This window comes from Talpa occidentalis, unplaced genomic scaffold (assembly GCF_014898055.3).
Source record: "Talpa occidentalis isolate TD23 unplaced genomic scaffold, MPIMG_talOcc4v2.1 talOcc4.11, whole genome shotgun sequence".
Classification (NCBI taxonomy): Eukaryota; Metazoa; Chordata; class Mammalia; order Eulipotyphla; family Talpidae; genus Talpa; species Talpa occidentalis.
In genome coordinates, this window is record NW_023601104.1 from 38107380 (window position 1) to 38177502 (window position 70123).

Below are 70123 nucleotides of genomic sequence, written 5' to 3' on the forward strand. Positions count from 1 at the left end.
TTCAGGAGAGCCATTCATTCTTTGTATGAATCTGTCACAAGTTGTCTAAAAGGGGAAAAACACAGAAATTACATGAACCAAAGATAAATGAATCTAAAGCAAATTTATGCAACCTTTTATTCAAACAATCCTCTGGCAATGCAAGTACTTTGTAGGTATTCATTGGTGTTTTTAGTAGAAAATGTGTCACAGGAGCACAAGCAAGTAGAAAAAATGTGATGGAATAGAGGAAAATTAAATCATGTTGTGTTTTTGCTTCATAAGGGACAGGGACAGTTAGACCTTGAAAAACTTTTTTCCCATCATGTTCAGCTCTAGATGAGACTGCACATGATACTGAATTACCACAGTGATGGAGAAGAATTCTGAAAAGCATAAGTGGAGATTTTTATATTTTGCAGGTCTCAGAAAGTACTTTTATTGACACATTTTGTCATTACCTCCATATGCATATTCATATGCAGGAAGATGTTCCCCATAAGTAAAGAAAAATCTTTCTGAAATCACCAAATTTACCTTATGATTCCTGAAAAGAACTAATGGTTGACCATGACCATGTTATAGATGCAAATGTGAATGTGAGGCAGTTATGTTGTTAGCTGAGCTTAAACTCAATTTCTGAGGAAAGATGAATGTTTTAAAAATGGAATGACCCATTCCATTTAAAAATGGAATGTAAATAAGGGGGGAGGTGCAATTGTATGGGGAATATAACCAACATGAAAATGCATACATTGTGCAAAGATGAAAAAAGATGTAAGAATTATGTCAAAAATATTTAAATAATTAAAAAAAAATAAAAATGGAATGTATTAAAAATGGAATGTCTCTCAAAACTAAAGATATTCTTCTCATATTATTGCCTGACTTAAGTTTATAATGAGTAGACATGTTATCCCATGTGTGCATTCTTATACAGTTGTTTCAAAATTGGACCAAATGACGATATTTATTTTAAAAAGAGTGCTCATTTCTTTTTTTTTTTTAGATTTATTTATGCATACAAGAGCTGGGGTACAGGCCAGAGATGCAGGATGGGGGACGTGAGAGGATTCACCAGAGACAGAGTGGGGAACAGAACAGGCAAACTGCCTGAAACACTGCTGAGGGGAGCAGCAGGCGAGACAGGAGAGGGCTGCCTCGCCATGTGGGTTTCTCTCTGGCTGGCCAGGGATCAAACTCTGCCACAGAGGCTGAGGATTGCTTCATAGTGTGGTACTTAACTCCTTGCACCACCAGGAAGGCCCAAATGACTGTATTTATAGGATATTCCTGTTTAAACCTTGTGTTTTTGACATAGAATGACACACCATCATCACTGTGAAGACTATGACTAGTGAGATTGTTCTGATATGATTTTGCAGAACTTCTCTTGTAAAGATATATAAAGATTACAGAGTGCTTCCTAAACTAAAAGCAAAAATCTGTGATTTATTTTTGAAAGACTATTTTCTTTGAGCTAGTTACTTTTACCCCTTGCACCTAGGTTTATTTACAGTGATTTTCCTTTAAGCTTCATTTAACCTTTAACTTTATCAGGAAAGACATATGACAGATATTATGTTATCCACTGAGGTAGACTCAGTTATATTAAATGAAATCTTAAAACATACTTACAATTAAAAGATATTGGTTAGTGTGCAATCTATATTTATTTATTTAATCCCCTTTGGCTAATTTTAACTCTACTTTCAAGGTTTGTTCCAAGCTTGTTGCTCATTTCCCATCCTTATCTTTGATCTTAGATCCAGACCTAGTTCAGATAAGTAGAGGAGAAAATAGGACATATGTGACTTGTCAGGGTACATTTTGACCTTTTCATCACATACTTTAAATGTTAAAAACAGTCTATCTCATTAACCATAATGAACACTTAAGTACCTGCCTTTTCTATGTGAAATTACTATCATAAAGACATACAACTTCTTCCTAACTGACCTATATACTCTATTATGTTGATTACATCATTCAGAGTAGCATAAAACTTTCTTTCAGAAGGTAATAATTAAAAATGGGAATCTTCAATAGGTCTTGCTCATGATGTGAATTTTCTCTGTTTCATTTCAAATTTTTACCATACAACAATAATTTTATCACAGCTACAACCCATAGATTTTTTGTAATTCTCTGAATTATGCAAATAAATATATTTGGTGCTCAAGAGCATGGCAAATTTAAACAAGAACACTGGACAATGGGCCTCCCCGGTGGTGCAGCGGTTGAGCGCTCGGTTTCGAGGCTGCCCGGAGCCTCTGCAGCGCTGCTTTGATCCCTGGCTGCTCCCCGGCCACGGAGGAGGGTCCCACATGGTGCACAGACCTCTCCTGCCGCCCACTGCTCCCCTCAGCAGTGTACTTTGGTCCTTCTGCCTGTTCTGCTCCCCGCTCTGGCTCTGGTGAATTCTCTCACTGTCCCGCGCTTCTGACTGTACCCAGTGCTTGTATAAATAAATAAATAAATAAATAAATAAATAAATAAATAAATAAATAAATAAGTCTTAAAAAAAAAAAAAAAAAAAGGACAAGGACAAGGTGATTTCGCCCAATGTTTTTACACAATAATGAGTTCATTCAAATGTTCGCTCACTTTCAGACTGTAGTCTTAAGAAAACTAAATTTCCTTAGATGTTCCATTGCTCTCCATAATTTCTAGCAAATATTATCATAACATCAATATATTGTGACTGGTAAAATTGTATGGTTTTCCAACATATGGATCAGGCATTTTATTTTATTAATAATCTCTCTTCAAAAATAACTGCATCCCGGGCCTCCTTAGTGGCCTAGGGGTTAAGTCTCAGCTCTGTCACTGCGAAGGCCTGAATTCGGTCCCTGACCAGGGAGCTCACCCATATGACACAGTAGACCTCTCCTGTCTTGCCCATTGCTCCCCTTAGCAGTGTATGTCAGCATATCTGCCTGTTCTGCTTCCCACTCTGTCTCTGATGAATCCTCTCATTACCCCCTGCACCTTTGGCCTACACCCCAGTTCTTCTATGCATAAATAAATAAATTAAAAATAAAGCAAAAAATAACTGCATCCCTAAATGCAACCAAGCAAGTTTCACTACACTATACTATACAATAATTCAAAGGATGAAATCATTCTATGTGATTATTGTAGTCAAACAATTTAAAACATACCTGATCCTTTTCTTTAAGAATGACATGTTTGGTCTGGTTTGCTGGATTTTCTCCTTATTTCCAATACACATAGGTAAGGTGATTTTTATATTTTCCAGTAGCAACAAAATCAAATTTGTTCCATTTTCTCCTTCCTGGTTCCCTCCACAGCTGGTTATTTGACATTTATATTTTATCACTTATGGACATGTTGAATATTATAAATGAAAGTAATATGATAGATGTGGCATTTAGATAGAATAACATCAGGATTATGTAACCTACCAGTTTACACTAAGACTTCAGAAGTGACATCAATATGAAATCCTGGATGTTTGACCTTCATCATCCAGTCATCTTTCTTTCTGCTCTGAACTTCAAAAGACAACAGTATATAAAGGTTTCCCTTGATAGGCAGCATAAAGGAGAAAACTCGTTTGATTGTTGTTATATCCCTCAGAGACTGGCAGTGAGAAAATAATTGGGATTGTTAAAACAGACTTTTGAAATTGCAGAATAGGAGACACCATTTTTTTAGCCTATCAAATTGGTGACATTTTAAAGGCAATAATCAATACCCAGAGGAGTGTGGAAGGATATGGGACTATGAAGTGAGGCAAATTATGCAATATATGCATGGCATTTGTTGTTTTGTTGTAGTTTACTTAAAACAATTAGCTTTGAAAATTATTAGACAACATATATAAATTATTTTAATTCTAAATTTTGTTTAGGTTGAAATTTTCACTATTAACTCTTATCTACCTTATATTGCTCCATTTACTCATTCATTCATTCATCTGTGATGGGATTATGTGTTCAAAGTCTTCGTTACAAATTCTTTTGCCATAAAGGAGCATAAAAGCCTGTGAATAGCCAGTCCTCTTCAGGGAGAGTTTTCATCATTTTCTCAATTGCTTCCATAGGATTTCTCTTCCCTAGGCATATTTAAAATCTTATCCTTAACATAAGTTAGAAATGAACATGTGCCTGGATTAGCATCACTCCCACTAGAATGTTCCACAGTACACTAGTGTTCATAGCTAATTGGCATATTCTCCACTAAGGACCGAACAACTCTTTTCCAACATCAGTCCTATATATACTTTGTGTTAGTAATTTTAAGATTCTTCACCATGAGCCTTCTGTTAGGCACTTCCTCACTGGGTAGACCTATTTGACAACCTGTTTTGTTGTTACAGGTTTAGTCCTCTACTGAAATTCACATTGGTTATGTACACAATAGGGTTGGAACTGTATTTCCTAGGAGTTTCTGCCTTTGTTGTTTCAGGTAAATGGATTCAGAAACTTGTTGACTTGTTTTTGACATTGAGCTTTGCACTTTGGCAGCATTCTGGAGGAGAAAGAGCCTTCTTTGTGGCTTTTGTCCTTTGCAGAGGAACTCTCTTCAGCTTCTACTTATATTCTATCACAGAATAGTCCTTTATGCCTTCTACACTCATATATTTCTACATTTAAGTCAAGTTACAATTTCATTGCTGAGTAACAACTACCCAAGAGATACCAGTAACATTCAAGATTTGCCTTTTGAATTCCGATCAAAATTTGGGGCAACCATGATTGTGTGTTGCTGAGCACTTTGAGAAGCAATTTGCCTTTGTCCTCAGATATTAAAGTTATCTCTGTTCTTGCCCTTGTCTTTCTGGATAATTTAGTGATAAACAATTAAATCTCACCCTGTCATTTTTTTTACACTTCTTTTTTTTTTTTTTTTTTCCTTTCACAGATGGAAAGAAAGTGCTTGAAAACTCCTGCTGAAAGTATATGGTGATAACCTTCTAGACATAAACTTCCCTTCAACAACCAGGTAATGCTGTTTTTTTTCTGTTTTTGACATGGCCTGTCTGGAATTTATTTGTAGTATTGGAGGATTGAGTTCTGAGCCATCTGTTGGAGCTGTAGCAGTAGCTACCATCCTCTTGGACTGCACTGCTGGAGCAAGAGCTATGCCATGCTGAACATGCTGTTAATCTGTAGGCTGTGCTCCTCCCTCCCTACACACACACACACACACACACACACACACACTCACACACTCTCACACTCACTGTCAGCAAGATAGTGACCTGACCTCTGGCCCCTCATTAGGGTCAGCCACTAGTGACCTCTGTGTCCAGCTGCCCCTTTGCTTAGGCCACTGCTTCAGCTTCTCCCTGCATCTGCCAGGCAAGACTTGTGTTGCTGTAACAGGATTGGCAGCCTTCCCTCACCAGCTGCCCTGAGGCCACAACATAACTTTCTGAAAGAGGGAAGCTGGGAACGAAGAGAGGAGCAGGGTGGCCATGAAGCTTTTAAAAGTCAGAGTAGCAGACAAACTAGCTCTTTTGTGTATGTGTGTATTGAACATAGCTTTACCTACAATCCCTGTGCTCCAGCCCCTGCTGATCAGCCGGCTGCCCTTTCACCCTCCATGTGTCCCACTCCTGGTCCTAGCACAAAGCTTCTGATTGATAGATTTCCCCCTCCCGCCTGCCCCTCCATGAGGCTGCTGAGTGGGCCGCTGTCATCTTGCATGTGCTGCTTCCTCTGCTGAGTGAGCTAGGGTCATTTTGTCAGGCAGGCTTCTGCTTAGACCCTGGTCTCTGAACCATGGACACTATCTGGGACAGGAAAGACTGCTTTTGGCCAAATGCCAACCTGTAAACTTTCCTCTCTCTCCACAATCCCTGTAAATAAATTCTGTTGTTGTTCTTCCCCACATGTCTGTTTTTTGAGTGGTGTCCTGCAGTAGCATGTGCATGGGTGAGAACCCACCAAACAAGTCACCCCCCACACACAGGTTTGCTTGGTTTCAGTAAATGGTGTAATTTTTCACCATCCCAATTGAATAATGATTCATTCCACTAAGTATGTGTCATACTTTCCTTATAATCCGTTATATTTTCAGGTCAGTTAGGTTCTTCTTCTGGTCTAGTCATTGTCTTTCTTGTTAATTTTCAAGAAGCTAATATATATTTTATTTTTACTCATGGTGTTTTGCAGTGAATTTTAATGTATAGTAAGCCAAGGCCCCTCTTATTGCTTTATTCATCAAAGTTTTCTTGGCTGTTTTCATACCTTTGTAGTGTAAAATAGGATGGATTTATTTTCTGAAATTACAAGTTCCACTGATATTTTTGTTAGCATTCTTGTCTGGCTTTATATGGTGAAAGGAATTTAGATCTGAGTTTCAAGCAACAGATGTTTATTGTGGATCACACAACAGGAAAGAAGGAGAAACAGTCCTGAGCCACACTCTCTGCCCAGAGATGAGTGGGGGTCCTGGTTTTATAGGGTTGATCACCAGGGAGGGCTAGCAAGGAAACAGGAAATTGACTGGTCAAGGTTTGGTGGTTTTCAAAGCAAACAAGGACCAGATTAACTCAATAACAGGAAGGGGTATAACTAACAAGGACCAGTTTCCAGGGGCCTTGTAACGTTTTCATATCATAGTGTCAAACTTATAAGAAATGTAGAAAAAATGAATAGAATCACAATATTGTTATCTTTTCATCCCATAAGTATTTTGTCTCTTTAAATATTTGCCTTCTTTAATGACACACAACCCAATTTTGTCATGTTTATGTTAATACAGTTTTGTAGCATTTTTTCTTAAACATAATTTTGAATATTTCCTACTTTAGTGTTATATTGATATGATCTTTTATCTTAATGTAATTGATGTTGCTATGGTTTTCTGCATACATTATGCTACATACATGTTATCATTGCTGAAATCTCATTTTTAATTTTTTCCCTAGTTGATTCTCTTCTGTGTTTTAAGTTACTCATAAAATGATCCCAAATATGAATAATATTTTTCTACCACCTTTCTTGTACCTAATTTCATTAGAATTTTTGAAAACTATTGAACAACAGTAATTGTAACTGGATTTGGCAGAAATTATTAAGTTTCCCATTATTGTAGATCTTATATAATTCATATAAATGATGAGAAAGCAGTAATGTTTAATAAAATTTAAGTAGTGAAACAATTATGTCACTTAAGACTAATATTGCCAATATTTGGATATTTTTGATGCAGAAGAGACAGGTAGTGATAGACTCTATTATGCTCAAACATTTTTCAGGGATAATTCTCCTTAAAGAAGAATAATTTATGGTTTCCTAGACTAGTCACTCTAGGAATGTGACATATCAAAAAAATTCTATATTTACTTCACTGTTTGAACATATTGTTCCTGGTGCTGCTATACAAAAATGAAGATCTTTTGGTGTTTCAGTTAAAGAATATCCCATTGAAGAAAAACATTTGATCACACAAAATTAATTTTACTTAGTTTTTTCTTATTTATTAAAAAAGACTCAATAAATCTGAGTTGCATTAACATTAAGTAACAAACTTTACTTTTCCAAGAGAAACATATAGTTCAGTATACTTTCATTCAAGTTTATGTTCAGTTAAGCCAGAAAGGCAGTGAAAGATGCTGGAAAAATGAAGTAGTCAAGAGAGGGAGAAATATTGTTTGTACCTTTTTCCTAATATAATCTGTGCTAGAAATAAATATTTTTTAAATTTATCATTTTGTTTTTTGCGAAAGTTTATCTGTTGGATAAATTCCCAGAAAGACAGAAAACTAGAAATACAATGTGAAAAGAGGGAAGAACAGAAAGAAAAATGGATAGTCATGTAAAAACAATGGGAGAAAAGATGAAGAGACAGAGAATTCATGTACCTGGAGATATATGGACCATAAAGCCCTTTATACAGATTCAAGAAAAGGAGGTTGGATAGGGACATGATAAGAGAGAGGGAAGGGGGAAAGAAGAGATCTTTGGAAATGCAAAGTTTTTTGTTTTGGTTTGTTTTCATTTTTTGATTTATGTACTTACTCCCCCAGGGATCAATCTCATTTCTTAGAATTTATCACTATGCTTTAGAATTAACCAAAAGTAATATTGAAATCTCAGCTAGTCTATAGTCAGTCTCCTCTCTACTGAGAAATTTTTTATCTCAGACATTAAAAAGAAAAAATGTGTGTTTGTGTTGTGTGGGTGTGTGTATGAGAGCAAGAGAGAGAGAGAAATTTAGAATTTTCAGATTGACCAGAGCTAGTTAACTAAACAAGGCATCCAGAAATGAGACTACAACTCAAAAGACAAGATTACAATAGTGGCTATACTTCCACATATGTTTCTCCTTAAAAAAATGAGAAACCTCTGTTTTACAGGAAATTTGAGTGCCTGTCATTGGGAAGATTTATTGAATAGGCAGGCCAGCAATTCGGCACTGATTATGAGGTATCATATATTATTTTTTGGTCTCATGGACTTAACATTTTGTTAGAATCTGTCAAGAAAGCAGGAGTAAAAGGCAATAAAAAGAATGTTAGAGATCAAAAGAACAAAATAATGACATGTTGGAGAATGTATGGGGTAAAATAGGATATAACATTAGAGTATTAGAAAATTCCTTTCTGAGAAAGTCAAGTTTAAGCTGAGGTCTGAATACTAGAGTAATACAGCTCTGGAAGAAATAAGGGGAGGGTATTTCAGACAACAGGATAATGAAGAACAAAGACCACTTAAAGAGGGAAGAGCTGGTGATGACGAAATAGAAAGGAGACCATGGTAACGAGAAAGTGGTAGGCAAATGTAGGAAATGCATAAGGTGCTATCAGAGGGGTAGGCAGATGCTGCTCAGGATGTGCCATTTAGTAATTATTCTAAGTGTGTAATTATAAGGACTTTTGTAAGATGAAGACCATGCTGATTACTGTGTAGAGAATGGATTTGAGGAAGGAAAGTGTAAAAAGAAAAGGGAATTTTGGAAATTCTGTAGTACAGTGAATAAGAAATGTAGAGTTTTGTGCTAGAAGATGTGGGAAAGGAGGCAGTTGTAGAAGGAATAAGGAGGCTTGACATATATTTGATGGCAGATTCACAATGGCAGAGAGACATGGTTTTACTGAAAAGGCATGGGAAAACCTCCCCAAAATGTTTTGTTGTTTTTTTTAATTTACCCCTATACCATACAAAGACAGAATACTACCATTATGTCAGGATGTTTCTGAAAGACCCTTTTCAGTTAAGTACATCCCTAGAAGTATCGATTGTCCCTATCAATACTTGGGTAAGTTTTGTCTGTTTTTGAATGGAATGTAAATTGAAACATAAAAAATGTATTCCCTTGTGTTTGACCTCTTAAATTCAATATTATTCCTTTAATATATCCATATTTACTGCTGAGAAGTATCACATTTTAAAAATATATAACATTTTGTGCCTCCCCGGTGGCACAGTGGCTGAGTGCTGGGTTGCGAAGCTGCCCGCAGCCTCTGCAGCGCGGTTTTAATCCCCGGCTCCCGGGCGAGGGTTCCACATGGTGCACAGACCTCTCCTGCCTCCTGCTGCTCCCCTCAGCAGTGTGCTTCGTCAGTCTGCCTGCTCTGCTCTCCTCTCTGGCTCTGGTGAATTCTTTCACCCTCCCATGCTTCTGACTGTACCCAGTGCGTGCATAAATAAATAAATAAAAAAATAAATCTTTAAAAAAAAATATATATATATATAACATTTTTTTCTGAGTTTGGGGAAGAACATGAGTAAAGCTAACAAAAGCATTCATATCTGTAAGGATACATTTTTCTATGGACATTTGCTCTCCTTTCTCTTGTGTATATATCTATGAGTCAGATTAGTAGAACAGAGGGTGAAAGGGTTAACTACTTGAGAAATGGCCATAATGCTCCATAGTTGCTGTAACATTTTATACCCCTACTATCAATAAATGAGATAAATAATTCTTTCATATCCTAACCGACAATTTGTATTTTCAGTCTTCTAACTTTAGCAGTTTCAGTGATGTGTAGTGGCATCTCATTCTAGTTTTCTATTTACACGTCATTGATGAGGAATGATGGTGAGCAAATCTACAAATGTTTATAGGCTATTTGGTTATCTGCTTCTCTGTAACACCCTTCCAAGACCAAGAAGACTCTTCATTTTATACTTTCTGCTCTTTTTAATTCAAGTGGGTATCTCTTGGCCAGAATATTTTCTTGTGATTTTAGGAACCATTTGGGGATTTATTCCATACTCCAAAATCACATTCTTTCTGTGACAGATGTTTTTCTCATTAAGTGTATCTGGCTAATTTGGGACACAGCCTGTAAGATTCTTAGAATAACTTCTCTTTTCTATGAAAGAGTTCTGCTAGGAACTGCCTTGTCTTTCTGACAACTTAACAAAAGGTCTTGTAGCCATGTCATTGATTCTCTATTTGAGGTGATTTCTTACATAAAGAATTTTTTTTTTAATTGTAGAGACAGTCTTAGACCCTCTGTGTTTTCTCTAAATCTTGAAAACTGACAGCCTCTCTCTCTCTTCCTATACTTTATCACACACAACTCAAATAATCATCTGACAACTGTCAACATTCTGCATAGAAAACTCTGGAACTATATCTTCAAGTAAATATTTACATTTTCCATATTTATTTAGGAGACAGTATAACCAAACATTTCAGTATCACCTAAGAATTGCTCTTTTCTATCTTCCAACTGAATTTCCTCATTACTCTTCTAGCCCCAAATAGATCTTTATTCCAAATGCAGTGATTTTGGTTTTTGCTCTAACAGCACCCCAATGCTGGTATGTTTTCTATTTCAATTACTTATAACTGAATAAATATCCCATTAATTAGTGGATGAAAATGATAATTTTATTGTTTTTGTTAATCATGACTGTTTTTGTCAGCCATATTCAAGTCTTCTCTTTATGGTGTTTAATAAGTATGTCACCTAGACACAAATTTTGTAAAATAGCTTCACTTATATGTTTTGCATGACAGCCAGGCTGATTTGAACCTCTTACTCGATGTTTCAGAAACTTTCTCTTCATATGAGCTTTTATTTTAGAGGAGATTTTCTATACATACTCTTTTATTGCATTAAAAAATACGCCAGAGCCTCCCTGGTGGCGCAAGGGGTTAAGATGCAACCTATGAAGCTATTCACAGCTACTGCAGCATGAGTTGGATCCCAGGCTGGCCAAGGAACATCCCACATGGCACAGCAGACCTCCTCTGGCTCATCCACTGCTCCCCTCAGCAATGTATTTCAGTCGATCTGTCTTTTCTGTTCCCCACTCTGTCTCTGGTGAATGTTCTCACCCCCTGCACCTATGGCCTATACCCCAGTTCTTGTATGCATAGATAAAATAAATCTTTTAAAAAAATACACCAAACTGGACTTAATTTTAAATGCATATTCTTGAAATAAAATCAATCATGTCATAAAAATATCGTAAAGTTTTTGATAATTTTAATATACACCATGAATTTAAAAATTTACAAGTAAACAAAATTACTGCCAATTTATTCAGGGTACAATATATGTGGGTCTTGTACTGAGAACTTTGTTCACACTGATCGTTGTCTAGAAATTCTGTTGGGAGCTGACATGTTGGGTCCTTAGTCTACTCATGGCCGCTTTCATCTCCTGATTCCTCAGAGTGTAAATAATGGGGTTCAGTAAAGGTGTGATAACGGAATAAAACACAGAAAGAAATTTATCCACTGAAAAGCCACTGAAAGGCCAAGCATAAATGAAGATACATGGTCCAAAGAAGAGAGTGACCACAGTAATATGAGCTGACAGTGTAGACAGAGCCTTGGAAAGTCCACCAGAGGATCGCTGTCTGACAGTTACCAGAATGACAGTGTAGGAAACAAGCAAGAGAATGAAGCAGATGAAAGACAACAGTCCACTGTCAGCAATTACCAGCAACTCTAGAATGTAAGTCTCCGTGCAGGCAAGCTTTAGGACGAGAGGTAGGTCACAGAAAATATTGTTCACTACATTGGGACCACAGAAGGGCAAGGTGATCATAAAGACCATCTGGCTCATTGTATGCACAAAACCAACAGTCCAGGACAGCAGCACGGAGCCCACTAGCACCCGGCGGTTCATAATGGTGGTGTAGTGCAGAGGTCTGCATATTGCAACGTATCGATCAATGGCCATAACTATGAGAAGAGTCATCTCACTCCCTCCTAAAAAGTGGAGGAAGAACATCTGAGCCATACAGCCCCACAAGGAAATAGTTTTCTTTTCCCTGAGAAAATCTGTGATCATCTGAGGGGTGGTGATTGTAGACAAAGACATATCGAGAAAAGAGAGATTTCCAAGGAGGAAGTACATGGGTGTAGAGTGCAGATGAGAGTCAAAAGTTACAGTGATCACAATGAGAAGGTTTCCTGCCATAAGGGCTGCATAGGCCAACAAAAATATGCAAAAAAAGAAAATTTCAAGTTTCCAATTATTGGTGAGTCCTAACAACACGAACTCGGATATCATTGAGCCATTCATCATGTCCACCTATTTTATGTAGAAGTTTCCAGAAAGTCTTCACAATGAAGATAATCTAGAAAAAATTATTTTTTAAATGTAGTACTTTTGAGGATATGGATCTATAGAAAGTGGTCTTTGATTCCTATGGAAAGATATAAAATGATCATTTTTGAAGAATAGATTTTAATTGTTAACTCAAGCAACATTTACATTACTGCATTTTTTTTTTAGCCAGCTAGCCCAAAAGTTGAGAATTTATTGTAAATTTTTGTAAACATTGTTTGCGGGTATAGACTATGTCCTCATATTCATTGTTTCTATTTTGACTTCATAAACCAGTAGTTCAATGGATGAATTAATAAAAAGGTCATATGGCTATTAGTTGAGTTAGTTCAAGCGTATAAAAATATAGTCCTGTATACATTTTGGTGCCTATCATTCAGTCTTTTAACTCTTTCCCCCTCCTTTTTTATATCTATTCATATATGTGAATGTGAATTAATTATTATTTTTTTTTTAAATAGAGGCATGTTTTATTTATTTATTTATTTGTTTGTTTTGTTTATACATGCACTGGGTACAGTCAGAAGCGCAGGAGGGTGAGAGAATTCAATGTGAATTAATTAAATACCCACTCAGCAGAACTGTCTTCTGTCAGCTAATTATATTTTCATTCATTGCAAATTAATGTACCTACATACCATTATACTATTGCAACTGATATACCAATGTATTCACTTATTTCTGTAGCTTTGTTCTGGCTATAGTCTCTCATATGTTCTTACTGCTCTACTCCCAGTGATAATAAGCAGAAAATTTCTGGACGAGAACTGAAATGTTTTCAGTGTCTAGGTTTTTCTCCTTTTCTTTTCTAAGTAGTGTTCTGTATCTTATAATTTTGGTTCCTGATCAAAATCCTGACTGTAGTTAAGAGCTTTGTCTATTTTCCACAATCTATTGTTGCCAAGTTCCTTGCTAGATTTCTTTTCTTGTACCTAGCATTCTGTATATAGATAATCTCTGAACAATCAAAACAATGACCGAACAACTGCCTTTTGCAAGTAGTGTTTGTGTTTCCTTTGCTCCTAAATGTTTCTTTTTTGAATCCAAAATGCTTCCCTCTGACCTTTCACACTTATTTACAAACTCTTGACTATCATCCTGTCTCATACATTCTTCACATTTACATTCTATATATTTTTCCCATATAGAGCAGAGACTTTTTCACTTTTATCTACTTTTTAGTTTTAATTTAGATCTTTTGGTCCCACCAAGTTTTTCCTTTTTTTCTTTTCTATTAAAAAAAATTACTGTTAATGATACATACCAAACTCACAAACACAGATACAGAATCACACATACATAAAAAGAATGCATACTTTCATTATAGGTATGGGGCATCAGAACAGAATGGGGAAAATCAATTCTGATTTTACATTTTTACTTAATAGTTCATGAAATATCCATAAACTTTTCATCCCAATTATCTGAACCAAAACAACATCAAATTGAGTCATGATTAAAATTCTAGACATTCCTTATCATTTATTAGTGATGGGCATATATATATATATATATTCATTCTAGTTTTTATTTATCATTCACAAAATTCTATAGGGTTATCTCATCTTCTTAAGTGATAAAGATATCAAGCTAATAAGGACCGCAGAAGAATTTTATTACAGAAAACTTGGTATGAATGAGATTGATGCACTGCCTATTGTGCTAAGGAGGCAACTCAACTTGGTATTAATCAAAGTATTTTTCTCTATTTAATATACAGGGTAAAAATTTGTCTTCTTTATAAAGAATTATTGTAGTTGCCAGTGATATTGCTTTATGCAACAATAGAGCCTACATACTAATTATGAAAGTGTTTTCAAAAGTATGTATTCTTCAATCTCAAGACCTAAAAGAAGTCTTGAGAATCAAAAAAGTAATTTCATAGTTTAATTTGGAAAATTGAAAACAATGTAACGTTTAGCCATTTTAAGAAAATTTAATGTGTGTGTATGTATATATATCCAATAAGAGTACATATAGATGTATTCAAGTCAGGTTATAGATCAAATATTAAATACCTTTAATATATATAAATTAAATAAATTAATTAAAGAAAATAAGTTAGAGTAGGAAAATAAAAGTCTTTCCTAATTTTAGTCACAGTTAATCCTTAAATGAAAAGTTTAAATTTTTGAATAGTATATATTATGGAAATAATAATGAACTCTAAGAAGAACTGTGGAGGAGCCTAGTAATTACTTCTGTGCCAATCATGTCACCAAAAATTAAAAATTACCCCCTCTTTTCAACTGTGGGGCTTACTTGGGACAAAAACCTGTGGGATCCCAAATACTGTGTGTATGTGAGCAGAAAAAAAAATTCCCATTTGTTTCCACAGAGGTATTTAAATAGTGTATGAGAAATATGTAACTACCAGTTGTTTGGGTAAGAACAGACTGTACAGTTTCTCTTGCTGTGGAGGGTTGTTTTAAATGATTCATTTTTATGTGTATGTTAAGCCATGGATGGATTAGATAACCCATGGGTAACTTTCATTTATTACAAAAATATACTTAAATGTGAAAAATACTTGCTGTTAAAATAACCACTATAAATATTTTCCTAATTAAAAAATAAACATGTACATTTAATACAATACTGTATTATACAAAGGGCTTTGTTCTCACGTATTGATCAAGCTTCAAATATGAAATAATTGTTTTCAACATCAGTAGAAGAAGACTGGTGGTTTGAAAAAATAGGGAATATTTTTCATGGGTCTCAAAATTACTACAAAAATATATTAGCAGTACCATTAGAGAACTGTATTGAAGAAAAGGTTTATGACTCAACCAAAAAATAAGAGTAGGCTTTAAGGGAATTTTTTTAAAATAATTTAATCATTTTTTTCTTTTATCATTCCAAAAATGTTTTCTGTGTGGAAATAAATATTCTGAGTGGGATAGTAAAACTATAGATAAATTAGTTAATATAAAATAAAATAAGTCAGTGTTTCCCATTTTTGGATTTGAGATTTGTTAGATCACAACATTAGAATTAATCAGATATTAAAGTTAACTAAAGAAGAACCCAACTTTTTCATAATTTGACCATATTCCACTTTATTTTGTCTTTTTACCATATAGGAACTCAACTAGCCCATGTTTATCTTTCACAAATGCAAGCTTATACTATAAAAATGACCTCTCAAATCAGGAATGTGTTATTTATTATCAGTCAGACTGACTCTTCTAACTGAAACTAGATATATTTTTCCAGATGCTAGTTATATAGTTTCCAGCTTTTAATATAACCTTTATGAGCAGAATAATACAGTTGTCATTTACAAGTTTCTTGTAAACTATCTCCTATTTTTAAAAGTATACAATTGCAGTGCTTTGTTAGCACTGCTACTTAAACCTACCAGTTCTAGCTGAGGAATGGCCTCTTCAAAGACATACAAATATAATGAGATTCTGAATATATGCTGTTTAGCTTTTATCACCATGAATATTCATGAGAATAATTTTCAGGTTAAACAAAAAGGACAAGAAGCACAGATAAGATGTATACTGGCCATCAATTCCCAAAGAGAATTATTAAGATAAACATGCTAGAGTTCCCTAGAGTTCAGATTAAGGACTTATTTCTCATTAGTTAAGTAGAATGTGAATTCACCAATGTATTAGTCACATGAACGTTCTCCAGTAACTTTTTTGGAAAGTAGTGGGTCAAGTGTTTTGCTTGGTGGAGGGTGACACATTCATAGAAAATGAATCTGTCATAGATGATGAACTTGAGAAAATTATAGTTCTATTCAGTAATTTTATAAATGTGAATATTAATAACTTGATAATTTAATACATTTATTAAAATAAGCAACATTCAAACTGAGCAGTGTTTATAAGAAAACACATAGACTAGAGACCATCTCTTAATATAAAGACAAATTTCCTTTTACCATGCAAAAAGGGAGAGTGAAGAAGAAAGCAAGAATTATTTTTAATTTCCTTTACTCATTAATGGTAATCAATAAGTGAATTGGTGGTGGGAATTTCACAGGGACTATACCTGAGATAATAAAGCATACATTGTATAAAAATGAAGAATGATGTAAAAAATATATAAATAAAAGAAAAAAGAAATCAGTTAAAAAAGAAAAAGAAATAAATGATTAATTAGTTTTTAATGAACAATGATACTGAAGATTTAGGATTTTGTCAGTTCTTTTATTCTTAAATAGAATTTCATGCTCACTTAACAGTAGTAAAAGATCATGGAGGGGCCTCCCCGGTGGCACAGCGGTTGAACACTGGGTTGTGAAGCTGCCCGCAGCCTCTGCGGCGCCGGTTCGATCCCTGACTGCTCCCCTGCCACCAGAGGAGGGTCCCACATGGCGCGCAGACCTCTCCTGCCGCCCGCTGCTCCCCTCAGCAGTGTACTTCGGTCCTTCTGCCTGCTCTGCTCCCCGCTCTAGCTCTGGTGAATTCTCTCACCCTCCCGTGCTTCTGACTGTACCCAGTGCTTGTATAAACAAAACAAACAAACAAACAAATAAATAAATAATTAAAACATGCCTCTATTAAAAAAAAAAAAATCATGGCGGTGATTCTTCTTAAAATTTTATAGTAAAACAATGTAATTAATCAGTTACAATTTGAAAACCTAACAGTACAGGATAGCAGATGAGTTCATTCACTAGAGCAATTTTTTTGTAGTCATTCTTTTTTTAATTTTGAATTTATTTATTTTCCTACATCATTGTTCATTTTTGTATAATATTTGATTTCTCCCCTCAGATGTAATCCCCATAGTTCTCCCACCACTATATCACCTGTGACCCATCACCATAGTCCCTGTGCTCTTCCCTCCCTGGTGTCACATATATCTTGTTGTGTTTTTTTTAACCATGAACTTTCTGATAGGAACTTATTCATTGAGGAGACACATTTAATGAACTATTTTGTTATATACACATGTGAACTCTTACTGAAATTTGCATTAATATGTGTACAGTTACCATAAGTTTCTCCCTGTGTGGTTCAGGTAGTCATACATTAATGAACATTTGTGAGTCCATTAATGGGAAGAATGCTAGCATATCATCTTAAAAGTTGAAGTTAAAATATTATATTTTGTTCCTCAATCACTGCACTACTAAGAAGAAAGCATGTTTGGTGGTACCTTCAAGCGCTGGAGTTCTAAATTCCAGTTTATGGTATTTCTTATTTATTGATTGATAGTGAGACTTCCAGTTTTTTATGGAACTTAGCTCAGGAAAAGTGTTTTAGTACTTCTAGTATAGAATAAAAGTAGTTCTATCACTTGGGCCATATGTTCAGGTAAATTCTATGCTACTAAAGCAGTCTGGGCTGGGAAGTTTTGGCAAATACTAATAGGAGAATCATGATGTAGTTCCATAGATTTGTGCATCATGACCATATGGCAATGCCATCTGTAGCAGAGAATGATACAAAGAATGGGAATTAGCTGCTGGCATTCTACAATACCCTGGTAGAAACAATCTGCTCATGGAACTTCAACTGACAATAGGGACAAAGACTTCTATCATGAGCTGCATTATTTAATACTAATACTGATGAAGAGCATCACAAAAAAGGCACTAAACAACCAATGAGACATAATGGTTCAGTTAGTTAGCATGAGCTGCCCCCATCATTGAAGTAACAGTAGTGACAGAAAGGAAGGTTACTCATGGTCATATTCATGATATCCTACTCACTAGGGCTGATCTTGTTGTAATGCAATAAATGTCCCACCCATCAATAAAGAACAACCTGAACCCCAAATCTAGTACTATCCCTTGAGGAGAATATCCAACCACTTGGGAAAAGTTGAATTTATTGAACCATTCTATTGTGAATGAGATGAGACAATGACTCGTCTTCACAGGAATCTACATACATACTGGTAAAAGTGGTTTTTTTTTTTTTTTCCATGTCCACAGGCCTTTGAACAACATCATTCTTATATCTTAACTTAATTCATAAAGCTTTGTAGCAGAAGAGACTTAAAAATTGACTATCAGAGATCCACTGGCTATACCATTTACTCTGTAGTGGAAAGCTTATGAGCTGACAGAACATTGGAACACTGATTTGATAACACAGCTAAAACATTAGATTTTAGATTGTATCCTTTCTAGGAATATCATCATTTCAGGTGTAATATACACTCATAATCATAGCTATTATATGCCATTTTGTTCCTAGTAGGTAGAATTTACTGACTTAAGAACAAGAAAGTCATGTGTATCTTCAATCCTTGTAGAATTTGTACTTTTTTTTTTACGTCTTTAGATTCTGTATACTAAAAGTTCTGGGACGTGCTTTCACCAGAAAATGTAGTGATATTTCTATTAACTTCAAGCTATAGTTGCCACTCCATCACCTTCCATTTTTCCTTCCAGAGGCTTGAAAGTAAGAAAAGGTATCACTAGCTTGTAAAGATTAAGTTATCTAATTGTTAAGAAAAGAGGTAGCACTGCTATTATGTAACAGTGAAGTAGAGCCATAGAAGATAGAAAAACATAATGCAAAGTGAAATATGAAGTTAAATTACTCTATTTTTGAGGTGAAAATGCATAGATGTCAAATGCATTGACAGAGATGACATTGCTGAAGAAAAGATTAGAGAATTTGAAAACATAGCAATAGAATTATACAAAAGGAAACATGAAGAACTAGAAGACAATTTTATTATATGAATCTCTTATAGATAAATGACAAAGCAAAGCAAAAGGAATAACTACTATAGAATTATTATCTCAGTAGATAATAGTAGGTATTAAGTATAAAACAATGCAATACAAGAGCTAAGAGGAAGCAAGTGAAAATATACTGTTGTAACATTTTCATGTGGTACCTGGAAAGATACAATATTGAAGTAAATCTGTGAAAAATTAAAATGTATAATATGTATTTATAATCCTAAAAATCACTAAAAACATTAAAAATAACAGGAATCCAAAATTATCATACAAACAGATTTAAATGAATTAATTTAAATAAATAACAAATATAAGGAAATATTAATATCAAATAATAATCAAGCATCAAAGGCAATAAAATAAAGTAAAAAAAGATGAAACAAATATAAATTAGACTGTCACTTTTAGCCAAACTAAAATATGTAATCATGATAAATATTAGTGGACTAACAACCCAACAACCCAATCATTGTATCAGATAAAATATATTACAGACAGGAAAACCACTATTAAAAAATAAAGACCCATATGGGTTAAAAGTGAATGGACAACTTTGTGGTTTCATTCACATGTGAAATATAGAGAAACATGAACAACAAAGAGTCAGATGACAGCAAACCAAAAACAAATCTAGAAATCTGATGTAAAGCCGAGACTACCACAGGAGATAACTAAAATATTACTACACATGCTAGGAGACCATTTTTCCTTCTGTTTTTCAAGTAAACCAACGGAAAGCAGAAAAAGTGGGGAAAGTATAAATAAATACAAAGCAGTTGGCAAGAAAGCAAATTCAGTCCCATCATATCAATGATTAAACCCATGAAATGCAAATGATTCATTTTCACCATTATATAGATCAATATAGATATATTTTATTGATGTAGATATAGATAAATAAATGCATGAATAGATATATTCATCTCAAGTGTCAGCAGGGGATTGGTCCCTTGAGTATCAAAATCCACAGATGCTCAAGTCCCTTACTGAAATGGCATAATATTTGCATGTAACATACATACATACATCTTTCTGTATGTATGTCATCTCTAGACTACATATAATAAGTCATCTTTAAGTCATCTCTAGACTACATATAATATCCAGTACAATATAAATGCTATTTCAATAGTTGTTATTTCATATTAGCTAAGGGACAATGGAAGAAAAAGTAGTCTCTACATGTTCAGTACAGACTTAATCATTATAGGCCCAAATATACTATCAATTTTCAATTCACAGTTAGTTGAATCTGTGAATATGACACCCACAATGCTGAAGGCCTACTATATATATATGACAAACCCTTAAAAAGCATACTATTTTTAGTGTGTCATTATTTATTGTATAATTATTTACATATATCAACATATTTGATGATCTGTTTGTTGTTGTTCTTTATTCTTCCTTTCATTTTAGTGTTTCCCTCTAGGATTATTTTCTCTTACCTAAAGAAGTTTTAATATATAGTTCAATTTCATAGGCAATATATTCTTTAATTTGTCTTTTTCTGAAATATCTTTATTTCACCTTCATTTAAAGAATGTGTTAACCAAAAAAAAAATTACTTAGGAATAAATCTAAAAAGGAGATAAAAGGTCTATACAAAGAAAACAATAAGCCATTGTTGAAAGAAATAAAAGAAGACAAAAAAATAGAAAAATATTCCGTCTCATGGATTGGATGAATCATCATCAAATGTCCATCCTATGCAAAGCAATATATAGATTCGAGGTAATTCAAGTAAAAATGTCAGTTGCATTTTTCAAAGAACTGGAACAAACACTACTGAGATTCATATGGAATAGCAAAAGTAATCCTGACCAAAAAAAAAAAAAAAAAAGAAGAGAATGGAATTATCACACTTTAAGACTTGAAAATATAAAACCATAACCATCAAAACAACCTGACACTGGAACTAAAACAGACACACAGACCAGTAGAATAGAATTGAGAGCCCATGCCTATATGGACAGTTAATCTATGACAAAGTAGCCAAGAAAATACATTAGTACAAGGATAACTTCTTCAAAAAATGGTGCTGGGAAAATTGGACAGCTGCATGCAAAAGAATGAAACTAGACCCTCTCTTGCACCATACACAAAAGTCAATTAAAAATGAGTAAAAATTTGGGTGTTAGACCTGCAGCCACAAAATACAAAGAAGAAAACTTAGGCAAAATATTTCAAAACATAAGCTTCAGTGATGTCTTTAAGGATTTGTCCCTAACAGCAAGGAAAACAAAAGAGAACATAAACAACTGGGACTACATCAAACTAAAAATCTTCTTCACAGCAAAAGAAACCATAACTATATCAAAAGACACCATACTGAATGAGAGAAAATATTCATATATCATACATCTGACAAGGGACTAGTATCAAAGATATACAAAGAACTCATATACCTCTACAAAACCAAAACAAATAACCCAATCAAAAAATGGGTGGGAGCCACCCCAGTGGCACAGCAGATGAGCACAGCACCGTGAAGCTGTCTGCAGCCGCAGCAGCATGAGTTTGATTTCCAGCCAGCCAGGGAGATACCCATATGGCACAGCAGACCTCTCCTGTCTCACCCGCTGCTCCCCTCAGCAATGTTTTCAGTCTGTCTTCCCACTCTGTCTCTTGTGAATTCTCTTGCCCTCCCACACCTCTGGTCTGTACCCCAGTTTTTGTATAAATAAATAATTTTTTTTAAATAATAAATTTTATTTTTATATTCCCCCATACAATTGCAAACGCCCCATTCTGACCCCAATCCTTCCCCTCCCGCCCCCACCCCCAAAAAGTGTCTCTGGTTCATAGTTTTTTGTTGATTTTGATTTTCACTTTCTTATATTCATTTTCCTGGTCCCTTATTTAAGTTTTCTAGATTCCTGCTATGAGTGAGACCATCCGGTATTTTTCTTTTTCTTTTTGGCTTATTTCGCTGAGCATGATCCCTTCCAGTGCCATCCATGTTGCTGCAAATTGCATGTGTTTATCTTTTTTGAATGCTGAGTAATATTCCATGGTATATATGTACCACATCTTCTTGATCCAGTCATCTATTTTTGGGCATTTGGGTTGTTTCCAAAGCTTAGCTATTGTAAACAGTGCTGCTATAAACATAGGGGTGCAGGTGTTCTTTGGAATTGATGTTTCTGTGTCCTTTGGGTAAATACCTAGGAGTGGAATTGCTGGATCATATGGAAGCTCTATGTTTAGTAGGTCCAGAAATCTCCACACAGCTCTCCATAGTGGTTGGACCAGTTTGCACTCCCACCAACAGTGCAGAAGAGTTCCTTTTTCTCCACACCTCGCCAACATTTGTTGTTGCTAGTTTTTTTAATATGTGCCATTCTCACTGGTGTGAGACGGTATCTCATGGTAGTTTTGATTTGCATTTCCCTGATTACAAGTGATGTTGAACATTTTTTCATATGTCTGTTGGCCATTTGCATTTCCTCTTCAGAGAAGTTTCTTTTTAGCTCTTCTGCCCATTTTTTGACTGGATTATTTTCTTTGTTGTTGCTGAGTCTCATCAGCTCTTTGCAGATTTTTGTGATCAGTCCTTTATCATTAGTGTTGGGTGCAAAAATGTTCTCCCAGTTGGTGGGGTTTCTCTTAGTTTTTGTTATTGTCTCTTTTGCTGTGCAGAAGCTCTTTAATTTGATGTAGTCCCAGCTGTTTATCTTTGCCTTCACTATCACTGCTTTGGGTGATGTGTCTGTAAAGATGTCTTTGATGTGCAAATCCCGTAGTGTTTCGCCTATATTTCCTTCTATGTATTTTATGGTTTCAGGTCTTATGTCTAGTTCTTTAATCCATTTTGAGTTGATTTTTGTGTATGGTGTGAGGTAGTGGTCAAGCTTCATTCTTTTGCATGTAGCGACCCAGTTTTCCCAGCACCATTTATTGAACAAACTTTCTTTGCTCCAATGCATAGTCTTTGCTCCTTTGTCAAAGATTAGTTGACCATAAATCTGTGGGTTTATTTCTGGATTTTCTATTTGATTCCATTGGTCTGTATGTCTGTTCTTGTGCCAATACCATGCAGTTTTGATGATTAGGGCTTTGTAGTATAGTTTGAAGTCTGGGAGTGTGATGCCTCCATTTCCTTCTTTTTTTTTCAGTAGAGCTTTGGCTATTCGGGGTTTTTTGTGATTCCATATGAATTTCATCAATAATTGTTCTATTTCTTTGAAGAATGCCATTGAGATTTTGATTGGAATAGCATTGAATCTGTATATTGCTTTTGGTAGGATGGGCATTTTAATAATGTTTATTCTTCCAATCCATGAGCAGGGGATGTCTTTCCATTTCTTTGTGTCTTCTTCTATTTCTTTTAACAGTGTTTTATAGATTTCTTTGTATAGGTCCTTTACCTCTTGTGTTAGATTTATTCCCAAATATTTGATTTTTTTTTGTTTCAATAATAAAAGGGATGTTTTTTTTGATTTCTTCTTCTTCAGATTTATTGTTTGTGTATAGGAAGGCTACTGACTTTTGCGTGTTGATTTTGTATCCTGCCACTTTACTGAATTGATTGATGAGTTGAATTAGTTTTTCTGTGGAGATTTTGGGTTCTCTATGTATATTATCATATCATCTGCAAATAGTGATAGTTTGACTTCTTCTTTTCCTATTTGGATTCCTTGGATGTCTTTCTCTTGTCTTATTGCTATGGCTAGGACTTCCAGTATTATATTGAAAAGCAGTGGTGAGAGTGGACATACTTGTCTTGTTCCAGATCTTTTTTTTTTTTTTTTAATAAATTTTATTGTTATATTCCCATACAATTGCAGCCCCCCCATTCTGACCCCAATCCCTCCCTCCCACCCCCGCCCCCCTAAAAGTGTCTCTGGTTCATAGTTTTTTGTTGATTTTGATTTTCACTTTCTTATAGTTATTCATTTTCCTGGTCCCTTATTTAAGTTTTCTAGATTCCTGCTATGAGTGAGACCATCCGGTATTTTTCTTTTTCTTTTGGCTTATTTCGCTGAGCATGATCCCTTCCAGCGCCATCCATGTTGCTGCAAATTGCATGTGTTTATCTTTTTTGAATGCTGAGTAATATTCCATGGTATATATGTACCACATCTTCTTGATCCAGTCATCTATTTTTGGGCATTTGGGTTGTTTCCAAAGCTTAGCTATTGTAAACAGTGCTGCTATAAACATAGGGTGCAGGTTCTTTGGAATTGATGTTTCTGTGTCCTTTGGGTAAATACCTAGGAGTGGATTGCTGGATCAATGGAACTCTATGTTTAGTAGGTCCAGAAATCTCCATACAGCTTTCCACAGTGGTTGGACCAGATCTTAATGGAATTGCTTTCAGCTTTTCACCATTGAGAATGATACTGGCTGTTGGCTTGTCATAGATGGCCTTTATGATGTTGAGGTATGTTCCTTGTATCCCAAGAATTTCAAGGGCTTTTATCATGAATGGGTGTTGCACTTTGTCGAAAGCATTCTCAGCATCTATTGATATTATCATATGGTTTTTATATTTTTTTGTTGATGTGTTGGATAACGTTGATTAATTTTCGGATGTTAAACCATCTTGTGCCCTGGAATGAATCCAACTTGGTCGTGTGAATTATCTTATGGATACATTGTTGGATTCTGATAGCTAAAATTTTATTGAGGATTTTTTGCATAAGTGTTCATTAGGGAGATTGGCCTATAGTTTTCCTTATTTGTGTTGTCCTTATTCGGTTTTGGTATTAGTGTAATATTGGCTTCATAGAACATGTTTGGTATTGTCCCTTCCTTCTCAATTTTTTAGAAGAGTTTGTGAAGGATAGGCACTAATTCGTCTCTGAATGTTTGGTAGAATTCATTTGTAAATCCATCAGGTCCTGGGCTTTTGTTTTTGGGGAGGTTTTTGATTACCATTTCAATTTCGCTGCTTGTAATTGGTCTGTTTAGGTGTTCTATTTCTTCTTTATCTAGCTTTGGGTGATTGTAGAGTTGTAGGAATTTGTCCATCTCCTCTAGATTGTTGAACTTGTTTCCATATAACTGTTCATAGTAGTTACTGATTATTCTTTTGATTTCTGCTGTGTCCGTTGTGATTTCTCCTCTTTCATTTATGATCCTGTGTATTTGTGCTTTCTCCCTTTTTTCTTTTGTGAGCCTGGCTAGGGGTTTGTCTATTTTATTTATTTTTTCAAAGAACCAGCTCTTGGTTTCATTGATCTTTTGGATTGTTTTTTTAGTTTCAATTTCATTTATTTCTGCTTTGGTTTTTATTATTTCTTTTCTTCTACTGGTTTGGGGTTTTTTTGTTGTTCTTTTTCTAGATCCTTGAGCTTCGAGATTAGGTTGTTTCTATGAGTTCTTTCTTGTTTTTTGATGTGAGCTTCTATTGCTATATATTTCCTCTTATTACTGCTTTTGCTGCATCCCATACATTTAGGATATGGTGTCCTCCTTGTCATTCAATTCAAAGATTTTTTTAATTTCTTCTTTGATCTCCTCGTTAGTCCAGTGGTCTTCCAGTAGTGTGGTTTTTAATTTACATGAGGTAGGATAGTTCCTTGCCTTCTTTTTATGATTTATTTCTAGTTTGATGCCTTCGTGGTCAGAAAAGATGGTTGGTATGATTTCAATCTTGGTGTATCTGTTGATGTTTGTCTTGTGCCCCAGTATGTGATCAATCCTGGAGAATGATCCGTGTGCGCTTGAGAAAAATGTGTACTCCGTTTTTTTTGGGTTTAGTGTTCTATAGATGTCTGTTAAGCCCAAATGCTCTAGGTCCTTATTTAGAGCTTTAGTTTCTTTACTTATTTTTTGTCTTGTTGATCTATCCATTGTTGATAGTGGTGTGTTGAAGTCTCCCACTACGTATGTGTTTTCTCTGATGTCTGTTTTCAGAGAGGACAACAGTTGTCTGATATATTTTGGTGCTCTTTCGTTTGGTGCGTATATGTTAATGAGTGTTATTTCTTCTTGAAGTATTGTCCCCTTAATCATAATGTAGTGACCATTGGGGTCTCTTTTTATTTTTTTGAGTTTGAAGTCTGTTTTATCTGATATAAGTATAGCTGTTCCTGCTTTCTTTTTTGGCCCATTTGCTTGTAGGATTGTTTTCCATCCTTTGACTTTGAGCCTATTTTTATCTTTTGTAGCTAAATGTGTTTCCTGGAGACAGCAAAAGGTTGGGTTTTGTTTCTTAATCCAGGCTGCAACTCTGTGTCTTTTTATTGAAGAGTTTAGTCCATTTACATTTAGAGTTAATATTGATATGTTAGCATCTGTATTTGCCATTATGTTTGTCTTTCCTTTGATTTTATTTATTTATTCTTTTAATAACTTTTTTTTTTCTGGTCTTCTTTCGTTGTTATTCGTCCCTCTGAGGTTCTGGCTTTAGGATTCCTTGTAGTATTTTTTTTGGAGTGGGGGTTTAGTCGTAATGAAATTCCGGAGTTTCTCTTTGTCTGGGAAGGTCCATATTCTTTCTTCATGGAGGAAAGAGAGCTTTGCGGGATAGAGTATTCTTGGTTGGCATCTGTTTTCTTGAAGTCTGTTGACTATGTCCCTCCACTCTCTCCTTGCCCGTAGTGTTTCTTCAAAGAAGTCTGATGTCAGCCTGATTGGTTTTCCTTTGAATGTTATCTGTGTCTTCCCTCTTGTCAGCTTCATTATTTTTTCCTTGTCCTGGATTCTTGGGAGTTTTACTATTATGTGTCTTGCTGTGTTTTTCCTTTTGTCGTGTAAGTTTGGTGTTCTTCTTGCTTCTTGTATATCAATTTTCAGCTCCTTCTTCGCATTTGGGAAGTTCTCTTCAATTATCTCCTGGAATATTTTCTCTGTTCCTACATCTCTCTCCTCTCCTTCTGGAATTCCTATAACTCTTATATTTCCTTTCCTCATGGAGTCAGATAGTTCCCGAAGTCTTTCTTCGTTCTTTTTCCTTCGTACTTCTCTTTCCTTTTCTGTTTTGGTTCTTTTTATTTCTGTGTCTTCAAGAGTACTTATTCGTTCTTCCATTTCATCTATTCTGCTTTCATTGCTTTTCCCAGAGTTCTTTAGTTCCTCCATTAATTCTTTGATCTCCTGCATTTCTTTTATTTTCCTCTTTAGGGACTCTATTTCCTTCTTCTGATCTATCACTTTTTTAATCATGGCAATTTTAAATTCTCTTTCTGGAAGGCTCAGAAGTTCTTCCAAGTTGCTGTCGTTGCAATCTGGGGAGTGGTTTTCTTTTTGTGGTGTGCTTCTTTCCTGAGGAGTTGTTAGGTTGCGTGTGGTTCTTCTACTCCCTACTGTCTGTTTTCTAATTTGTCGTATGCGTTGGGACACTGTGTTGCTCAGACTGACTGGCATCTTGGGTGAACTTCTCCGCTCCCCTCTGGCTCTTCCAGGAGCCATATCTGTCTTCTGGGGGAGCTTTCTGCTGGTTTTAGGCAGTTTTTACTGAAGAAATGTCCCTGTTCTAAAATGGCGAAGCGGGATGCAGTCCCTGCGCCTCCGGTTTCAGGCACACTCTTCTGCGCCCCTGGTCTGCCCCGGACGTGGGTGCCTGCTCCCTCTGTGGGCTCAGACTGCTGGTCGGAAGGGGCCTGGCGTGGGGTGGGCTAACTTCCCGGCTGGCCACTGGGTCCTCCAGAAGCCTTCTGCCCTTTTCAAGCAGTCTTAAGAAATTTCCTGTTCTATGGGGTGTTAGTGACTTTTTTTTCCTAGTTGCTAGGTGGCGCCAGAGATCTCTCCTATTGTCCTTGGGGGGCTGTTTTTCGCCCCCCCCACCCCGTGGGACAGGGAACAGAGCGGGAATGGTAGGGTACACCTCAACAGCTTTGGGGTGCTGTGTCTGCCTTGTGCCCCACCATCGTGGGGAACCCACGCCCCTAATTTCGTGCCCCGGGTCTCAGTTCAAAGCCCTCAGGTCCAGGACGCGGGCTGTAGCCCAGTTCAGTGGCGCGGGAATGGCGCCTTTTGCACCGCTCCCGTGCCTGGGCGCCTGGTTCCTGCTCACTCAGGGAGGGACTTTCACCCCCGTGAGGGCCTCCGCGCGTCTCCCTGCAAGCCTAGGTCGCAGGCGCGGGGACCTGGGCCGCTGCGATCCCGGTCCGCGTTTTCTTTTCAAGCGCGCCAAGCGCTTTCCCGCGCAAGCTTACTGGCAGCCCGGGGCTGTGTGCACGTCTCCCGGGGTCTTTGTTCTTCTCTAATGGCGCCCGGAGCCATTCGCTCACCGCTGCAGCGAATCCTGCAGGGTTCGCCTCAGCTCCCGTTCACGGGGTGTGGTGGCTGCAATAGTTCCTTTCCACTCACAGTTCCTCTTGCTGCGTCGTTTGTTCTTGTTGGTCGTTTTAGTGTGTTGTTTCCCTCCTCTCTGCCGGTCGGAGAGTGCCAACTCTGTGGGCGGGGGAGGGGAGCAGGGTTCTGCGCTTCCCTCCCTTCTAGTCCTCTTTTATGGCCACTTTCTTCTTCGGGTAGTTTGCTGGAGTCACCCGTTTATCTTCCGTGTCCCAGTTCTCTCTGGGACCTGCCGCTTTTCCTCCCTATTAACTTTTTTTAATGGGAGATCTTACTCGCAGCGTCTCCTCGCCACCATGTTGCTCCGCCCCCCCCCCAATAAATATTTTTTTTAAAAATGGTGGAAGAACTATACAGATACTTCTCCGGATAAGACATACAGACTGCAGGGTCTCCCCAGTGGCTCAGCGGTTGAGCGCTGAGCTGCGAAGCTGCCTGCAGCCTTGGCAGCACTGGTTCGATCCCCGGCTGCAGGCGAGGGTCCCACATGGCGCACAGACCTCTCCTGCCATGCCCGCTGCTCTCCTCAGCAGTGTATTTCGTCAGTCTGCCTGTTCTGCTCCCAGCTGTGGCTCTGGTGAATTCTCTCACCCTCCTGTGCTTTGGACTGTACCCAGTGCTTGTATAAATAAATAAATAAATCTTAAAAAAAAAAAAAAAGACATACAGACTGCAAAAATACTTGTGATGAAATGTTCACCATCACTTGCAAATCAAAACCACAATGAGATATCATCTCCCACCTGTGAGAACGGACCATATTAAAAAGACCAGAAATAAATACTGGTGAGAATGCGGAAAAAGGGAATGCCTCTAGACTAGTGGGAATGCAGACTGGTTCAGCCCTTATGTGAAGCAGTATGGAGATGTCTCAAAATATTAAAAATGGATCTGTTATATCACCCAGTAATTCTACTCCTATGTACCTACCCCCAAAATTAAAAAATGTGAAAGGAAACTTGCACTCTCATGTTTATTTCAGTGCTATTTACTATATCTAAATTATGAAAATAACCTAAGTGCCCCAAAACAGATGAGTGGATCAAAATATGGTATATATACATAATGGGATATTACTCAACAATCAAAAAAGATCAAGCCATGCCATTTGTGGCAACATGGATGGAACTGGGAGGGATAATGCTAAGTGAAATAAGTTAGAAGGACGAAGATAAACACCAGGTGATATCTCTATCATGTGGAATACAGAGTAACTGAACTAAGAGTCAGTTTAAGACAAGCTTAAAAACCAGCCCTTGAAAGCTGACTGAGGGGCTAAAAAGCATTCTGAGCAGGGAAGAATATGGGGCAGGGTGAGAACAAAAAGGGAAGGAAGCACAATGAACTTTATTCTGTTTGTGGTTCACAAAATTTGTGTGAATTGATGCGTTTTATAAGTTTGTAAAAGGTATTGAAGGTTATCTCTTCATATATTTCCCATTCTCCTATTTTTCTATCTTTTTTGGACTTTGATTATACAATCGTAAGACATTTTCATTAAATCCCACATATCTCTAATGTCCTTTCCCATATTTTTCCATTCTTTTTCCTATTTGCATTTCAATTTGAGTATTTTCTACTCCTTTGACTTTCAGTACACATTTTAAACTTCTGTATTTAATTTGATTTGAAATTTATATGATGAATTTTCTTTGGATTTTTTCAATTGTAAAATTTTTATTTAACTTATTTTATGTTCCAATTTTCTTTTGAAATTCTCTATATTTTACCTACATATTATGCTTTTTCTATTATTTTGAAGATACTAATAATTATAAATATAAATTAAATTTATTTACTTTCATATGCTGGCTACTCCCTGCTTATATTTTAGTTACATTTTTTCTCTTATATTTTGACAATACATTCCTATATTTCACCATTTCTAGTGATTTTCTATTAAATTATATATAGAGAGTCCATATCATATTACTTTCCCCAAAAGAAGGTTTACCCATCTAACTCTATATGAGTACAGTGAGTGTTCTTTGATTCAGCTGTGGGCAAATTTGCCCTCTAGAGGATATTGGGTAAAACACAGACATTTTTTTGGTTGTCACCAAGACATTCTTGGAAAGACCAAGAGTGCTGCTAAACAATCTATAATGCATAGAATAACTCCCCAAAACAAAGAGTTGTCTGAACCTAAATATTAATAATGCCAAAAACAAGCATTAATCCCAACAGAGATACTATTTTTATCTGTGTTGGAGATAAATAAATAAATCCAGTCTTGGATTTAAACTGATTTGCAGTCTTCATCTATTAGTTTCTTTCTATTCATTTCCAAGGTGAAAATTGAACTCCGAAGTTTTCAAGACCTTTGATTACTTATGTTATATTTAAATTTAGAAATGATGGAAAAGGACATTGAAGCAAACAGAATGTAAGGCTCCCATTTGTGTAGGGATATTTGGTAGTACTAGAATAGTTCTGCAGTGTTTTCCTGATTACAGGTCATGTTTCAAGTACTGTGATCCTGGAGTCAGCAATTACAAAAAGAGTTCTACATCTCCCAGATTCAGATGCTGTGAGGACTGTAATTCCTTGAGTAGACTAACTTGTTGGTAATGTTTTAGGATTTATTACTGAATGCCAAATTAAATGCTATTCTTATAGCTTTTTGTATGACTACAGATGCATTCAATGCTTTAGACTACCTCCCTGCCCCCATTTAAACTAATAAGCAGGGATTTAGTTATCTATAATTAAAAACCAAATTCCTGTCATCATTGCATTTAGGGTGGAAAGATCTTTGAGTAAACATATATTCTCCAAAATTTAAAGACTAACCATTAGGGAAAACCAAAAATCCCACAAAACTTTAAAATGTAAAGTTAAATAGTTTCATGACAGTTTCCCAAGGAATATAACAGCTTTCTTTTCCCCCCACTACCTAGTTAGGAAAAAAAAAAAAAAAACCTCTTTTAAGTGTCCTTAAAAATATTAACAGCAAGGCCTTCCTGGTGGCCCAAGGGGTTGAGCACTGCACTATGAAGCAATCCGCAACCTCTGCAGCACAAGTTTGATCCCCGGCCAGTCAGGGACCAACCCACATGGTGAAGCATACCTTTTCTGTCTCACCCGCTGCTCCCCTCAGTAGTGTGATTCAGTCAGTCTGCCTGTTCTGTCCCTCACTCTGTCTCTGGTGAATCCTCTCACCCCCCATCTCTGGCCTGTATCCCAGCTCTTGTATGCATAAATAAGTAAATCTTTAAAAAATATATATTAACAGCATAATATTTTCTACTTAATGATATTTGACTAAGCTTAGCCCTTTATTTGGAATCCTACTTCTACTAACTTCTCAAAAATCAGTTCCAGCCACTTCACCCTCATTAACTTTGCTGCAGCTATAATATTCTCTTTTATCACCAAGCTGTATGTACCAAGCTTCTAATATGTCTCTGTATTGTCATCCTCTCTGCCTGAATTTTCTCTCCTCAGGTAATTGCATGATCGATTGATATAATTAATCTGAATAAACACCATGTAATTAGACCTTGCTTAATAACCAAAGGTATTATCACCTCCCCAGTCAAACTCCAACATAATGTTATTTTTTTAACTTATTTCAATGCATGTTTCTTGTAGATATTATGAATATTTTTTCCAGTTACAGTTTTATCAATATATTCTTGAATCTGGAATCTTAGGTCTCATTCATTTCATATTCCTTAAATAATACTTGAAAACTGAAAGTGATTCATAAATATGGAATCTGATAAAGGACTTGGTTTGTTCATTAATGATTAAGAGATTTAATTAATTTAAATTGGAGTTTCTCCTGTCTTGCTTTTCTCATTCTTCTTTTCTATTCAGCAAGTAAATGCCGACTTAACAACTTTCTCATGGAAGCTTTCACCTCTTGGTTTCGAAGGGTGTAAATAACAGGGTTCATCAAAGGAAAGATGACTGTGTGGAAGAGAGCAACTACTTTGTCTGCTGGGAAGGCCCTGAAGGGGCGAGTGTAGATGAAGATGGCAGGTCCAAACATGAGAAACACAATGATAATGTGTGTGGTGCATGTGGAGAGAGCCTTGCTCTTCCCCTCAGAGGAGGACCCACGTACTCGGCAGAGGATGACCGCATAGGAGGACAGAAGCCCCAGGAAGCACACAAGAGTGAGGAGGCCACTGTTGAAGACCATCAGGAGCTCCACCACGAAGGTGTCTGTGCAGGCCAGCTTGATGACCTGTGGCACATCACAGAAGAAGTTATCCAGCTGGTTTGGGCCACAGAAGGGCAAGTGGAGAATAATGGCCACTTGTACAATGGAATGAATAAAGCCCCCAAACCATGGTGCCAACAGCAAGACAAAACAGGCTCTAGGATTCATGACAGTGGAATAGTACAAAGGCCGACAGATAGCAACATAGCGGTCAAAGGCCATCACAACAAGAAGCAACATCTCCCCCCCTCCAAGGAAATGCAAGAAAAAGAGCTGAGTGATGCAGCCTCTATAGGAGATTACCTTCTTCTCAGAGAGGAAGTCCGCCAGCATCCTGGGAGCCACAATGAATGAGTAGGATGCATCCATGAAGGCCAAGTTGCCCAGAAAGAGGTAGAGGGGGGCAGAGAGGCCAGGGTCTAACTTTATGGTGAGGATGATGAGGAAGTTTCCAGGGAGGATGATGAAGTAGAAAATTAAGACAAGCACAAAGACTAGAAGTTCAATATCTTGTGACTGGGTGAGACCAAAGAAGAGGAATTCTGTCACCACTGTGCTGTTCTCTTTCTTCATCATGCCTTAGACTGCAGAATAGCAATAAAAAATATTATTTGTTAATAAGCCCTTTCAAGCTTGTCCATAGCTCTTTCCACATAAAAACAATATTCTCCACAACTAACACTTCCCTTGCTGGAAACAACTTAAGTTCCTTATCCCTTCTATCCTTCATTTTCAAATTCTCCCCAGATAATTCTTTCATCACATTCTCATTCTCATTTAGCCATGTGCTTCTCTGTAATGATGTTCCTATAGTACTCTGGACTACTTTGATCGAGGTAATTAAAATTTTCCCTATTAAAGTTAACCAATGTGCCAGTTGTCAGTTTTTCTTTGGTCTATTCTTAGTGGTCCCTTCTCTTCATCCACCCAGAACAAAATGCTTTTGCAGGTGCTTTTTTCCATCATTTTCGGTGGAATCCTGAGCTCCGGTTGGTAATAATGTTTTCTTTTCTAATTTTGTGCTTTACTACTACAATAACATTTGTCCTCTTTTGGTAACCTTGTGTACTTTTACTCCAAACTGGTCACCAGGATCTTAAGCAAAGACCTGATATTTTGCCTAATTTAGAAATATTCCCCTATTTCAATTCCTGGTTCGGCACCTAATCTTATATCTGCTCCATATCCTGTTCTTAAATGCTAATTAATACAAACCCAGTCTTCTTTGCTCACCATATATCCAAAACCTACTTTTTCTTCAGATCACATTGTTAGAGCCGTAGAATGTCATTGCCCAAAATAATTTCACATAATAAAAGTCATAAAAATATGTAAACTATTTTGACTATCTCAACTAATAAAATCAATGTCTGGGAGAGCTGGAACTGATCTGAAAATACAGAAAAAAGTGATTTCAGTTCAGATTCTTAAATTTGCAGTGAGTTTTCTTATTCTCATTTTCAAGTGTTAGACAGAAAAGGTATGTATTCCTCAGTTTTTTTTTTTTTTTTTTGATTAGCCAAATTTTTTTATTTGCTCATTTCTTGCATTTGAAGTACTCCTCGATGACATCCTTGGCCTGAGACTCTTTGCCATAGTCCTTAACTACCACACAACTGCAGCCAACCACTTTACGGGGCTTCCCCTCTCTGTCAATTTTACAGAGGCCTACCCATTCGCCCAGTTTTTTGTTGTCATCAACCTTAATTAAGTTGATTTGGTGTTCAGCACAAAGGGCCTCCACCAACTTGACGTACATGGGTTCATCACAGTTGGATGCAAGCACACAAAGATGGGCTTGGCGCTTGTCTAAGGCTTTGGCAGCTTCGCGAATTCCACGTGCTAGGCCATCGTGAATGAGGGCGGTCTTCAGCACCTCTTGCAAAGCAGTATTAACGTCCATTACACCTCCAGCAGCAATGCCTTCCTCGGCCATGGCGGTGGGTTACGGGTGGAGCCGAATCTTGAATGCACCCGAGCCTCCGCCTCCGCGCGACTCGGCGGCGGCAGGGAAAGAGTATATTCCTCAGTTTAAATAGAGTGGGAGGTTGTTAATTACTGTCCCATCAATTGGTATTGTTTACATAGTTAAACCTTTCAGGCCATAAATAGCCTAAATAAGAATTATATTTGTATTGAAGACATCCTGAATTAAAGCTTAGTATATATATATATATAGTGGCCTCCAAAATGAGGTGTGCTCAACTCAGGGGATGCACAAAATAATCCACTGGCATGATAAAATAAAAATTGGACCTTCTAGATATAATTATAAATGTGCTTTTTAATATGCTTATATACTTGCTTTCTAAAATTTGAAGCATTATGATTATAGAAATATTTTCTAAATAAATAAGTATGGCTATGTTGTGATATCCCTGCATATTTATTGAAAAGAATGATTTATAACATAAAGATAGGTAATTCTACAGCATTCTATCATGTTGATTATTACAATATTTCCTTAGACTTCTAATAGCATAATATACTTGTTTTAAGAAAGTGTAATGCATGCAGTGGAATACAGTTTGTCAAAAAAGGGAATGAACTATTGATACATGCTACAACATGGATGAACATCACAAAATTTATGTTATAGATTACATATTGTAAAATTCAAAATACATGTAATTCCCACAATGGTGTCTATGTAGACAGATAGAAGAGTGGTTGCCTAAGGATAAGTTTGGGGTGTGAGTGAACACTAATGAGTATGTTTATTTTTTGGGAGTGATGAAAATGTTCTAAAATTATGTTATGTTGATATTGCATAACTGTAAATAAATTTAAAACTGTTTAACTACACACATTGAATAGAAAAGTTTACAATATGAAGGTTATATATCACTAACTTTTTAAGTGATATTATATGTGGCAGGTAAAACTAGAGGGGAAAATATTCACAATCAAAATGTGATAGAAATTACTAGTAGCATTTTTAGAAGCAGCAGCAGGCACAGAGAACAGAAAGAAAGAATAAAGAAAAATAAACCTTAAAAAGTTCATGGAAAGAACTCGTGGGAAATTTAAGCAAAATCCTGGTGTTTTAGGAGCACCTATTAGGAAACAGAGCATTTGTTTTGTTTAATTATGGCATTTCTAACTAGCAGCTTCATGTTATGGAAAAGTAATATACAACACATGGGCACACGTTTGTGCATACACACATATTATGTAAACACAAGGTGAGTCTAAGCAAGCATGTTAAGTAGGGGGAAAGTAATCTGATACTTTTCAAATTAGCTTTAGATCTTCCTTCTGTCTTTTACTACACAGATACCTGTTGACCTCCCCATTCATACCTCACTCTGACTTAGGAGAGTAATGAATATTCCTCTACCTAATCTTACATTTTGTCATCCACATGCTCACAGTTTCTCTTACTTCTTTTGACTCTTGATTCCAAGACACAGGCAGCACTCTGGGAGTTATGGCCACTTCCACTCTTCCTTTGCAAACCTTTATTTTCTAGCCTCTATTCCCTGTCTGGTACACAGCTGGAATTCCATACCTCTTGAAGTCTTTAATTCACTTTCCTCCTCCCATTTTCACGGACATGTCTTCTGTTTCTGTTCTGGTGATTCTCAAGTTGCACTCACCACAGAGATTACAAACAGATGTGCATCAGAGGGATATCACCCTGAACAAAGTCAGTTCCTAGAAAAAGCCCAAAACAATTGATCTGACAGGGACAAGCTTTTGGTTCTGGTCAAACAAGGCAGAGACGTGTAGAGCAGTCTCCTGGCCTTTGCTCACTTTTTCCCTCTTGCTTCTTCCTGATTTTCATGTTTTTCTGTTATCTCCTTATTCTGTCTTAAACACCCGTTTTCTCAATTACTCTTTTACATTTGCTTTAGTTCATTTTAGTTTTACTTTTAAAATTTTATTCTTCTCTTTTTCTTGCATTTCTTTCCCCATATGCCTTGCTTTCCCTTCCTCATTGCTCCCTTCCTCATAATTCTCTTTCTTCTTTCTCTCACTTGTTCACATTTGCTGACACTTAAATCTCTCGCTTTGTTCTCTACATGTGTTCTACTTCATTCCGTGCCTCTTTTCCATTAATTCCGAGGTTATTGTTTTTTTTCATTCCGTGGTAAAGATAGTACTTCAGGTGCTTCCTAAGTGTTCCATTTTTCCTCCTGCATATCATTCTCTGAAATTTTCAGTCTCAAAAAACTCATTATTTTCTTCACATTCTCTTATATATTTTGTCTATTTCTAACTCTTTCTGATAAAAATCAAATGGCTTATATTTGTGCTTTGAAATTAGTCTCCTTAACACTACCCATGCTAGAATGAACAAATTTAATGAAAACTTGGAAATGATTTCTGATGCTGTCTTGATTCTATACTTTAGGCTACTAAAATATGCTATTACCTATATTTATAGTGTTGATAACTTTGGGTCAGGCTGAAGAGCATAAAAAACACTTAATTGCTACTAATATTATTAAGTAATATGTAAAAATTTAGTCATTGCACAAAATTTCACCCAGACAATTACTTATCAATCAAATAGATAGTTTTAAATTAGATGATGGGAATCTCTATAGTCCTTTAATAGTATCATGAATACTACAGGAATATCCATGATTTGGAAGTAGTCTAGCTTAATTAAGTTGGTAATTCTGCAATTTAGTAACTTTATATGTTTGGGCAAGTCATTCAGTCTTTTAAAATCTGAATTTATTTTTTATCTATAAAGGAGAAGTAATGTATCCACTCTTCTTACCTCAAAGAGTGACGAAGAACATCAAGTGAGATGATTACTGGCCAATTTTTGTCTGCTTACATGGAATTTAGACAGGAAAAAAAAGTCATTTGACAAATTCTAGTTAAAAAAATGGTAAAAGTACATTATATCATAAGGTCTTTTGTCACTGTCCTGGAGTTAATCTCAGGGGAGATGCTGACTTCTTAAAACTGAGACAATTTCAGGGTAAGGTCTTGTGCACATTAAAGGAAGTATCCATACAAAAATTTTTGTTTTTTTTTTCCTAATTTAGGCATAGTTTGTCAGTCAAGTCTTTATTGTTTTAAGATCCCTAACTCTGAGTTTTATATTGGTGTAGGGACCTATGCAAGAGAAGAGAAGAAGCTGATTCCAGTTGAGTCTGGGAACCAAATGGCTTGCAAATTTGTGAAGTTTATCTCTAGGACTCAACCTGTCCCTACTGACTTGTGATTCTGATTACCTCTTCCCCTTTATCTCTGACTTAGAATGGAGTGCAGGGTGGGGAGGAACAGTCATTTGCATGGTTCCTAACTTTAAATACAGATGGTGAATCCCCCAAAGCATTTTCCCTTTCTTGTAATAGTGGATAAAAGGTATTAACCCCTTTAAAACCATACTGAGCATCAAATGTGGCAGGTTATTTGAGGGACAGAATAGAAAGTGATACATGTCAGAATTTACCTCTAATACTTTCACTCTTTCTTCAGGATTCTTCTTTTCTTGTGCATTTTAAGGCAGTAGATATCCTAGATGCGTAGTTATGAATTATTTTCTATTTCTTCTTACTCTCAATTTCCTTTAAATATGAAGGATGACCAAAAGTTTCCTTTCACCAATTATCCCAGGCTACTCTTAAACATAAGGCTATCTTCTTCCTTCTGATGCAAAGGAAATTAGCAAATCAGCCCAGATTTTTTCTTAAATATATGTTTTCATGGTAAAACATCACAGATTCTGAAATCTGCTCTGCTAATCATGATGCAATAGAGAATGTGCTGTGGGATTTAAAGCTACACTTAGCAGAGTACTTCCAGAGGGGATTATTAGAGTATCACTTAGAATTAAAAAAAACAATATGAGAAGAATATTTTATGAATTAAATATTCAAAACATGTGCTAAGGCCCCACTGGGTCATATAAGGTTTTTATATTGACATTTTATCAGTGACAATGATTAGTTCTTTAGGCGAATGAAAGTAGAAAGCCAGGGAGGAATTTTAGATCTTATTTTACAATTTATATAAATAATGAGAAGGCGCTGGTGTTTAATAAGAAGTATTGAAACCTAGTCAATGGTAATTATGTCAGTATCTGCATAGTTTGGGTACAAAAGAGTTAGGTAGAGATACATTATATTCTGCTCAGTAATATTTTTCAGGAATAATACTCCTTAAGTAAAAGCAATTCATGGTTTCTTGTAGACCCTCTCTAGACCTCTCAAAAGAATTCTCTCTTGTGACCTCGATATTCATAATGTGTAGTTACTCACTTTTTTGAATGTGTAGTTCCTAAGTTCTGATTTCTTTTTTCCAATTAAGGAGTATTACATGGAAGAAAACTATTTAATCATATAAAATCCACTTTTTTGCATTTTAAAAATGATGCAAGTCTCAGTTACATTAAAATTAGTTGATAAGCTTTAGTTTTATAATGAAATGCAATATATAGTCAAGTATATTTTCATTCAAGCTTAATTTCAGTTCAGCAAGAGATACAGTGGTAGATGTTGAAAAGTAGTAAAAGGAAGATGATGCTTTTGGTCAGTTTTATTTTTCCCATTAAAGTTACATTGTTTTATAACACTATATATGATTCGGAGGTATAGAAAGAAAGATAATGTTATTAGCATTTTTCCTATGACAATTTGTGCTGAAAATAACTTGGAAATATGTCATTTTCTTTGTGTGAAAGTTTATCCACAGGATAAGTTACAAAAAAGATAGAAAACTAGAAATAATTAGAATAGAGAGAACAACAGAGGGTAAAAAAAAAAAAAAAAAAAAAAAGATACAGATGAAAAAAAACCAAACATGGGAAAACAGGGAAAGAGATAAGGAGACAGAGAATCCATGTCAATGAAGCTGCATGTGTCCCATTACAAGGAGGTGGGGTAGAGGTGGTGAGGGGAAAAGGAAGTGGGGTGGGAAGAGGGTAAGAAAGAGGAAAGGGTAGGTGGTGGAGAAGAGGTATATGTAAATGCAGGGCCTTTTTTGTTTGTTTTGCTATGGTTTTTTTGGTCTTTACGTTTGTTCTGTATAATTACATAGTTGCCAGGGTTCAAAATCATGTCTCATATCATATCAGTTTAGAATTAATAAAAATATTGAGATCTTAACTAGTATACAGCAGGCTTTTCTCTCTGCTGAGAAAGTTTTCATCAGAGATAATTTTATAGCATTGAAAAGAAAAACTTGTGTATGTGTATCTTAGATTGATCAGAAATACTTCACTAACGATTGCCACTTGGGACAACATGGATGACACTGAAGTGGATAATACTAAATAAAATAAGCCAGAAAGAGAAAGATAAATACCAAATGGTTTCATTCATATGTGATGGTTAAAAAATGTAAAATGTCTTTATTTTACAAAAAGTTTGAGTTTTTATCATTTGGAAGACTTACTTATGGTTGGGTCAGCAATTGAGTATGAATTTTGATAGGCAACATATGTCCTTGGTCTCAGGGATATGATGTACTATTGGATGGAGCCAAAGACACAAAATATAGTCAAAAAAGAGAATTCTTTCTGTGACATATTTTTCTGCTTTAAGTGGCTAATATGGGACAGAACCTTTAAGACATTTGAAGTTCTCTTTTCTAACAAAGAGATTCTACTTAGCACTGCCTTAAGTCTTCCTGACGTCTTGGGGCAATATCACTGATTTATTTATTTAAAGGTTATTTCTTACAGGGAAATTTGTTTTTTTAACACTTAAAGAGTGTTAAATATAGGACACTCTAAACCTTCTAAACCTTCTGTATTTTTCCCTAAAATCTTTGGAAAATTGACTTTAAATGTCTCTTCTTAGAACCTCTCTTCCTGCACTTTCATCACATGTATGATTCAAAGTAATCATCTGGTTCTGTCAGCATTCTGCATAGAAAACCCTGGAGCCATGTCTTCAGGTAAATTTTCTTCCACATTAATTCTGGAATGTTGCTAAACATTTTACTACCATGTCAGGAGAACTGGTTTTTATCATCCTTTAATATGAATTACCTCACCCTTCTTCCAACCCTGTTAACCATCTTTGCAGACCTTCTCATTTGGTCCAAAAGCTTTTTCCAAAATGCTGCATGCTTTAGTTTTGCTATAACAGTGCCCAAAACAGCTACTTGTTTCTATTTCAATTACTTATAACTACATAATGATTATCCCATAACTTAGTAGATTAGAACAGTAATTGTGTTGCTGTTATTCATGATTCTGATTTCAGCAGCCATATCAAGTCTTCTCCATGTGCTATTAACTAGGTGTGTGAACTGGGCACTAATTATGTAAGATGGCTTAGCTCATGTGTTTTCATGTCTGCCAGGGTATGATTGTACCTCTCACTTTGTTTTAGGACCTCTTTCTTCACAATATGTGTTTTCATGTTAATGAAGGTGGATATGAGCTTCTTTACAGCATGGTGTTCTCACATGTCTAAGAACATGAAGAACTAGTTTCTATAGCCCTGTATGCATAAGCATGGAGATTCCAGAGTGCCACTTCCACCAATTTCCTTTTAATTAATTTTTAAAAATTAATCCCTATTATGTTTTTGAGATTTTATTTTTTTATTAAAGTAACAATAGGTTTACAACATTGCATATAATTCAGATATATAAAGCCCCCACATCTTCAGGTGTGTGTTACTGCACCACACCTACCACCAAAGGTACCTTTTTGATAGTACTTGCTGATAAGAAATGCATTTTAGGGCTGTGATTGTTTTAATTTTGTATGACCCTTTGTTTTGTTTCTCTATATTCAACATATAAGTGAAACCATCTGACATTTGTCTTTCTCCTTCTGACTTATTTCCCTTAATTCCTTTCACTTCCATCCATGTTGTTGCCAATGGCAAGAGTTCATCTTTTTTCATATAGTTGAGTAGTATTCCTCTGTGTGTGTGTGTGTGTGTGTGTATCTTCTTAATTCACTCATTTATCCTTGAGTTGGGCTTTTAGGTTGCTTCCATAACTTGGCTTTTGTAAATAGTGCCGCAAGAAACACAGGAATGTATACATCCCTTCTAATTAGGGTTTTATATTCTTCAGATAGATACCTAAGATTGGAGGCATTACCGGCTCATATGGCAGATCTATTTTTAATATTTTGAGAAACATTGATTCTCTTTTCCACATTCCCTCCAACACTTCAGGCTGTTCTTTTTCTCCACATACTCACTACCACTTGCTGTTTCTGTTCCTTTGGTCTGGGCCATTCTCACAGATATGAAGTGACATCTGAGAGGAGTTTTGAGTTATATTTTCCTGATGATGATGATGAGCATGTTTTATGTACCTGTTAGCCATCTCTATTTCTCAGGTCTTCTGCCCATATTTAATTGGGATTTTGTTTACTTTTTTGTTGAGTTGAATGAGTTCTTTGTATATCTTGATATTACCCCCTTGTCAGATGCACGGTGTGCACTTATTTTCAGCCACTCAGTAGTTTGTCTTTTCATTTTAATGGTAGTTTCATTGTGCAGAAGTTTTCTAGTTTTATGTAGTCCCATTTGTTTACTTTTGCTTTTGTTTCCCTTGTGGTAGGAGTTAAGCTTCCAAATACATCACTGAGGTCAATGTCATGCTTTACCTGTCTTTGTTGTATGTATTTTATTGTTTCAGATCTTGCATCTATGTTTTTAATTCATTTTGAGTTAATTTTCATATATACTGTGAGTATATATGAAATTCATTTGCATGTGGCTTTCCGGTTTTCTCAATACCATTGTTGAAGAGATTTTTCTTTCTCCAGTGTATACTCTTAGCTCCATTGTCGTAAACTGCCCAAATTAGGGCAGACTTTATTTCTAAATTTTCAATTGTGTTTTCTTGGTCTGTGTGTTTTAGTTCCAACTGCATACTCTTTTGATTACTAAGACTTTTAATATAGTTTGATGTCAGGCGATATGATACCTAGTGTCCTCTTTTGGTCGGGATTGCTTTGTCAATTCAGATCATTTATAATTCCATATAAATTTCAGTAATGTTTGTTCATTGAAGAATACCATTGCAACTTTGATAAGGATGCATTGACTCTGTATATTGCTATGGGTCATTTTAACAATGTTAGTTCTTCCAAAACCATGAACAAGGACTATCTCTTTTTTTTAATAGTAGAAGAGCTAAATAGGCATTGTTCTAAAGAAGACAAACAGATGGCCAACAGGCACATGAAAAAAATGCTCATTATCACTTATCATCAGGGAAATGCATACCAAAACCAAACCACAGTCACATACCACTTATACCTGTGAGCATGACTCATAACAAAAAGATCAGAAACAGCAGGTTTTTGTCAGGATGTAGAGAGAAAGGAACCCTCATACACTGTTGATGGACTGAGCTGATCTAGTGCCTATGGAAAACAGTCAGAATGAAGGGCTCTCAAGACATTAAAAATAGATCTACTATATGTTGCGATAATTATACTAGGTATCTATCCAAAGAACACAAAAAACAGTGATTCAAAGGGATATATGCTCTCCTAGTTCAATTTAGCACTATTTACAATAACCAATTTATAGAAGCAACCTCAGTACCCAAAGACAGATAAGTGATTTAAGAAAATATGTGTATACACACACACACACATATAATGAAATACTACAGGAAATACTACTCAGCTAAGCAAAAAGATGAACTGTTGCCACTAAGACAGTGTGGATGAAACTGGAGGGGACGACTACACTAAGTGAAATAAATCAGAAGGATAAAGACAAATATCAAAGATTTCTCTCACATGTGAATATACAGAAACAAAACAGGAATAGACAAAATGAAACCAGAACAAATCCTGGAAATCTGACCATATAAAACCAAACCATTACCAAACCCTATAAATCTATCTATAGAATTAAGGCTGCCAATGAGGGAGGCGGATGGGTGAGCAACTATGGAGAGAGCCCAGGGGACTGGTGGAGAACTAAGGGTGCCTTTGTGGTGGGTGTGGTGTGGTGACTCACATATAGAGAGGTATGAGCCTCTACCTCTAAATCATATACAGTGTTGGAAACCAATATTACCTGGATAAAAATATATAATAAAATTATAGAATTTTAGAACATTTTTCTAAAAAAAGTTTTCTTTGTCTTCTAGATACAAATTCCTTATTAGAAACATGATTTATAAATATTTCCTACCATTATGTGCATTGATTTTTTCCTTTCTACTGGTTCCCATTTATTCTGGGGTTTTTTGTTTATTTGTCTAATGATTTGTTTATTGTGATATTTTACTTTTAAAATCTTTCTGTGAGAGTTTAGTTTAGTGTTGTCTGTTTACAAGGAACGCTTTTTATTTCAATGTTTGTGTTGACTTCTGTCAAATGACTGAGGCCACTCCCTTAGGTAGCAAGTTAAAGGAGAATTCTCACCATGAGGTGTTGAAACATAAAAGAATGTGATGACAAGCCAAAGTCTTGCCAGAGAACCTTTTATTTTCATCTCCAGTAAGAGTCAAGTTTCAGACAGGTTTTTTTTTTTTTTTTTCATGCTCACCACTTCTGCTAAACATGCATGCATTTTCTCCTTTTTTAGAAAATGAGTCCTCAGCATGACCTTTGATAAATATCCACTCCAGTTTAGTCTCAAAGTGCGGTCTGCAGTGCTCTCCCACATTCACAGTTCCACTTGTGGGATCTCTGAGTCACAATATTCTGTCCATATTCTCCCCATGGGCAAGAGTTCTGGGCTGGTGTGTCTTCATGGAGTGTTCTTCAAGCTTCTTACTGGGTTTCAGGTGTGCCTTTTTACTTTAGCATTTTTAATTGCTTTTAAAACTTATTTTAAATAATTGTAGCAAGGTTAGCTCAGGATCCTGAGTATGCTATACTGACAGACATATAACTTTACAGATTTTATCAACTGGAATATAATCCCATCCATTGCTGGATATCTGTATACCTTATAAATGGTTAGAATTCCTTGATATTAGAATACCTTAATGCTATCATGAAAAACAGACTCTTGTTTGTTGTATAGATACAGGGTTGACTATGATATTTTTATTTATTTTAGCAAATATTTTGAACTTGCTTTTTTTTCCTTCCATTTTCTTTAACTTTTCCATCTAGTCCATACTCATTGATTTATTATAGAATTCTAATTCCCATAATTAAATTACTGAAATAGAGGAGAAGCATATACCCTTACATACTCTTAATATTTTTGACACATAATAACTCACAATAGAGGTGAATGTGTTCCTTAGTTGTAGGTCAGGCTGAATAATATTCTTATAAAGTAGCTATTTAATCTTTTCTTGAGTCATTCGGTAGGCATGTATGAACTTCTGTATGATATATGTGGAGATAAAATTGAAATTAACCTATAACTGCATAGTTTTCATAATTTGTACAAAGGATGAAAATTGCAGCATGCTATAACAGAGTAAAATAAAGAAATCTAAACCAGACACGGACATAGGAAAGATGTTCTCAAATGTAATATTTCAAGTGTGGTATTCTCAATTTATTACACACTGCCCCCCACCTCAAAACTCACAAACAAGTCAGATTTAGCTTTTAACCACAACAAGGATTACAAGTCTACCAGAGACAAATTTAGCTTTAGTTTTATGTGAAGCACTTGGAAAGAAAAAGTTACCTGGTAAATTACATAAAATCAAGACTTTTACTTTACTGTGCAAATGTATGCTATCTCATAGAACATTTGGTTTCAATGCTCTTTATCATTCTTTAGTTTCATTAAGACTTTGTACTTCTGTTGCAACTGCCCTTCCCTTGCTATTTCCCCCCTAGTGTCTTAAATTCACTCTGGCACCTTATATTCACTATATTATTGAATTTAAAATTTTTATGCTTATTTTTCTAATTTATTCAAGAGATTCAATCATATTTTCCATTGTTGATAACATTATTTCTTTTACTTGTTTTTCATATCTCATTTAAAGATAATGTAAGTTTTTGCATGTCATTAACAATCCATATCTATTAAATCATCTCTAATAATATTCACTACATATATTTTCACGTTTGTTTTTTCACTAATAGATATGTAGAGAAAATCGGTGGAAAAACACTTAATGATCTATGTGTATTTGGCAGCAGGTCACTGGGATAATATGAGTATAAAATATTTTATTATTTTTATGCACAGATTATTATTCTAACATCAGAAGAGCAAAATGATTTGTTGTTTATAATCTATTAAAATTCTGTTAGCATAGCATTTATTTGAAAGTTACGTTAATTAGAAATCTAGAAGTTTTGCATAGCGCTAACATTTCGGAACCGTAATTTTCTCATGGCTCCTTGCATTTTCTCATTTCTCAGGGTATAAATAATAGGATTCAGTAAGGGTGTCATAACAGTGTAAAATACAGAAAGGATTTTATTGCCTGCAAAACTATTGAATGGCCAGGCATAGATAAAAATACAAGGTCCAAAAAATAAAGTGACCACAATGATGTGGGCAGACAATGTGGACAGAGCTTTGGCGAGCCCCCCAGATGACCTTTGTCTAACGGTGACCAAGATGACAGTGTAGGAGATAAGAAGGAGGATGAAACAGATGAATGAGAGCAGCCCACTGTCAGCAATGACAAACAATTCCAGGGTGTATGTTTCAATACAAGCAAGCTTAATCACAAGGGGTAGGTCACAAAATATATTGTCTATGACATTGTTGTCACAAAAAGGTAAATTCACTGTTAATACCATCTGACTCATGGTGTGTATAAAACCAATTATCCATGAAATGATCACAAATCCATTCAGCAATCTGTTACTCATGATCGACCTATAGTGCAATGGCTTACATATGGCTACATATCTATCAAAGGCCATGGCTATCAGAAGAGTCATCTCCGCACCCCCAAAGAGGTGCATAAAGAACATCTGGGCCATGCAACCCCACAGGGAGATGGTCTTATGTACAGTGAGCAAGTCTGTGATCATCTTGGGTGTGGTTACAGTGGAGAGACACATGTCGAAGAAAGAGAGGTTTCCAAGGAGGAAGTACATGGGAGAGTGTAGGGTGGAACTGAATGTCACTGTGACCATAATGAGAATGTTTCCAAATACGGTAGCACCGTAGATCAAGGAGAATGCCACAAAGAAGAAAATCTGAAGTTCCCATTTTGCAGAAAATCCTAGTAAAATAAATTCAGTCACTACAGATCCGTTTTTAAGATCCATTTACCAAACTCAGTACGGTTCCAGAGGTTCTTTATATACAAAGAGAATTAAAAAAGCCACAATTAGCACCAATATTTTCCTATTTCTATTTTATGAATAATAGTGATATGAGAGCATATACCCTTTTTTTAAATTGAAATAACATTGTATTATAACATTATAGAAGTTTGAGCTGTGGTAAATAAAAATCAACACTACGTTCACCACAAGAGTTCAATTCAGTCTTCACCATACAGTTGTATCTCATTTATCCAACCCCAGCTCCTTCCCTTCTGGTATCCATTAATTAGTCTGAGAGTCTAAAAGATTATTTTGTTTTATTTAATTCATCCATTTGTTTGTTTTCACTATATACCACAATGAAGGAAATCAAATGGTGTTTGTCTTTCTCACCTGACTTATTTATATTAGTACATTGCTGTTTATGAGTTGTAATTATTTTATGGGTCACTTCACTTTGAAATAATATTCTTATAGTCATGTATTAATTAAAAAGCAGTAGATGCAGGTCTTCCATGGTGGTGCAGGGTTTAAGGTCAGTGCTGTCAAGCTATCAGCAACCACTGCAGCATGAGTTCCATCCCTGGCAAGGGAGCTAACCCACAAGGCACAGCCGACCACTTCTGTCTCACCCACTGCTCCCTCAGCAGGGTATTTCAGTAGATCCACCTATTCTGCTCCCCACTCTGTTTCGGTGAATCCTCTCACCCCTCACCCCGGTACCTCTGGCCTACACCCCAGCTCTTGTATGCATAAATTAAAAAATGAATCTTTAAAAAATAAATAAATAAAAATTAAAATTAAAACAAGCAGTAGATGCAGAAATTTCATTTTCTATTGCTTTATTTTATCAAACTGTATGCTTTTATGAATTGATCTTTACTTTGTCACTAATTCGCTCATTAAATAAAATTAAATAATAGGAAAATTAGTATTTATTTTGCCTTATGTTATAATTTTCTGTGTCGGACAGGCCTTGAGATTATATGATCAAAATAAGAAATATAGGATTTGGAAGATGAGGGAATAGTATTGTCCTATATCTTGAAAGCAATTTATAAATGTCATTTTATGGTTATAAAACAAACAATTGAACATAGACCCTTCTCCCCCAAACACACATCATGCAGTAGTGGGTGATTTATACATGGAAGAATGCCCTGGAATTCATTCAAAATAGTTTTGCTTTTTAGTTTCAGTTGTATAGTGTACAGGAATTCAGGAAACAGACTGAGAGCTTCTTGAGGCTCTTTTCTCAGATCTTTGTATGCTGTTGTTCACAGTGACGAGTTTTGTGTTGTGTGTGAATTAAACGGTAGAGTGAAATGATTCAATCCTAACATATAGCTTTGCTTTGGTTGTAATGTATCATACTCAATCATATTCACTAGACTTTTTAGATATTATTCATAGAATCTAGAGTGATCAAACAGGATGAACATAAATTAAGTGATTAATAAGGGTTAAATTTTGTTCTAATGTTCATATACATGAACACATGTTAACAATTTCTTGAGGTATCATTATCCTCACTTTGTGTATCAGGAAACTGCTATAGAACTGCTTTATGACTTATTTTTATAGCTACACAGCTATTAAGGATCAAATTTGGTATTCAAGCCCCCTCATTCAGCCTAAAACCATAATATGGGCTTTACTCTTTTAAAATCTCATTTGTATTTATGGTGTAATGGTAAATTTTATACAAAAATTTTCTAAATATCCAGTTCTGGCCACACATTGTCCCTTCTCAGCTCCTTCTCCAAGTGTAAATATGATATGATATACCTACTTACAAATTCTGTCAACACCCAAAGTTAGATGAAAAGTATCTTTATTTGCAAAAAAAAAAAAAAAAAGAGGGGTTTTCTTTCCCATTATTTTCAATAATAGTATGATTTATCTGGAAGCTCAGGGGTTAACTTTCTTAATTTTATTAAGCATTCTTAATTACTTGCCATACACTCCCATATTTAAGTCTGCAATATCACGTTGAGAACATATATCCTTTAAATTTTCATAGACGTTTTTGGTTATAGCTTTTTCAAAGTAGTAATATTATCATCCAGTGAGAGAGAATTTGATGGGTCAAAAGTCACAGTCTTTTCTCCAATCAGCAGAAAATTAATGAAAATGTTTCTACAGCATATTAAATCTGTAAAGGATTAGTTCTCTATAATATTTTCACTTACCTGTTCTTAACAAGCAGTATGAGGAATATGTTCAAGGGATTATTCAAAATTAAAACCTACTTTTCATTCTCTATGATGCTCTGCATATGATTCCACATACTATTTTCTGCCTCTTTTATAAAGATGTGAACAACTTTGGAGGCAGGTTTTCTGGCACTCTGGGAATCCAAATTTCAGTGGGAGCTGTTAAAACACTGCAGCTGCTGCCCTAGCATGACCGCTAGAGATACTTATCAGCATGTAGTATTTGCTGGCCCTGTAATATGTTGCCATTCTCTCTGCACAGGGGTTGATTAAAGTAAAGTAATCAGAAGGGTGTTTGCTTGGCTGATGTGCTGTAGAAAGTGTAGACATCTTGAATTTACTGGACACGCCCTTTCCTTCACATTATTCCTGAGTTTTATCCTCTTATCTTCCTTCAGACAACTTTGTGGGCAATTTCTTAGATGAATAATCCCCAAACTTCCCTCAGCATGCCATTTTAAATGTAAAAATTTGCCTATCTATGTTATATATTTACTACTAAAAGTCCACCATGAAGCACAATGGACTATGGGTAATTTGGTGGTGATACATGGTGGGGAGAATCCTAATATTATCAAAATTAAAAGAATAAATAATTATTAAAAATAAATAAAACCTTATTAGAAGCATTACAAAATAAAGACATGTTATGTACAACATTAGCTATTTATGATGTATATATTTTAAAAGATAAAATAATGTTAAATAATTAAAAATTTGATAGTATACATTAACAGTAGAACTGTTTTGTACTCATTAAAATAATAATTTTTTAATTTACAAATCTTGTTATGATACTTCCAAAAATATCTATATGGTATAAAATAGTTTCATAATCATCACCCCTTTTACTGTAAATTATTTTAATACTACTTATTTCACAGGCATTACTTTTACAAATTAATCATATGAACCTGGTGTACTATGAACCACAGACTTTGAAGTCTCTTTCAATAACTTGCCAAGAAAGTATGTTGTATTTATAAGAAAGTGTATTGTGAGTATATATAACATGAGATTATAGTACCAAAAGTAATCTGTATATTGTTTTAGTAAAACATTCAATTTATCTCTCCAAATAAAAAGAGATATAGATATATCTCATTTTCCCCCATACCTGATTTATTTTCTGTGGCTAGCTTACAATTTTCTGTGGCTAGCTTACACTCCTTTGGAACAAAGGGCTTAAATTATTTTTTTAATGACTGCCTAATTCAGTCTTCTCTTTTAGTTGAACTATATTCTGACACTATTAGACATTCCTTCAAATTTTGTACTACCTATAATAATAGTTCGTTACTTCTTGACTTCTTACGTACTCCAGTTTGCTGGTCAGCATAAAGTTCTTTGATTCTTCAAATATCCCTTCCCTGTCCTCAGATGTTGAGGGCTTCTAGTTTATATTTTTATTGTATATTTAGCGTGTATATTTAGGGTACACTTCTTCCCCTAGTTTAATGTCTTGCTTTTGATTGATTTATTGAGTGAATTTGCTTCTTAGTCCCTAATATTCAAGTAACAGTCTAATTACAATGACTCTTGTGTTGAATATAATGTCCTTTGATTTCCAAAGAAAATTTTGGGTAACAAAACTTAAGTGTCTTTACTTTAAATGTGTTTTCTGGCAGCACAAGTGCTTCCGGTGTAGCTGTTATTCCAAGCAATAATGAAATTCTTTGTTCTCAGTTAGTTCTCAAGTAGCTAATATGAGGCCTTGAAATAGGTATTATACTGAGGCTCAAATATTTCTGTCAAGATCTGCCCTCAGGGAGCTCAGAATTGTATTATTGGAGATGGACCTCAAATAACCCAGTGTTAAGTGTGATGATACAGTTTTGCAGTAAGTCAAACTTTGTTTCATGGAGCTTGCAAATTTCTGATGAAAGAGGGCACCTTTCTTTTAAGAGACAACTGTGCCTTTATTGATAGAAATGGACTTGCTGCAGAGAGAAGTAAAAAGAGAAATCTGGGTGAGAAAATTGTATGTCAGAAGGTATGGAAACAAACTCTCCAGAGGAATTAAATGAAAAGAAAAAGGCTAGTACCTTTGAAGTATGTAATAGAGTGGTCATGAAGAAAGGAGAGTTTTTGATGGGGCTAGGAAAAAGTTAGGTTAGAACATGAACTTTGAAATGTTTTTAACATCAAAACAGTTTAGAATTTATTCTGTAATTATCAATGTGCTATTGAAATGCTAAACTAGAGACTGAGGAGAACTGCATTTTCACAAGGTCATGGTTAGAGGCACTGAAGTAATTATGCCGTTACTTGAATAATCTAGTAGAAATGATGAAAATCTGACATTAGGTTTGGAGGGTGATGCAGAAAATGGTATGGTTAAATTCTCAGGTACAATTGTGAAGATGTAATAACAGAGGATCCATGATTGGTGACAGTATCAGCAGAGAGTGCTGAGTCCAAAATATGGTCTATAGATTTTCTGTGTCAGAATCAAGTGAGGTGGGGGTTTTTAGAATGGCCAAGTGTGGGACCTCATGGACTCTCTCCCCAACACAACAAACATGACTACAGAAACATAACAAAGAATGATTATTTAGAGTCTTTGGAAGTTATTCTAGGGCAGAAAATAGAGAACGTTTATTCAAGATAGCCTACTATATCTTATTAAAAATAGTTATCTGGCATCTAAGAATAACTCCACTTCTCTCTATTCCCTACCAGCGTCATATTATGGGAGCCCCACTCTACTCTTCTCTGGGTGCTGTGCTCCATGCAGATGTAGCCAAGAAGACAGAGACTCCTCCTAGCTTCTAGTCTGAGACTGTGGTTTCAAGCTTCAGCTTGAAGGGCAAGATCTTAAGTGCTGAAGAAGCTCTGCTTCGGGTAGGCACAAAGGAAAAGATGGAGGCTTTCTTTTCTCACCCAGCACCTTCTTATAAGGCAGAGTCCACTTATATTAGGATCTAAGTCAAAATCATAGAAACAAAATGTAGAATGGTGGTTTGCAGGAACAGGCAGGAGGAGTAAATGGGAAGTTGCTCTTCAGTGAATATGTAGTTTCAGTTTACTAAATGAATTTGTTTTAGGAATCACTCTACAGCATTGTACCTATAGTTAAAGATAACATATTATTTTCACTTAAAGATTTGTCCAGAGGCAGTTGTCATGAGTGTTTTTATCCTCATTATCACCACCACTACCATTATCAAAACTTGTACTCCAGACATGACTAGTGAAAATACTTGTCTCCCTCTCCACAGCATCTCAATCCTCCAAATTACTTGTAGAGTGGAAGCTCATGCCATAGAACACAAACCTGATTTGGCCAGAAAGCTGACCAGGAACACTCCACCCCTCCTAATGCCTACTCATAAAGCAGGGGTGTCAGAGCCTCCCCAGTGGCGCAGCGGTTGAGCGCTGGGTTGCAAAGCTGCCCGCAGCCTCTGCAGTGCCAGTTCAATCCCCGGCTGCTCCCCCAGCCACCGGAGGAGGGTCCCACATGGCGCACAGACCTCTCCTGCCGCCCGCTGCTCCCCTCAGCAGTGTGCTTCGGTCCTTCTGCCTGCTCTGCTCCCCACTCTGGCTCTGGTGAATTCTCTCACCCTCCCGTGCTTCTGACTGTACCCAGTGCTTGTATAAACAAACAAACAAACAAACAAATAAATAAATAAATAAATAATCTTAAAAAAAAAAAAAAGCAGGGGTGTCACTTAGATGAAACGAGTGGCTGTCTCTCCCTAGGTCCGGTATATTGGCATGTAGATTCTGTCCAGGGGGATAGTCACATCCTAAGTAAAAAGAATTCACAGCTCCACCTGAGGGCCTTGTGTGTATTTGGAGCAGAGTTTGGAGAGTTCCATGTACATAAAGGCAATATTAAAAAACACAAAACCAAGTTCTTGGTGGAGAGCAATTAACAAGTTACTCATAGCACCAAGTTACTGATATCAACAAACCAAATTGCATAGCAAACAGAAGTTTAATAGAGAGCAACATGTTAAGAGACAAACAAGTAAAACCCTACTGGGATCATGGTCAACCCTGGGGATAAGGGAGGCTAGTGCATGCATAGGATGCATCCACTTAGGAGAGAAATCAAAGAGAGACACTGAGAAGAAATGAATAGATTCTCTAAGCTACACACAGATCCATTAAAAGGGGTGGAGGTCTCCCTGGCATCCAAAGCATAAAAACATCCTGTAATCAAAAACTATCTGAAAAATTAAACTATACTGACTCAAGGACAACTCCCGGGAGGCCAAACTTAGAAATAAAGTCACACAGTGGTAGTCTGGAAGACAGTGTGAATGCCCAAGCCTGTCTACCTCTCAGGAGTAATTGAAGAGGGAATACCCAGCAATATTCCCTGCCTAAATGTGGGGAAAGATGCAAACTCCTTGCCACATCTGGTAGTAAAGGATAAAGTTCTAATTGGTTGAGGAGGCTTAAGCTTAATCATTGACCAATAAGTGGTTTATGGTCTCACAGAAGTAGATAGGTTAGAGGTTAAGCACAAGGAAAATCATCTGAGCAGAGAAATCAGAGGCTATACGCTGTGGGGCAGTGTGTTAATTCTAACATCATAGAATTAATACAACCAAGTCACTAAACAAATAAGTAAAGATTAAGAACATCAAAACTCGGGCCTCCCTGGTGGCACAGGAAGTTAAGTCTCAGCACTATGAAGCTATCGGCAGCCATTGAAGCACGAGTTTGATCCACATGTTGCAGCAGACCTCTCCTGTCTCGCCCACTGCCCCCCTCAGCAGTGTATTTCAGTCAATCCTCCTCTTCTGCTCCCCACTCTCTCTGGTGACTCCTCTCACCAGCCCCACCCCACACACACACACCTCTGGCCTATACCCCAGCTCTTGTATCCATAAATAAATAAATCTTTAAATAAAATAAAAAGAAACCAACCCTGGAGGAACAAAGGGGCAGTAACCAGAGTTGCTATAATGTATTATCCAAAATGTCCAGCTTTGCAGCAAAAATGGTGAGACATACAAAAACACAAATATGTATCCCATATACAAAAACAAGCAACAGAAGTTACTTTCATGGAGACCCTGATATTGCACTTAGAAGAAAAATATTTCAAAACAGTAATAAATATATTCCGAAAACTAAAGAAAATCATTTCTAAAGAATTAGAAGAGGGCAATTAAATAGAGAATATCAACAAAGATATGTAAATTATAAAACATAGCCAAATGGAAATTCTAGAGTTGAAAATTATAGCTCAAGTCAAGAAATTGGGTAGAATATGATATTGGTAGAATATGATATGTTTGTTCAAATATATATATCATATATTATCATATATATGATATATATGATATATATTTGAACAAACAGGAAATAAAACAAAACAGTGAATCTGAAGATTTATTTATGGAGATTACACAGTCTCAGAAATAAATAAGAATAATAGACTGAGCCTCAGAAGAATGCAGGATACCATTAGGATTCTATGTATTTGTAGACATAAATCCTGGTTTCTAGATTGAACTATTAGTCTGATAATGATTGTAATTCTGATAGAGTACAGAAAATAGCAAGTTTGGGAAGTAGGTGATTCATTTAGATTTTATACTTTGGACTTGAGATGCCCTGAAGATACCTAAGGAAGGATTGTAGCAGAAAATTGAAAATAAAAACTTGCAGCTCAGAAATGAGGAATAAAGAGGAGACAAAAAGGAAATGACATTAGCCAGAATCTATAAATACTGTGGGGACAGCACTACCATTGTAGAGGTTGAAACCTCTACCTACTACTGAGTTAAAATTTAAAAGTTGATAAACTTGATGAAGTTTCAAGAACCTGGAACCTTCATTCTATTGATGCTGCTGAGTCCACCACAAATTTCTGGAGTCCAGGTCCTTAGTCCATTGCTGCTGTCAGGGCCAAACACACAAACATGTAAAACACCCCCCTTTTTTCCCCTGCCTTCCTTTATTGTGTTTGTATCTTCCATTGATAGAGACTTACAGAAGTAAGCCCATAAATGAATCTAGGTCATTTTCAGGCTGGCAGCTCTCTGTTATAGAGAGGAGACTATAGAAGAGCTAATGTGAGGCTGAAAGTCAATGCACATTCAGAATCATCTTTCCACTTGGCTGTTCGGAATCTGTAAATACCATTCCACATTTATTCAACTTCAAAGAATGACAGTTGTTCAGACATAATGATATGTATGCCCCATGCAAATTAAGATATTCTCTCCCTTTTTTTCCAAATTTAAAGATAAATTTTCCTATAGGTAAATATAGCCATCTCTATGTATTATTGGTGTCTCTTCTAATTTAGTTATAATCCCACACGAGTATTCTGTAACCCAGATGCTAAAATTTAAAGTTCAGCAAAAATGTCTCCATGTAAGAAAAATTAAAAAGGGAATTTGAAATCCATTACCAAATACCACAAATATATGGTTAGTCTAATGCTAACCATATGGTTAGCCTAACGATAATGATTTAGGATGAAATTATTTTTAATTTCCATAGTTTTGCCAATGGGTAGTGAAACATTGTATTTATGGTCGCCTTCTCTTACAGCCTATTTCATTCTTTTTTCACCTTCATTGAAGACTCTGATGATAGTAATTCTTTCTTGCTTGAGTGAAAGAATTTTAATTTTTGTAGATTATGTTATTTTCATTTACTTTTATTCATTGGTATGCAAGTGTTATCAAGTACCATAGAGGGTAACTTGGATTTCAGGTATGATATGCACTGCCTATTTTGTAACAGCAATCCTAGTGCACTAGATAATTGGGATAAATCTGCTTAGCTGGCTTAAAAAGCTCTTTTTTTTTTGAACCAGAGGCATAAGGATAATGAGATAATTGGTGGTTTTATACTTTCAGATCAATTTTAAATTGTTTTATCCTGTTATTGCAAAGATTTTATTGGGAACAATGATATGTAAGTGAAAGGACAAGAACAGCAACTCATAAATGTTATTAAAACTCAGATAAACATATTTTATAAGAGCATAGATTTTTTTAAGTACATGTAGGATCTGATTCGAAGTCTAATGTTCACAATGTCTGGGCCAAGCTTGGTAAATTTTATAATGCTCAGTTTTCTAGTAATAGTATTTATAATGTTTCCTGTTTTTTTTTTTTTTTTGGTGTGTGTGTTTTTTAAAGATTTGTTTATTTATGCATACAAGAGCTGGGGTACACTCTTGCTGTATGTGGGGGGTGAGAGGATTCACCAGAGACAGAGTGGGGAGCAGAACAGGCAGATTGACTGAAATACACTGCTGAGGGGAGCAGCGGGCAAGACAGGAGAGGTCTGCTGTGCCATGTGGATTGCTCCCTGGCCGGCCAGGTATTGAACTTGTGCTACAGAGGCTGCGGATTGCTTCATAGTGCAGTGCTCAACCCCTTGCGCCACCCTGTTTTTTTTTTGTTGTTTTGAAGTTAAGTGAAATGTATGCAAAGTACTTCAGACATTGTTAGAACCCAATAAATACTACTTAGAACTCAATTTAGTTTATAGAAAAAATTAAAATTGCAACATAAGTGAATGGTATTATATTGGAATGGTTTGTACTTGGGTACATGATTCAGATATTTTATTGTGTACATGCTTCTGTAGAAAGGACCATCATTTCCCAGAATGTGACTTCTAATTGGTACAAAATCATATACCTCAGTGTCTCTGGATGATGATGATGATGGCAATGATGATGATGCCTTTGATGATTGTATTTCAGTTAAAAGTTTGATCTGGAGTTCACATGCCTGGCCTTTATTTTTCTTATTGCTTTCTTCATGTCTTTATTCCTGAATGTATAGATGATTGGATTTAAAAGGGGAGTAAAAATTGTATAAAACACAGACAGGATTTTGTCAACAGAGACATTGCTGAATGGCCACACATAAATAAAAATGCAAGGTCCAAAGAACAGTACTACCACTGTAATGTGAGCTGAAAGGGTGGACAGAGCTTTCGATGACCCACTGGATGAGCGATGCTGGACAGTCATCAGGACGATGCTATAGGAGATGAACAGAATGATGAAACAGAACAAAGAGAGCACTCCACTGAATGCAATGATCAAGAGTTCCAAGATGTAGGTGTCAGTGCAGGCAAGTTTGATCACCCGAGGCAGATCACAAAAAAAACTATTAACGACATTGGAACCACAGAATGGTAAAGTTGCTGTGAAAACCATTTGGCTCGTAGTGTGCACTAAACCGGCTGTCCAGGAGAGAACTGTAAGAATGATGCAAACACGATAGCTCATAATATTTTTATAATGGAGGGGTTTGCGTATTGCAATGTATCTATCAAATGCCATGGATACAAGCAGCATCATCTCACTCCCACCAAAAAGGTGAAGAAAAAACATCTGGGCCATGCAGCCTTCAAAAGAGATGGCCTTATATGCACTAATTAAATTGAAGATCATTTTAGGAGTAGCAAAGGAGGCCAAGGACATATCAATAAAGGAGAGATTGGCCAGTAGGAAGTACATGGGAGAGTGCAATTGAGGGTCCAGTTTCACTACCAAGATAATGGTGAGGTTACCTAATACAGTGGATATATAGACAATGGAAAAAAAAAAGAAAAAGAAAATCTGTAACTCACGAACATCTGTGAGTCCCAGCAAAATAAACTCAGACACTGTGGAGTAATTTTGTTTTTCCATTTGTTTGGCTGTTGGTGTATGTTACCTAAAACAAAATTAAAATCTGTGAGTTAAAGTGGAGAGAAAAAACACATACACACTTAATTTTGCTTCCTAAAATATATTAAAATGTGCAAAAAGAATAAACAATGTGAAACAGCACTGAATTAAAGAATTAAGAATAGATCTAATTTATTAACAGCGATTATGAAGAATATTTGCCATATACAATGGCTTTTTTTAAGTGAACTGAAGCCGTCCATCTATATCTGTACTAATCTTGAGAAAAATGAATTTCTCAGTTGTCTGTTCCATGCCATCTTTTTGGAATTTGAGGAACAGATTTACTGCTTCTCCATAGGAAAATGAGAGGATGTTTCCATCTTGAACCCTGTTTCTACACTGCATAGTAATAAGAAGCACATAAATGAGGAAGGAAGAGACCAAAATATTTTATAACTGAAAAACAGCACCAAGAAAAATGAAATTGAGTATATGTAATGTAGAACACTGAAAATCTAGGAGTCAGTCCTGTAGTCTGTGCTGAAAGTCAGATAAGTAGAGATAACACATGAATCTATGGTTGACCAACTTAAAGTGTCTTCTCATCTATTTTTTCCCAAAGGTGAAAGAGTGCAAATATTTCCATCTTCTCCCGAATTTACCTTTGAGCCTATGAATAGTTGTTTGAGAGGTAGAGTGTTCAGAGAGCGCGTGAATGGATGCTAGTGCTGGCTTCATATTGTCTCATTTAACTTATTTTCTCTTCCATGTGACTGTGCAAACATATTTTAAAGCATTCATAATATCTGTAGGATATCAGAAATACAGAGAGGGACCTACAGGGAAAACACCATGGATTGGTAAGGTGGGTCCCATTTAAACATGTATGATGCCAGCCAGACTTTTTAGAGAAAGTTATCAAGGAAGATATGCCAGATACCCAAGAAGAGAGAATAACACAATATAATTTTAAAGTGAAATTAGAAAAAAGACCCACAAAATTATTTATATATAATTGAATACTTCACTAATGGAAATAAGTACACTCAATGTATTTTTATAATATTTTGATATGTTTTAATTCAGGATAGTACAAGAATAATATAATAAAGATCACCATACTACTATTACACAATTAACAAATATTTGTATTCTTATTGTATTGCTTCATAATTTTTAAATAAAATTAAAAATACCACTTGAGGTAAAGCTCACCTATATTATTTTGTGTGTAGCTTATAAAAATGAAAAATTATATTCTGTCATAATGATTATCTGCAAATAAAAATTCCATATTGCTGAATTGTTATTAAAATGGTGCAGTTTATGTATGTAGATACATTTCTATTTACATGTAAAGGACTTTTTAAAGGTTATATTTCTAGAAGTAAATTACTAATTCATTTCCAACTAATTGACTAATGCCAAATACTCAACTCACAAACATTAGTAGTTTTTTAAAGTCTCCTTCTAACCACTATTTGTTATTGCAGATAAATCTCTTTATATCTTTATATCTCTTTATATACTAAACTGTTAAAGAGCTAGATAGGCAAATAATGCAATAATTTTGAAATGATAACAAAATAAACATCCAATAAGTGTAGAACTATATTAGGTTGAGGAATTGTGAATATGTCAATCAACCATAAATTCATGTGCACATTTAACTTACTCCCAGGCTAAATCCCAGCAGGAGATTTTTAAAATATGAGAGGTTATTGTACAATGTGTATTGAAATGCAAAAGACCAAGATGAGCCAAGGGAACCTTGAAGAACAAGCTAGCATGTTAATTGTATAATTTATCAAGACCCACTGTAAAGCTATAGACTACCTTCTTTGTCTTGTGATGCGGTTACTTCCTAATACACAAATTACAAGTGGAAAATATTATACGTCAAAATGCATTTAATTCATCTAACCAATCATCATCATAGCGTAGCCTGACATATCTTAAAAATGCTGAGAACACTTTTGATTAACCCACACTTGGCTAAAATCACCTAACATAAAGGCTTATTTTATAAGAAAGTGTTAATTATCTCAGACAGAAACATATCAGACATGATAGGATTAAAAGACACAAAATACATTAAAAAAAATAAACCTGATGGCATATTCTACATTGCCCTCATGACCCTGTGACTGGCTGGAGCTGTGGCTCCCTTCCATTGCCTAAGAGCACACAAAACTCTACATTATACATCAAAAGCCAGGGGAAAGATCAAAATTTGAAGAACAGTTCCTACTGAATGTTCAAATATGACTTTGTAAAGTTGAAAAATCGTAAACCAAACCATCTGAAGGAGATAACTGTCTTCTAAGACAGTTTGATGTTGGCTCAAGGATATAAAAATAAACTGTGAAACTGAAAATAGAAGAAAAGCTCTATTTGCTGTGAGCAACAAGCAACATGGTAAAGACATTTGTGGAGAGACAGCGATGGTTCACTGGTGAGCCAGGAGGGCTGCACTGTGATACCTTCACTGCTGATGGTGGCTCTTCTTTGAGAAAGTGTCTCTTCCTGATGTCAGAATTGTGCAATGTCAGTAAATGTCGGTGGCTGACTTTTCTATATTCTTCTAAAAAGCTGACCTTCAGAATTCATATTGCTTAGCCCCTAAGGATTGGCATTTGATCATTTCCTCTGAGTTTCTTCTCATAACACATATGTAAATGTCATAAAGCTATATTTTCTGAATTAGTAAACAAAATATTCAGTAAGTGATAATGGAACAATTAACGAGCTATTGGGACTGGGGAGATCAGGATCCCAGTTTCATTTATCATGTGAAATAAATTTCAGAGGTATAAAAGGCTAATACCTGTAAAAATAAAAATATGAAATAAATAAAAAACAAAGAAGGATGAGTATTTTAAGATAATGGAGTGACTAAAAACATTTTGGAAGATATTAAAAAACTAGAATCTGTGAAGACTCATAGATTTGATTATGAGAGTGAAAAAAATAGTGAAAAGCATTAAAAAACAGAGATGAAGTATATTTTCAATGCACAAAACAAAGGACTGTTATCCCTGATTTACAAGCAATATATAGTACTCATTGAGAAAAGTTTAAGGAAACAATGAAAAGAGAAGAAACTATTAGGACTGGGAACTCACAGAAGAACTACAAAAATCTTTAAATATGAACATGCTCAGCCTTATTGATAAGTAAAGAAATGCAAGTGAAAATATATGTAATTTTATCATTTTAAAAAATAAAATCAATTTCGGTGGGGATATGAGATAAAAAATTTTAAATACAACCATTTGTATGTTGACACAATATTTTCTGGAAAATTTGGAACTATGTCTTAGATTTAAAAGTTTTAGAACACTTCAAAGGAGAACCTCTACTTCTGGGATTTAAAGGCTAAATTTTCAAAGAAAAATGCTGAAAGTACTCATTATACAATTGTCTTTAATAACCAAAAATTGGAAAATTGCTCAGAAGTTGATTTTAATGAAAATATTTAAACATGCAAATCTATAGGTGCTAACATAGAAAAATCTGTAAGGTATATTATATTATTAAATTTTAAATATTCAATTTTAAATAAACTATTATAATATGTTTTATTAAAGTCTTGGAAACAAGTACATGAATGCCATACAGATCTCCAAAAACCATAAATTCATTTAACTATCAATGGTATGTACTTCTGGTATATTAGCTTTTGGGGTTTAACACAGATTCTAATTTTTATAAGTTCAAGTAATTTAAGATTTTTATAATTTAAGATTAAATGCTTCCCAAAATGTAGGCTACATTTAGCTATCAAAGACTTTAAATCAGACAACCATCAATTTTACATAAAGTTGTAAAACTAATTTAAAAACTTGAAAAAATAAATATGTAAATAACTAAGTCTTGTGATAGTAAAAGCACTGCTGTTTGATCATCGACTGCCTAAGATATTTAGAGTTGCAGCATCACTGAGACTAAGGTGGTAGTTATAGATTTAGTGATCTATTATAGACTGCTGAGACTAGAAGTATATTCTAAGTGAGATATCAACTTTTGAGAATAAAACAAATCCACCAAGAGAGACCAAACATGTCTTTGTCCTCTTTTCCCACCTACCCTTGCAAAGTGTCCTCTGATAAATGCTAGGAACATTCTTGAAAAAGAACAATAGAGACCAAGCCATTTTATAAAAAAAAATATTATAAAGCTGCAATAATAAAATTTTCCTAAGACTAGATGAAACAATAAATAGATGTAAGAAATATGAGGTTTTAGAAACAGTCATTAATTAAAAATTTGTTTAGGATAAAGGTGAAGTTATTTGGGAATATATAAAGCTGGTTACCCACATAGTCTTAGAGAAATGTATTCAAATATTTTAACATTTCAATAGTAGCAATTCATAAAAGGTCAAGACGGATATACAAGTGGAATACATGATTCACTGTGTCTTATAATATTGGGTTAGGAGCATGACAAAGGCAGAAACCACAGAATTAAATTTTAATGGATTATATTCAGGGAAAATTAGGAAGTTCTCTGTTATTTCAACAGCACAAAGAAAATTTAAAAAGCAGTTTTCTCCTTAAAAACAAGTTTCATAAGTCAATAGGGAAATTTCAGAGTTCAATGTTTAAAAATAAATAAATATCTTCAATTGTGGAACCAATGGACAGAATTTTAACAAAGCATTAGTGAAGCTCAGAGGGTCTAGTAAGAGTTACTGATTAAAATAAACTATCAAATAAAATTGGCTTGCTTATTGTTAAAATTATGTCAAAGTAAAATATAAAATGTTTAAGAAAATATAGAAATTATGTTTAGACATATGAAAAAAGTTTAATTTCAATAAAAATATAGCTTGAGATCATTCATACACAGCAAAATGTTTTAATGATTTACTTCGGATGATAGAATTAGACATCTGGTTATAGTTTTCTATAGTTCTTGTTATATTGCAAATACTCTGCAATAAACCATATTTTATTCACAAATTAGAAAAAAATTTAAATAAATGTTTTAAATAATAAAAAACAATCATTAGAATATCTTTAACTTCTCTTCCTCATACCTTTGCTTGTTTTAGAAGTTGAAAAGTCACTCAGATCTTCTAGGACTTTTTCACTTGCCCTCACTTCGGTTTTCTTTTTGTATGGCCTTAATACTAATTAAAGAGAAATCCCTTTTATTTTGAAATTGTGTAAGACAACATGAGAAATGTGTCACTAATGACCATGGGAAAACATTGCATCTTACAAATGAATTCCCTCAACAATTAAAAGGCCAAGCATTTGGCAAGCTAGATTATTCTGAACGTCTCATTAGCTTGTAGCTTTGCTCCATAAAGAAGGACAGGAAACCAACAATACATTTCCCCCCACAAATGCATTTTGAGTAGAGTAACAGTTTTCTGTGAGTTTCAAAGGGTACTTAAAAACTATCCTTTCAGAGGCTGGATTTTTAGATTTACTAAGGATTTAATAAACCACACGGTGGATTATTTCAATTCCAATTTGGACAAATGCAAAGAAATTGATATACATGTATGTGTGTAAAATCACATGTAAAATCACACACGTGTAAAATTAAAGAACTATGAGAGAACAAAGTTAAAAGGTCATATTCTAGAACTACAGCATCCAGTACAGTAGTCATAGGCAACATATGACTATTGAGTGCTTGAAATATGCCTAATATAAATTGAGATGTGCTCTGACTACAAAATACGTGGGATTTCAAAGATTTAGTATGACAAAAAGTATGTAAAATATTTCATTAATTATTTTATGTTGACACATTGAAATAATAACTTTATATTGGGTTAAGTGTGTTTTTTTTTTAAAGGGACAGATATAAGATATTCAAAACTGAACAATACATTTCCATGCACAAAATAAATGTGAAAACTGAGTGATCATTTAAACATAGAAACATTAAATTTTGAAAAGTTCATTGTGAAAAGAGTTGAGAAAAATAAGTGACTAACTTAATTATATTTCACTATAGTACAGAAAATTTCTTTTTTTATGAGGTAACACATTGGTTGACAACACTGTATATGATTCAGAGATATAAGGTCACACCTCTCCAGATTCATAAAGCTTTGGAGGCAATAAACATCTTCCTTTAATCCTGTCATCTGAATAAAGGTCAAGAGAAGAGTACCAAATTAATTGGAAATATTGAAAATAGCTATTTCCTAAGAGTCACAATCCTCTGATACTTTCCTAATTGTCCTCCATAATTAGTTCCTCTTGGATTTGCCAGTTCTGCTGGTGCTGCATTAATGCCAGAATATTTCATAATATCAAAGAAATTTACTATTCTTTTCATCTCTTTCATGTGAAATAATAGTTGATTAATTTCTTATTTCTCATATTTGACTGACTATATTCCTTATATCAACACATGGCCTATACAACTATTTTGACTAATTGTGTTACGATGTCAGTGAATAGTTTGGTCAAAAGCATCCCAAAGTTTTGATTTCTCCTCACTCACTTTCCACCATGAAGAACACATTCAGTAAAAAGGCAGCTGTTGCAAGGCAGGAAGAGGGCTCTCATCGAAGCTAACCATACTGCCACCCTAAACTCAGACTCTTAGCTTCCAGAATTTGAAGAAAGAAATGTCTTAAATAAGGGACCAGGAAAAAGAATAACTATAAGAAAGAAAATATCAAAATCAACAAACAACTATGAACCAGAGACACTCTATGGGGGGGGGAGGTGGGGAAAGGAGGGCTTGGGGTCAAAATAAGGGGGTTGTAATTGTAAGGGGAATATAAAAATAAAATTTAAATAAGAAAGAAAGAAGGAAAGAAGGAAGGAAGGAAGGAGGGAAGGAAGGAGGGAAGGAAGGAAGGAAAGAAGAAAAGAAGGAAAGAAGGAAAGAAGGAAAGAAATGTCTGTTGTTTATGCCCCCAATGGTATTTCGACATAGTAATACTCTAGCAGATTAAGACAATGAATGAAATTAAAGTAGCTGAATTCAAGATCAACATAATAAAATTAATTATAACAGCAATGTATAAGACCTCTAGGTTGACAATTGCAAAACATTACTGGGCAAAATCAAAGAAAAGTTCAGAAAATATAGAAATGTACTATATTTATTAACTGAAATGCTCAATTTTATTTGACAATGATCTCCTCTAAGAACTCTCTGGATTTAGCACAATCCCCCTTTTTGGGTGAAAAGGCTAAAGAGATCACAATATATGTACATGTACACACACACACACACACACACACACATACATATATATAATACTGAGGAAGTACCAAACTGGAATACTTACAATATCGGACTTTGACTATTAATACTTTTTTGTAGTGTATTATACCTAGTATATAGGATGATATGTTTAATGTGTATTTGGTATAAGAATGGACAAATAGATATATGAAATATTATCTACAATCCAGAAGTTAAGTCACACACATAATCACTCTATATATGACAAAATGCTATTGCAATTCAATGGCATAAAAGGTAACATTTAAGATAAATTGTATAGGAGTAATTAGATATTCACAAGGAAAAAAAAAGTATTCCTTAACTCATATCACATACAAAACACTGCCATGAGGTGGCGCATATACCTAATTATCAAAAGGCAAGCAAAACATTATAATGCCATGAACATAAAAAAATTACCTTTATATTCTTAGTATCTTAAATAATACAGACTCATCATGAAACTGAAAAGGAAAGAAGATGAATTGTATTTCATGAAAGCTGAAATTTTTATTTAATAAAAGAAATTATTTTAGAGAAGCTATACTGTAAAAGATGTACTAGAGAATACATTTAAAATATTTACAACAATGTTCTTATTTTCAGAATATATAAATAACACGAAAATGTAATATTCACAGTGCAAGGCAAAATCTCTCAATCTTGACATTATTGACATTTTGGACTGGATAATTCTTCTTTCAGGCAGCCTTCTTGTGCACTATAAGATGTTTAGCAGCATTGCTCTCCTCTCTCCATTAGATATCAGTAGTAACTCTCACATATGACATCCAAAATTTCCCCCAGGTATTGCCAAATGTCCTTCGGTTGAAACCACTAATATATGGCATCCATCAATAATGAATACAAATTCAGTGAAGAAGTAGGAAATGACCTACAACCAAAAGAAAAAATGACCAAGGAAAACATTCAGAAATTATTTCGATGATGGAATCTTTGAATTAAATATTCCAAAATAAGAATTATAAAAATAATTTATAATTTGAGGAAACATGAACATGAGAGAAAAAATGGATCATACAGTATTACTGTTTCTACAAATTCCTGCTAAATATACTTTTTTACTACTTTTCACCTTATAAAAATTTTGCTAAGTAGATCCATATTTACTGCTTCCCTTCATCATTATATATACTAAGATACATTTCCATCATTCTACATAGATGTACTTTATTAGTTATGCTTTTGAATAATAAATTCATCCTTAGAGACCTATGCAAATTCATCTTGGGTGAAATTGCTTGGGCCATAAAAATATATGAATGTAGAACTTGACAAGGCCAAGCTTTTTGCCTAAGAGATTATATCAACATACTCTTCCATCAGCCATGTACAGGAAATCCTCTTTAATTATATACTGCTTATTCAGAAAATCTAATTTCATGTTTTTGCTTCAGATGAATATATAACAAACTATACTAAATAATAGAAGTGAACCTGTCTCTGCTTTCTGAATTTATTATTTTTGGACTTTGTATTTCATGGCAGCAGTAGGTTTTCCTCCAAGTGATATGAACTTCAATTTGTTTGATCTCTAGTTCATGCATCACCTTCTTGTGCTCCTCACTATTGCTGACCTTCATCTCCACTCCACTATGTACTTTCTGTTAACCAATCTTTCATCATTCACTCTGCCTTTCTTTAATCACTATCTTAAAATGATCACAGCCTTTCTGAAGGAAAACAAGACCATCACCTTTAGAGGTTGCGTGTGTCAAATTTTTTTTGGTGATTTCTTTGGAGGGGTTGAGATTGTGCTATTTGTGTCAAAGGTACATGACCATTACATGGCCATCTGCAAGCTACTCCACTGTGCTAATGTCATGAACAGACCAATGTGTGCTGGGTTAGTGATAACTTCATGGATCATTGACTTGTGCACTCAATAGATGAGCTAGCTTTGACTGTAAAGCTGCCCTCTTGAGAAGGCAGGGAACTGAATAACTCCTTTTTTCTGCTATTGCATTGATGATCAAGTTAACCTACATACATGGCTATATTCTAGAAATATTGTTTGCTATTGATAGTAGCATGCAGGCAACAGCTTTCTTTATTCTGCAGCTGATATCTTAGTCATACTCTTTTACTATCTGCCTTCATTCTAAAGATGGAATTTACAAGACTCTTCCACCCGCACTGTCCACATCAGATTGGTGGTGGTCCTTTTTGGGTCTTGTATTTTCATCTAACCATGACCACTTGGCATCACCAGGGTGAACAAGTTTCTTGTCATGTTTTATGCAATCATGATACTTCTCCTACAATCTGTCATTTATATGTGAAGAAATGAAAAAATGACGATATTGTTATATGGAAGGACTTGTGTGGGTTTTTAGAATGTCCATCTGTCTTATTACTAGGGACTGGGAAGTATTTCCAAATTCATATATGGAAATCATGTTTATTTTCATGTCAATACTACCATATCCCACAGTCATTTATTGATCATTAAATAAATTCCATGTCTGGGAAGGTTAGTTGTCTTTATGACTGTGATTTGATTGTGATCCAGAATCACTTTAAATTGCTAAGTATTAAGTTAGTTATTACTGTCTGTGCTGCTATTTCAATACCTATCACCACATCTTGGTATTTTCTATTATGATGAGAATTTCTTTAAGACAATTGACACCAATCTTTAAATATCAGTAAGTCAGTACACTGACTATTGGTATCTGTATTTTACAAATGAGTAAATGTGTCTTTTAAGTAGTTAGCATTCTAGCTACCTTACCTACAGGAACACCTACTAAAATCTTCATTAATATTACCCATCAGACTCAGAAAAAAATTAATTATAACCATAATCTGAATGAAATACTATTGCGTGAACTTCACATTTTATACATGCTTGAGAAAGTGTAATTATCTTTAGAAGATATGCAATAAATACAAAGATGGATGTCCTAAGGCCTTTGAGACTTTTTCTTCTTTTCTTTCTAATTTTTAAATGAATTACAGGGTTTACCATCTATAACAGATAAAGTAAAGGAAAAGTGTTATGAAGATCAGGCCAAAAAGTCTAATTTTCAAATAACTACCCATTTAATTTACTGCAGAGTTCAGATAGCCTGAACTCTAGTTTCTACTAGATTATATACAGCGTTTTTGAACTGTTCATTATTGCATGTAACTTTCTTGAGAATTCTTCTTTTGGTATGCCTCAAAAAGGTATACATGTTCTTATCTGAGAACTATGGATCCAGATAGCCATCAAATTTCAGATTGCTTTATATAGATAACATGGCCATGCACACTTTGTAGTATTCCCAATAGAGTGTCAGAGGCATCAACACTTAAATAAAACAATTACTATATAATACTTTGATTTTTACAATTTTTTTGTTAGAATAATGTCTATTGATTTGGATTTGAATCTGCTGCCTTCCTCTGTGTCCATTTTCCTTAAGCCTTCAGACTCATAATTTAATGTGTCTTTTTCAGCTGTGAAAGAAAACACTTCTTATATTTTCCATTTCTAGTGATTCATTTTTTCTGTTTTTCAATATTTATATATAAATGTTATTTTATACTCTCTAGTCATTTCAGTAATTGACCCTGTTTCTAAATATTAACTATTTTCTATTGTTAGTTGAATATTTGCTTTTTGTGCACATTCCATAAATTTTATGCATATTAGACATTGTGTATAAAAGATTGTAAACTTCTGACTGGATGTATTCCTCTAGAATCTATTTACTTTTCATTTTTACTTTTCATTCCTCTAGAATCTATTTACTTTTCATTTTGGATCATACCTTAAAAGATTAAGGTATGATCACGTCTATACCAGCAAGAACTAAGCATAAATGAATATAGATTATAGTTTTTATGACTCTGCATACTTATGGTTTATGCCTGCTCCTTGGACATATATTTTCCAGGTGTTAATTACAGTTCTAAGGGATCTTTTACTCCACAATCTGAAAGGTATCATGAATTCAGTTTTTCCCGTAAGAAATTTTAAGCTTAGAATTTTAGTCTTCTCCCTTCTCCTGCTTACTTCAAAAGTATGACAAAATCCTAAAGCAGATAACATGTTTCTATATTTGTCTTTTTAAGTTTAGTAACAAAAATCCATTGCAAATATAAATGTTAAGCTACAAAATAATTATGAGCTGGGAAAATAAGATACATTACTTATGATATAAATCCAAATGAATTTTGGATCACAAATACTCAGAACATAGATTCCTTTTATAGCTTAGTAGTAAATTTGCTTCCATCTTTTAGTTACCAAAGCAAAATATAAATTGAATTAGTTTCATAATTTCTACATATTATACAGCATACACATATGTTAGGAGCTCATGTCTTGAGTAATAAAGGAGTAATACAAGAAAAGTTCCTGGAGAAACATTTTCAGCCAAAATTTGGGCAGAGTAGTTGTTGGATAATAATATGACCAGCGATGAAATTATCAGAGTAGCATGTATTTGATGTTTAGGGAGTACTCATTGACTGATTGAGTCACAGATATTAAGTGAGATGTCAAAATTTGTGAAATCAGCAGCATGCATATATTGTACACATGACATACACATCACAAATATGACATCTAAATCATGCTACCCTGAGCCAACTAGAAATAACTTAACACCATTCAACATGAGACAATCAAGCATGAGAGTAGTAACCACAGACCAAGTACATGAAATGTACTATTTCTGAGGTTCTCCCTCTTGGTTTCAAACTCCTTCCATGTATCAGTCTTCCCTTATTATGTTACCTTACCCATCTTTTGTCCACTTCACTTCTCCTGCTCTGTTCTTTTTCCTCCAGTTTTATTTTATCCATTTATTTATTTTTGTAAATATTTATTTATATTGCAGTAACATTGGTTTACATCATTGTTTGTATTTGGAAAATCCCTCCAGTTTCAAATCATCTACAATTTTCTGTCTTTTTGAAAAAACATACACACTTAATAATTCATATCCTGAATTTAAATGAATATAGTAGGAGATTTCTGTATTTCATAGTTCCCTCAAAAACCTGAGCATATTTACTCTAAGCTAATTAATTTGAATTCAGGCAGGGTGATACCTAATTTCATAGTGTCATCATTTCTAAGTTTCATCAACTTCATATAAACATTTCCTGAGATTTAAATTCATTTGTCAAACAACTCTTGAATAAAAAGTTAAAATATTCCGTTACAGTCTTATAATAATGATCTGTTCTGAATATTATAAAATGGTGACCATATAAAGTTAATGTGATAGTACAATATAAATTCATTTTCATGAGTCTATTCTGAATACTATAAAATGTTGACTTTAGAAAAATTGCCCTCAAGTTTGTCTAATTATTTAAGCATTTTACTACTTGAAGTTCTTAGAAAATATACAAATTAGCTTGTATTCTTTGAGTTAC

The 70123-nt window shown here is 35.0% G+C and overlaps 7 protein-coding genes across 7 annotated transcripts in view; all 7 read right to left on the reverse strand.

Annotated features, from left to right (window-relative positions):
- Nucleotides 1–14, reverse strand: part of LOC119237979 (olfactory receptor 4K13-like) — a 942-nt gene extending 928 nt beyond the window's left edge. Inside the window, exon 1 of the mRNA XM_037501786.1 lies at nt 1–14. This exon is cut by the window's left edge and continues 928 nt beyond it. Coding sequence (XP_037357683.1) covers nt 1–14 — 14 coding nt within the window.
- An 11504-nt stretch (nt 15–11518) lies between these two features.
- LOC119238181 (olfactory receptor 4L1-like) lies at nt 11519–12454 on the reverse strand. Its single transcript, XM_037501888.1, has one exon. It carries the CDS (start codon nt 12452–12454, stop codon nt 11519–11521), a length of 936 nt encoding a protein of 311 aa, XP_037357785.1.
- Nucleotides 12455–32226: 19772 nt separating this feature from the next.
- LOC119237980 (olfactory receptor 4N2) lies at nt 32227–33156 on the reverse strand. The gene has a single exon (XM_037501787.1). It carries the CDS (start codon nt 33154–33156, stop codon nt 32227–32229), a length of 930 nt encoding a protein of 309 aa, XP_037357684.1.
- Nucleotides 33157–34093: 937 nt separating this feature from the next.
- On the reverse strand, nt 34094–34595 carry LOC119238182 (40S ribosomal protein S12). Its single transcript, XM_037501889.2, has one exon. The coding sequence runs from the start codon at nt 34517–34519 to the stop codon at nt 34121–34123; it is 399 nt and encodes a 132-aa protein (XP_037357786.1). The 5' UTR covers nt 34520–34595; the 3' UTR covers nt 34094–34120.
- Nucleotides 34596–45751: 11156 nt separating this feature from the next.
- Nucleotides 45752–46690, reverse strand: LOC119238183 (olfactory receptor 4L1-like). The gene has a single exon (XM_037501890.1). It carries the CDS (start codon nt 46688–46690, stop codon nt 45752–45754), a length of 939 nt encoding a protein of 312 aa, XP_037357787.1.
- A 9903-nt stretch (nt 46691–56593) lies between these two features.
- Nucleotides 56594–57532, reverse strand: LOC119238184 (olfactory receptor 4K3-like). The gene has a single exon (XM_037501892.1). It carries the CDS (start codon nt 57530–57532, stop codon nt 56594–56596), a length of 939 nt encoding a protein of 312 aa, XP_037357789.1.
- Nucleotides 57533–70119: 12587 nt separating this feature from the next.
- LOC119237981 (olfactory receptor 4F6-like) overlaps nt 70120–70123 on the reverse strand; it is a 942-nt gene continuing 938 nt past the window's right edge. The window contains exon 1 of the mRNA XM_037501788.1: nt 70120–70123. This exon is cut by the window's right edge and continues 938 nt beyond it. Within this exon, the coding sequence (XP_037357685.1) occupies nt 70120–70123 (4 nt within the window).

Coding starts and splice junctions, on each gene's coding strand:
- LOC119238181 (XM_037501888.1), bottom strand. CDS start 12,454: ATGATGAATGGCTCAATGATATCCGAGTTCGTGTTGTTAGGACTCACC.
- LOC119237980 (XM_037501787.1), bottom strand. CDS start 33,156: ATGAAGAAAGAGAACAGCACAGTGGTGACAGAATTCCTCTTCTTTGGT.
- LOC119238182 (XM_037501889.2), bottom strand. CDS start 34,519: ATGGCCGAGGAAGGCATTGCTGCTGGAGGTGTAATGGACGTTAATACT.
- LOC119238183 (XM_037501890.1), bottom strand. CDS start 46,690: ATGGATCTTAAAAACGGATCTGTAGTGACTGAATTTATTTTACTAGGA.
- LOC119238184 (XM_037501892.1), bottom strand. CDS start 57,532: ATGGAAAAACAAAATTACTCCACAGTGTCTGAGTTTATTTTGCTGGGA.